Source organism: Bombina bombina, chromosome 1 (genome assembly GCF_027579735.1).
Source record: "Bombina bombina isolate aBomBom1 chromosome 1, aBomBom1.pri, whole genome shotgun sequence".
NCBI classification, from domain to species: Eukaryota; Metazoa; Chordata; class Amphibia; order Anura; family Bombinatoridae; genus Bombina; species Bombina bombina.
Genome location: NC_069499.1, coordinates 162814751 through 162886839, shown reverse-complemented (window position 1 = coordinate 162886839; position 72089 = coordinate 162814751). Strand labels below are relative to the sequence as shown.

The 72089-nt window shown below is 39.5% G+C and overlaps 1 protein-coding gene across 1 annotated transcript; it reads right to left on the bottom strand.

The window, feature by feature from the left end:
• Positions 1-12601: 12601 nt before the first annotated feature.
• On the bottom strand, positions 12602-63583 carry KATNBL1 (katanin regulatory subunit B1 like 1). The gene is made up of 10 exons (XM_053689532.1): positions 63384-63583; positions 40308-40429; positions 39435-39478; positions 34560-34839; positions 34055-34173; positions 32874-32924; positions 31814-31903; positions 31628-31717; positions 30649-30742; positions 12602-13173 (listed from the first exon to the last, which is right to left on the bottom strand). The coding sequence occupies exons 2-10, from the start codon at positions 40413-40415 to the stop codon at positions 13141-13143; spliced, it is 909 nt and encodes a 302-aa protein (XP_053545507.1). The 5' UTR covers positions 40416-40429; positions 63384-63583; the 3' UTR covers positions 12602-13140.
• Between the last annotated feature and the right edge of the window lie 8506 nt (positions 63584-72089).

The window sequence follows — 72089 nt, the reverse complement described above, 5'->3', positions numbered from 1 at the left end:
AATCCTGGTCAGCTGATGTTACTTCTAAGTCTAAATTGCTTAATATACCTTTCAAAGGGCAGACCTTATTCGGGCCCGGGTTGAAAGAGATTATCGCTGACATTACAGGAGGTAAAGGCCATGCCCTGCCTCAGGACAAAGCCAAAGCTAAGGCTAGACAGTCTAATTTTCGTTCCTTTCGTAATTTCAAAGCTGGAGCAGCATCAACTTCCTCTGCACCAAGACAGGAAGGAGCTGTTGCTCGCTACAGACAAGGCTGGAAACCTAACCAGTCCTGGAAAAAGGGCAAGCAGACCAGGAAACCTGCTGCTGCCCCTAAAACAGCATGAATTGAGGGCCCCCGATCCGGGATCGGATCTAGTGGGGGGCAGACTTTCTCTCTTCGCCCAGGCTTGGGCAAGAGATGTCCAGGATCCCTGGGCGCTAGAGATAATATCTCAGGGATACCTTCTGGACTTCAAATACTCTCCTCCAAGAGAGAGATTTCATCTGTCAAGGTTGTCAACAATCCAGACAAAGAAAGAGGCGTTTCTACGCTGCGTACAAGAGCTCTTGTTAATGGGAGTAATCCATCCTGTTCCACGATCGGAACAGGGACAGGGGTTTTACTCAAATCTGTTTGTGGTTCCCAAAAAAGAGGGAACTTTCAGACCAATCCTGGACTTAAAGATCCTAAACAAATTCCTAAGAGTTCTATCGTTCAAGATGGAGACTATTCGGACAATTTTACCTATGATCCAAGAGGGTCAGTACATGACCACTGTAGATTTAAAAGATGCCTACCTTCACATACCGATTCACAAAGATCATTACCGGTACCTAAGGTTTGCCTTCCTAGACAGGCATTACCAGTTTGTGGCTCTTCCATTCAGATTGGCTACAGCTCCAAGAATCTTCACAAAGGTTCTGGGTGCTCTTCTGGCGGTACTAAGACCGCGGGGAATCTCGGTAGCTCCATACCTAGACGACATTCTGATTCAAGCTTCAAGCTTTCAAACTGCCAAGTCTCATACAGAGTTAGTACTGGCATTTCTAAGGTCACATGGATGGAAGGTGAACGAAAATAAAAGTTCACTCGTTCCACTCACAAGAGTTCCCTTCCTGGGGACTCTTATAGATTCTGTAGAAATGAAGATTTACCTGACAGAGGACAGGCTAACAAGACTTCAAAGTGCTTGCCGCACCCTTCATTCCATTCAACACCCGTCAGTGGCTCAATGCATGGAGGTAATCGGCTTAATGGTAGCGGCAATGGACATAGTACCCTTTGCACGCTTACACCTCAGACCACTGCAACTGTGCATGCTAAGTCAGTGGAATGGGGATTACTCAGACTTATCCCCTTCTCTGAATCTGGATCAAGAGACCAGAAATTCTCTTCTATGGTGGCTTTCTCGGCCACATCTGTCCAGGGGGATGCCATTCAGCAGACCAGACTGGACAATTGTAACAACAGACGCCAGCCTTCTAGGTTGGGGTGCCGTCTGGAATTCTCTGAAGGCGCAGGGACAATGGAGTCAGGAGGAGAGTCTCCTGCCAATAAACATTCTGGAATTGAGAGCAGTTCTCAATGCCCTCCTGGCTTGGCCCCAGTTGACAACTCGGGGGTTCATCAGGTTTCAGTCGGACAACATCACGACTGTAGCTTACATCAACCATCAGGGAGGGACAAGAAGCTCCCTAGCTATGATGGAAGTATCAAAGATAATTCGCTGGGCAGAGTCTCACTCTTGCCACCTGTCAGCAATCCACATCCCGGGAGTGGAGAACTGGGAGGCGGATTTCTTAAGTCGTCAGACTTTTCATCCGGGGGAGTGGGAACTCCATCCGGAGGTCTTTGCCCAAATACTTCGACGTTGGGGCAAACCAGAGATAGATCTCATGGCGTCTCGACAGAACGCCAAGCTTCCTCGTTACGGGTCCAGATCCAGGGATCCAGGAGCAGTCCTGATAGATGCCCTGACAGCACCTTGGGACTTCAGGATGGCTTACGTGTTTCCACCCTTCCCGATGCTTCCTCGATTGATTGCCAGAATCAAACAAGAGAGAGCATCAGTGATTCTAATAGCTCCTGCGTGGCCACGCAGGACTTGGTATGCAGACCTGGTGGACATGTCATCCTGTCCACCTTGGTCTCTACCTCTGAAACAGGACCTTCTGATACAGGGTCCCTTCAAACATCAAAATCTAACTTCTCTGAAGCTGACTGCTTGGAAATTGAACGCTTGATTTTATCAAGACGTGGGTTTTCCGAGTCAGTTATTGATACCTTAATACAGGCTAGGAAGCCTGTTACCAGAAAGATTTACCATAAGATATGGCGTAAATACCTATATTGGTGTGAATCCAAAGGTTACTCTTGGAGTAAGGTTAGGATTCCTAGGATATTGTCTTTTCTACAAGAAGGTTTAGAAAAGGGTTTATCTGCTAGTTCATTAAAGGGACAGATCTCAGCTCTGTCCATTCTGTTACACAAACGTCTGTCAGAAGTTCCTGACGTCCAGGCTTTTTGTCAGGCTTTGGCCAGGATTAAGCCTGTGTTTAAAACTGTTGCTCCACCATGGAGTTTAAACCTTGTTCTTAATGTTTTACAGGGCGTTCCGTTTGAACCCCTTCATTCCATTGATATAAAGTTGTTATCTTGGAAAGTTCTATTTTTAATGGCTATTTCCTCGGCTCGAAGAGTCTCTGAATTATCAGCCTTACATTGTGATTCTCCTTATTTGATTTTTCATTCGGATAAGGTAGTTCTGCGTACTAAACCTGGGTTCTTACCTAAGGTAGTTACTAACAGGAATATCAATCAAGAGATTGTTGTTCCTTCCTTGTGCCCAAATCCTTCTTCGAAGAAGGAACGTCTACTGCACAACCTGGATGTAGTCCGTGCTCTAAAATTTTACTTACAGGCAACTAAGGAATTTCGACAAACGTCTTCTCTGTTTGTCGTTTACTCTGGGCAGAGGAGAGGTCAAAAAGCTTCTGCTACCTCTCTTTCTTTTTGGCTTCGTAGCATAATTCGTTTAGCTTATGAGAATGCTGGACAGCAGCCTCCTGAAAGAATTACAGCTCATTCTACTAGAGCTGTGGCTTCCACTTGGGCCTTCAAGAATGAGGCCTGTGTTGAGCAGATTTGCAAGGCTGCAACTTGGTCTTCGCTTCATACTTTTTCCAAATTTTACAAATTTGACACTTTTGCTTCATCGGAGGCTATTTTTGGGAGAAAGGTTCTTCAGGCAGTGGTTCCTTCTGTATAAAGAGCCTGCCTATCCCTCCCGTCATCCGTGTACTTTTGCTTTGGTATTGGTATCCCAGAAGTAATGATGACCCGTGGACTGATCACACTTAACAGAAGAAAACATAATTTATGCTTACCTGATAAATTCCTTTCTTCTGTAGTGTGATCAGTCCACGGCCCGCCCTGTTTTTAAGGCAGGTAAATATTTTTTAATTTATACTCCAGTCACCACTTCACCCTTGGCTTTTTCTTTCTCGTTGGTCCTTGGTCGAATGACTGGGAGTGACGTAGAGGGGAGGAGCTATATGCAGCTCTGCTGGGTGAATCCTCTTGCACTTCCTGTTGGGGAGGAGTAATATCCCAGAAGTAATGATGACCCGTGGACTGATCACACTACAGAAGAAAGGAATTTATCAGGTAAGCATAAATTATGTTTTTTAAAGGTTTGAAATGAAGACTTTAAATGCTAAACAGCATCATAAACCTAATAAAATAATCACACAACACAGAATATATAATTAAACTAAGTTAAATGAACAAAAACGGTTGCTAAACAGCATTATAAACCTAATAAAATAATCACACAACACAGACTTCACTTGCATTTTTCTGCAAATAGTTCTCTCTATGCATTCCAATCTGGACTGTTTATAGACAGGAAGATCTTGTTCCTTTGAAATCTGCTTGATAGCTCATGTCTGGTTACTGATTAATTTCAGCTTGCTTTGCTGAAAAACAAGCGGACAGCTCTACCTACTGGCTATTTTTAAAAAATGCTTCTCAATGCTTTTCAATATCAGTCACATGACTGGAAAAAAAGGTTGTTATTCTGAAACGGTGTAAATTGAACCGTTGTAAAACGAGGGCCACCTGTACATCATTCTATCTAGCATTTATTTACCATTTAGCATCCCTTTAACATTGAAAAATTCTATGTTCAGTTTTGAACCTCAAAGCAAAGCCGAATCTCTTAGATTGGAGTTTTTAGGCCCTGAAGAAGAAGAGCTTTTCAGGCTCTCTCTTACCAGTGAGTATACTTAACCCCTTAGTGACCAGGCCACTTTTCAATTTGTTGACCATCTGGGACCAAGGCTATTTTGCATTTCTGCGATGTTTGTGTTTAACTGTTATTTTCCTCTTACTCATTTACTGTACCCACACATATTATATACCGTTTTTCTCGCCATTAAATGGACTTTCTAAAGATATCATTATTTTCATCATATCTTATAATTTACTATAAAAAAATTATAAAATATTAGGAAAAAATGAAAAAAAACCACACTTTTTCTAACTTTGAGCCCCAAAATCTCTAACACATCTACAACCACCATAAAATACCAATGCTAAACAGTTTCTAAATTTTGTCTTGAGTTTAGAAATACCCAATGTTTACATGTTCTTTGCTTTTTTTGCAAGTTATAGGGCAATAAGTACAAGTAGCACTTTGCTATTTCAAAACCATGTTTTTTCAAAATTGGCGATAGTTACATTGTAACACCAATATCTGTCAGGAATCCTTGAATAACCCTTCAAATGTATATATTTTTTAAAAGAAGACAACCTAAGGTATTAAACTAGGGGTATTTTGACTTTTTTCATGCAACCATTTTACCACCAATCTATGCCAAAGTTTGGGGGGGGAATTTTTTTTTTGATTTTTTGACAAATAGCAATTTAAGAATACATTTACTGATAAAATGGTAAGGGTTACTGCCGAATAACACCCTAATATGTCTTCAGTAGCATCTCCTGGGTACAGTGATACCACCCATGTATAGGTGTGTCGGGTTCTCTGTGGGCTAAAAGCCCTTATTTTTAGAGAGCGCATTCCAGTTTTTCAACTTGGAATTTTCACATCGGTCATCATGCACCCATGTCCTATTTGGGACATTTCTGAAGCTGGCCAATGGAATTTACCCCCATCAAACCATATATTTTTTAAAAGTAAACACCCTAGGGTATTTCAAATGCTGGTATTTTAACACTTTCCATGCACTAATTCAACCACTAGTCTTTGTCAAACTTTTGGGTAGTCATTTTTTTGTGTTATTTTTCACACACATTGTACTTTAGGCATGGATTTTCAGTTCCTGTTATGTGTTACTGCCAAAAACCACCTCAATATGTGTTCAACAATATCTCCTGAGTACAGTGATACCACCTATGTATAGGTGTGTCGGGTTCTCTGGGGGCTAAATGGCCTTATTTTTAGGTAGCGCATTCCAGTTTTTCAACTTGGAATTTTCACATCGGTCATCATGCACCCATGTCCTATTTGGGACATTTCTGAAGCTGGCCAATGGAATTTACCCCCATCAAACCATATATTTTTGAAAAGTAGACACCCTAGGGTTTTTCAAATGCTGATATTTTAACACTTTCCATGCACTAATTCAACCACCAGTCTTTGTCAAACTTTTGGGTAGTCATTTTTTTGTGTTATTTTTCACACACATTGTACTTTAGGCATGGATTTTCAGTTCCTGTTATGTGTTACTGCCAAAAACCACCTCAATATGTGTTCAACAACATCTCCTGAGTACAGTGATACCACCTATGTATAGGTGTGTCAGGTTCTCTGGGGGCTAAATGGCCTTATTTTTAGGTAGCGCATTCCAGTTTTTCAACTTGGAATTTTCACATCCCATGCACCCATGTCCTATTTAAGACATTTCTGAAGCCGGCCAATGTAATTTACCTCAATCAAACCATATATTTTTGAAAAGTAGACTTCCTAGGGTATTTCAAATGCAGGTATTTTAACACTTTCCATGCACTAATTTAACCACTAGTCTTTGTCAAACTATTGGGCATTCATATTTTTGTGTTATTGTTCACATACATTGTACTTTAGACATGGATTCACAGCTCCTGTTATGTGTTACTACCAAAGAAGACACCAATATGTGGTCACCAACATCTCCTGAGTTCAGTGATACCACCTATGCATAGGTTTGGTGGCTTGTTTGGGGGGTGCAATGCCAAATGTCTGACATGCGTTTGTGATTTTTTTTCACATTTAACATATTTTCTTTGCCTATCGTCTTTTAACATACCCCAATTTATTTGTTTTCCATGAATGTGCATATATTTGAAAAGTTGACACCCCAAGGTATTGTATATGGTGTGCTTTGATGCCTTTGAAGCAACCGTTTTAGCCCAAAAAATTGGAGAAAGTGTATGGTGGTTATTTTTCAATTTTCATTTTTACAGACACATTGCTTTTTGACTATGATTTAGGAGAGACTGTTGTAAGTTATTGCAAAAGAATACTTTAGGTTGTTTTCTGCAAGGCACCCTGAGTACACCTATGCCCCCCATGCATAGGTTTGCCAGGATTTTGGGAAGGTTATGTTACAAATTTATGACTTGTGATTTTAGTTATTAACAATGAGAGTATTTCTTCTGATAGGCCTATCTTTAGTTTGTGGCCTATCGCATACCCCACATTTATTTATTGCAATGAAAGTGTATATTTTTTAAATGTTGACACCCCAAGGTATTGTATATGGTGTGCTTTGATGCCTTTGAAGCAACCGTTTTAGCCCAAAAAATTGGAGAAAGTGTATGGTGGTAATTTTTCAATTTTCATTTTTACAGACACATTGCTTTTTGACTATGATTTAGAAGAGACTGTTGTAAGTTATTACAAAAACATACTTCAGGTTGTTTTTTTGCAAGGCACCCTGAGAACACCTATGTCCCCCATGCATAGGTTTGACAGGGGTTTTGGTTAAAAAAAAATAACAGGCCCAATTTTAGAAAAAAATAGAGTAGTGAAATGTAAAAATCTGGCACAGTAAAAGTAAAAAAAAAAAAAACCCCATCTAACAGTAAACATAACATATATATATATATATATATATATATATAACACCAAATGTATTTATTTTTTAAAAAATTGACCATTGTATGGTACCGCTTGAAGCAGTCCCCAATGCAGAGTGCAGGCTGTCCAGGGCAATCAGGACAGTGATATATGGTGTCCCTTCTCTTCCCCCTCTTGGTACAGACTCTGCATTTTTTTTGTGGTTTCTGCTTTGCGGCAGTAGGGGGGATTTTAAAAATGAGTTGCCCCAACTCTGCTCTCTCCCATCACCGCCCGGGGAGCAGGTGCATCATGGTACAAAATCCCAGTAATAATCTGGAGCTGAAACTGTAAAAAAGTTGTTTTAACTCTGGGGTTTGCTTTTTTGAACAACAAAAAAGCGTTGTGGGTTGCAATCTGCATTAGGTAAATTGCAACCTTTTTGTACCAGGCCCTTGTCTTCCGCATAATTAGGTAGGGCTGCAGCAGCTGATCAGCCAGATCAACCCCACCCATATGCCGGTTATAAGACTTGATGCACACTGGCTTCCATATGATCTCAGCTCTGCCACGTACAGAAACCGCCACCGTCCTCTCTGTGTGGATGGTGGTAAGAAGGTATACATCCTTCTTGTCTCTGTACTTAAGTGCCAACAGCTCCTCTTGGCGCAGAGCTGAGGTCTCCCCCCTTCGTAGCCGGGTGCGTACAAGTTGTCCTGGGAAACCTGCGCGGTTCTTTTTAATTGTACCGCAAGCTACTGTATCAAAGCAATACAGTAGCTTGAACAAAAGGACACTTGTATAAAAATTGTCTAAGTACAAGTGATACCCTTTGTTCATTAGGGGTAATATCAGGTCCCAGACAATCTTGCCAGTGGTTCCCATATGTTCTGGGCAACCTGGAGGGTCAAGGTGGCTATCCTTTCCCTCATACACCCGGAAGGCCTGAGTATACCCAGTCTCGCTGTCACAGAGCTTATACACCTTTACCCCATATATCTGGAGCGTTTGGAAGGAATATACTGCTTGAATCCCAGCCTTCCCTTATACTTCATTAGGGATTCATCAACGCATATATTCCTTCCAGGTGTATAAGCCTCTGCAAACCTGGCAGAAAAGTGGGTTATCAGGGGGCGGATTTTATACAGCCTGTCAAATTGGGGATGCTCCCTAGGGGGGCACAGGCTGTTGTCGCTGAAGTGCATGAAATGCAGAATCATTTCATACCTCTTCCTCGACATAGTCTGGGAGAAAATGGGGGTAGAGCAGATGGGGCTACTACTCCAGTAGGAGCGAATGGAGGGTTTCTTTATGATGCCCATCAGCATAGTCAATGCCCAGAATTTTTTGAATTCTGGCACATTGATGGGGGCCCATTGCTGCTTTGCCAAATATGTTCCAGGCTTTGCAGCACGGAACTGATGGGCATATAAATTAGTTTGGGCGACAATGTTCCCCAATATATCATCGCCCAGAAACACTTCCAGAAACTGCTGGGGGCTAAAACCTGCCACATCTATATTTATGCCAGCATTTGCTGTGAAGGGTGGGATATCTGGCCTCTGGAGATGAGGCGTTACCCACTCTTCAGCAGCAATGGCAGCAACACGCCTCCTTCTGGCAGGGGGGCTAGCAGCCACAGATACATCACTATGAGTTGAGACTGCATCTAGTGATGTATCTGAGCACATGGCAGGGTCAAAATTGGGGTCTGAGTCAGAAATAGAGGCATCTGACTGACGCAAGGATGGCATACGCCTCCTCAGCACTATATCTTTTCTGTGACATTTTTGTATCTGTCACAGAAAACAATTACTAAAAAAAATTAAATTAACTAAATTAATTAACTAAATTAACTAGCAAAAAAGTACAGCTATGCTACTGCCAGTGATTTATAGCGATCACTGGCAAGCTAGGGGTTAATGGCTCTGAAAATTAAATTAAATTAACTAAATTAATTAACTAAATTAACTAGCAAAAAAGTACAGCTATGCTACTGCCAGTGATTTATAGCGATCACTGGCAAGCTAGGGGTTAATGGCTCTGAAAATTAAATTAACTAAATGTTTCTGAAAAGAGCCTTTGGGTTTTTAAAAAATTACAACAACAAAATTAACCCCTAAAAAAATGCACAGACAGCAAAATGCAGCAAAAAAAAAGTGCACCTATGCTACTGCCAGTGATATATAGTGATCACTGGCAAGCTATGGGTTAATGGCTCTGAAAAGAGCCTTTGGTTCTATATTTTTTAACAAATAAAAGAAATAAATCTTTCTCTCTGCTAAATACAGGTCTCTCTCTCTCTCCAACAAAATGGCAAGTGAGGAGAGGGAGGGAGATCCACACTGATCATAGTCAATATTTACAAATATTGACATGATCAGACAAATGGGGTATTTTATTATTATTTAGTTTTTTAGGGTGGGAGGCTCAGATTGGGTGACCCTAGCTTGCCCCTATGATGATGCAGGCTAGGGACACCCCCAGAGGCCCCATGATGCACTGGGCATCGCCATCTTGGATGCCTAGTGAAGGGGGAGGGGGGGGCTATTTGGGCTTTTTTTTTTTAATTATCCGTTTTTTTATTTTAATGTATTATTTAATAACCAACTAAGTGCCTCGACCCACCGAGGCACTTAGCACACAAGCAGAGCATCGGAAGCGTGTCCGATTGCTTCCGATGCTCTGAAACACTGCCGGGCTCCACGTGGAGCGAAACCGGAAGTGATCACTCGTGGGGGAGTGATCAATCCGGTCCCGGCACTCGGGAACAGCAGGATGCCTAGACCTCAAGGCAAGCCTGCAATACTGTTAGAGCAGCTGGAAGCGATTTCGATCGCTTCCAGTGCTCTGTTAAACCGACTACGTATGCCATACGTCCTCGGTCGTTAAGTGCTTTTATTTTTTTGAGGACGTATGGCATACGTCGTCGGTCGTTAAGGGGTTAAAGTGAATGTAAAATTTAATGAAAAAGGGCCCAGTATCTAAAAATACTCTTAAACACAGGGACACTTTCATTGATTAAACTTTATATTGAAGCTTCTTTTTTAAAATACCTTTTCTTTATGTACCGGTGATCCTCTGCACGCTTCTCCTGCTGTAGTTAGCAGAGCGATGACGAATCTGGGTTCCTCCAATCGTTGCGTTGCCTCATGAGCTGGACGCCAAAGGGGTCACGCAATTATTGGAGGAACCTGGATTCTTCATCGATCTGCAAACTAGAGCAGGAGCTGTGGGCAGAGGATCGCCGTTTTATTTTTATAAAGAAAAAGAAGCTTCAATGTAAAGTTTAATTAATGAAAGTGACCTTGATTTTAAGAGTATTTATAGATAGCAGGCACTCACCTGAGCGGCGAGCTTTTGAATAAGCTTTCTTAGGCTCTTATATTCAAAACCTCTCTGCTCAGGCGAGATATTCTAAAATGATCCTCTAGCACTGCAAGATCCATAGATTTTGCTTTACTTCTCCAAGGGGAGTTCCCTGTATTTCTGTTTGTGAAGGAGAGACAAGCCCAGAGCAATATAGCACTGCATGACATGAGAGTTCTGCTGCATTTACACTTTGTGGTTTCTATTTATTATTATCACTTTACACTTCGGATTACAGCTAAACTTTGCACTATTTTATTTTGTGTACAGTAGTGTATTTAGGATTATGATTTTACAAATTCTGATTATAGAGCAGACTTCAGAGGCAAAAATCAAAGAATTTTCTAAGAAAATGAGAGGAATCTGGAAATCTCAGAGAGATGCCTTCCATAGACAGTAATGAAGCTCTGCAATTTGTATCTATAAACAGAACTATACACAGTTGATACTAATTTGTTAAAGTAACACACAGGTGTAACAAAACTTTCATATCATGCAGTGCTGTATTGCACTGGGCTTGTCTCTCCTTCATATATAGAAATGATGGAGATCTTGCAGTGCTGGGGAGTTACGATCTTTTTCTTTTGAATATTCAGTGAATTCAGCTTCTGTTAAGTCTGTACTGCAATTTATCTCCAAGCTCGAGAACCTTTGAATAGCAGGGCCTTAGAAGAGAACAATTGAAAATGTTCTCTCTCCGACCCCTACTGAGAGTGTAATTTCTTTTGCTGGCTATGTATACACAGCTTCTATAAAGCCAATACTTGCGTAAAGAATCTCATAGGTAGGGGATATCACATGCAAAATAAGCTATTTTAAATGCTGAAATAAAGGTAAAATTAGGTATTGTAAACTGTTTACCACACTCTAGTAGGTAAAATGGCTTACTGGGAACAAATTAAAGGGGAGAAATAAAAATTAGGGTACACTGTCCATTTAATATAAATATTTGAACATTTTAAAGGAGCAGTATAACCTAATTTTTTCTTCCTTTTGTTTCCAATGATCCATTTTACATGTTGGAGTGAATTAAATGGTTTGTATACAAATACCTCCTATTACTTTATTTCAGCATTTTAAACAGCTGATTTTGCCTGTGGAATCCCTACCTATAACGAAATTTTCTATCAAGAGATTAAAATTTAAATGTGCAGAAATGTATTTCAATGTGAAATAAGATCATTTTTGCAGTATATTTACATTAGCATTTTTCTGCGACACATGCACATATCCTGTAAAGGCCTGTGCACCAGTTTTTTTAGTTCAGAGAGCTGAAGATGGTCTGTATTGCTTATTTGAATATACGTGTGTCATAAGCGTCATTAAAGGACTCTGTGGAGGTGTGGCGTTTGCATACTGGTGCACGGGCACTCACAGGATGTGCGCATAATGCCACAGAAAAACAGTAAGAACTTTTACTAGCAGCATTTTTGTTCATGGAAGTATACTGCAAAAATGCTTCTATTTCACATTGGAATGCACATTTCAATTTTAACCTTTCTATCCCTTTAAGTATAGGCTAAAGAAAAAGCTGTGTAAACATAATCAGCAGAAGAAATTCACACACTCCTTGTAGGAGGTAGAGATGAGCAATAAAATGTTAACTTTCAATTGTTCTCTCTAAGGGCCTGATATTCAAAACCTCACAAAATCTTTGGAATGTTGTTTTAGACCTTGTATTGCATTATAGGAGTCTCTCCTTCACATAAAGAACACTACATAGCAACAAACATTTCTCATGATAAAACATTTTCTTTCTTTTTTTTTTTTTTTTTTTTTAAAAAAAAGGGGCTTGCCATAGCAACGAGACTTTTTAGAATATGTTACCTGAGCAGCTTCGGTTTACAAATACAGATCAGATAATATAAAGAAGCATGTGTGAATACATTAAGTGATAAATAAGGAAGTCTGATTTCCCTGCAAGCTCAACCCATTTTGATAAGCATAAACAAATATTTCAAATACAAAAATAAACCCAAAGGAACCATCTTATTATACACTATACTTTGCACCTGGTAAAACAAGTAAAGTAGAAAGACTGCAACCTTACAACTATTGCTACTAATCTCACAGGTAATAACTGCTAAAAATGACCAGTTTTCTTTTTTCTTTGAACTCCATTTATATCTTAGAGTACTAGAAGAGCATTTTCAGTGCGTGTTAGCCAATGACCCAGCATATAAAAATTAGAGTAAATATGACAATTTTCTTTTTAATGTCTATTGCAAAAAGTATTTAATATTAATTCTTCAAATATTTTAACATAGTTAGAAAAAACCTGCAACATTCTGGTTCCCATAATAAAATCTACCAGAGTTTAGCAGGCACAGTTTTGTAGTCTCTCCAAGATAAAAGGAAGTGCATTTTACTGTCATTTCCAATCAGTCCTTGATCCCAGTGACAATATGTAATAATTCAGTAGCATAGACTTCAGAAGTCTTCAGGAAATGCTCATCCACAATCCAGAAGTAGTAGTTCAATTTCCTCTGAACGAGTTAATGCTGCTACGTGAATGTAACACTACTTCAATATGAAGCAGGTAATCACCACTGCCTGTGGCTGTGTAATTACGTGGAAATTGACCAGCAGTCCTCTTCAATATTAGTGGTTTTACTAAACTTTTGCGGCTATGTCGCCATCACAAGCTTTAGAAGAAAACCTTGCGCAAAAATATTTCATCTGGTCAATTCATAAAATAACGGTGTAAAGTCCAAGGAAGCACCAGTCAATGAAGCTGTGATAAATAACTATCCAAATCCTAAGAAACAAACAAAAAAAAAAATAGATTATAACATGCAATTCATTCTCCCATTATATTTAAATTATTAATTTATCACAACAAAGTTAAAATATAGTAACAAATTGGTGGCAATGCGACAAATTAACTCCTATCTGGTTCGAAGTAGTCCAGGAGTCTAGTAAAATTCTAGGAATACATATACCCCTCGATCCTTGTCTGTGGCTTTTTAATAAAGTTCCGAACAAACTTCCAACCCCGTCAAAAAAACTATTCCATATATTAAGCAACAGCTTTAAAATTTTGATAGCTAGGAATTGGAAGTCAGATGAGGTACCATCTCTCATCCAATGGCATTCAGAGTGCCATCACACAATCTCTTTAGAAGAATACTCCTACATGAAAAATAAAAACATAGACCTTTATGCCCAAATGATTTTTATGTGGGAATCATATATACAGAAATATACCTCTCACTCACATATATGAAACCCAACTTAGCCCTATAATAGAAATTGTCTTACATACTCATGATGTATTGACCGAAACAGACTGGCTTGGACTGCATGCTAAACAGTATTTTTATTTTTAATCCTTGCATCCATTGTAACCGTACTTTGATTTTTCTCCCCATGTCCCCTTCCCTCCACTTTATTTTGTTTAAAAATCAGATGTGTAATACTTCAAAATGTTATTCATTCCATACGCTTTATTTTGATATAACTGTTTTGATTTCAATAAACTTTTGGAAAAAAAAAATATATAGTAACAAAGCACTTTTAAATAGACAAAATAAGGGTTTATTTGAAACACATACAATAAAAAAAAAGCTTCTTAATAGCTCTTAATCAAATGTGATCCATCTAATTTTAGAATACATAAAATCCAGCTGTATATTAATGGAAGCTACTTTTCCCTTTATAACATGAAAAGGTTTACAATGATTACATGTGAAATTGTGTTTGACAGACCATAATTCAGCACAAGGGTATTTCAAGTACTAAATACTAAAATACTGTATACAACAATATGATGATCAGAGAACTACATTTTGGATGATGTGTGTTGATACATTATAGGATATCGTTTTTACAGATCTGGGCAGGTATGCTTAATATTAGGGCTGCAACTAACGATTATTTTCATAATCGATTAATTGGCCGATTATTTTTTCGATTAATCGGATAAAAAGAGAATCAATAATAGTTTTCTATGTTTTAAATAAAATCCACATAATGAGTGTTACAAATATAAACTTCAGACTAAAACTTTACATTAACACAACTGTTTCTTCAATTTTTAAGCAGCAGAGCACAGTTTTATAATTAAACAAAACCTGTTTGAAAAGAGGTAGAACTAGAAAGAGTTAGACTATCACTGTTAATAACATTCTGTTATTCACTCTTTCAGAAACTTTGCATTGAAATGCAAAAATCTCGACATGTCTACATGCTTCTGGCTAAGGCTGGTTCTCTGTTTGCAGCTATATTTCCTGCAGCAGAGAAAAGGCTGTTGAGGTGTATAAGTAGGGTTTTGCCAATTTCACCAAAGTGGGATATTTATCTTTGTTAGCTCTTCACCAATGCTAAGTGTTTTCTACCTTGGCAAGGGACCTCTCAATAAAGTAACCCTTGACTTCATTCTAACATAAAAATATCTTGAATATCTATATGCAATGGTAAATAACCAGCTATAAGGTTAGGGGAAATATCTAGTGCGCTCTAAAAATAACGAATATATACCGGTACTTATAAAGGTTGAATCTGGTACATATCACAATTTATTAAAAATATAAAAAAAACAATAAAAAGACAAATCAAGGGGGGGCGTGTCCTAGCAGCGCCTCTGAGTAGTCGCACCTTTCCATAGCTCCGGGTGAAAATATCATATAATCCGCCGATTATTGGTATTAACTAACAGCACCTACGAATAATATTATAGGCATTGTGTATCTCCACGGTACCTACTACAGATTGCATTTACTCAGCTGTTTTAATGAGCCCGGTGACGGAAATGGACAGTTGAGGCCTGTGTCGGCGGGAACTGTGTTACAGGCAGCGTTCCCCCCCCCGGACAACCGGGGTATTTTGCCGGAGCGGGCCACTGATCACAATCAAGCTAGTGATTGAACTTAGACACCCATATCACTTTAACATACGAAAGCCTTAAAGTATACAACCATGTGGATCGATACTGAACAGGACGTGATTGATCGTCGGTTTGCGAGATTAGAAGCTATGATGCAAGCTATACTTGACAGAATGCCCTCGGAACAAGATATCCAAAGCCTAATACACAGAATACCATCGGCAGCAAGCATGAACTTACTCCCGCAGCATGGCACCACTCTTTGTCTCAAAACGACACAGCGGTCAGGGGAGAAAGATCAGGCCGACATGCAGATAGATAGAGAGGGCTCTCAACAAGGTAACAGTCCTACTATGCCACCAACGACAACGATTATAGGGGAAGACCGCATACAGAGGCATAATTTTTATCAACTTAAACCCCAAACACCTGACCTTCATTTGTGTTCGCACTCCCTGGAGGAGAGGCATCTCAACACCCATCCCAAGAAGGCGATCTCGACAACTCAAGGGAAATGCTGGACATGCACCATCACCTTATTGTCTGCGGAACAAAATTCAGCTTTGCAAGGGCCTTTATGGGCTGGAGGGGCTTTGCTGACATCTACATCTTTGTGGGAGCCTGGGGGGTGCTCACAATTTTTTACAGAGGTCAGCGGGACCGGTCCCGGATCCAGTGTCACTGACGCTGGCGATAAAGGTAATTTTCTGTTTTTGATGTCATGGCCACACTTAGAAGATTTGCCCCTCATCAAAGAGTTAACGGACTACATATCATTGGAGATCTTAGCCAGCTCGGGTTTGCCCCATATAGGCGATCCCCATGAGGGTTTTTGCCACTATACTTGTTACCCAGGCACATCTGTTGTGTATCATCGCCCAGCATGCCACTTTAAAATGCACTGAGATCGCTGACCAAGAGGAACTTTAATAATTAATAAGATGGACATGCATTGTATTCCCCTATTTTAGGAGTGTTACAGTTATACCTTGTGTGTCTATGCATTTTTCGGTTATCTATTATGTGAGATCTGTTCATAAAAAGGCGCCAAAACCACTATCACTTTTACTATAACTACATCACCAACAGGTCTGCCAGTGTTACAGTTTTGAACATGTTTTTAGGTTTTGAAAAGTTTTGTATCTCTGTCTTCTGTGATAAATATTGAACATGTGCATGTTGATAATTGTTTTTATACCTTCCCATGATATTACCCCAGGGGCAGAATTTTTTTTCACTTTCTGCGATGAGATTTCTTTAGTGAAAATTTTTCTGCAGGCCATTTTTAAATAAAATTCAATTTTAAATTAGGCAGTTACACTAAAGCACCAGTTCAATTGCAATATGTTGGTTAACTAAAAAATAAAACAATTTCTAACGTTGTATAATATAGTGCAGTAATTGAAAATTGCATTGCAAATTAGCTGCAGAAAAACTAAATGATATAATGTCTCGTAGTAATAAAAAGGTGCAATCCTCATAAGAACGTCTTACATTCAGAACCAAACAGCTTTGCAAACTGGGAAAGGCTAGGGAAGTGTTTGAAAAAAGCCAGTTAATAATCAATGCACTGCTGCTTTACAATGCTACTGCATATCTGAATGTTAACTTCAAACAGCACTTTTCTCTTGAAGCACTGGAACACTTAAACAGTGCAGCCAGAACACAACTCTGTTTGAAGAGTAGAGCTGCAAAGTTAAAGCACTAAGTCTAACAGTTCCTGCATGGGTTCTGTTCTTTCTGCAGACATGCTGCATTTTCTGCAATGACATCTCAGATCACTGTATGTTCTGCCTTGGGGGATATTACTATAGGAAGTCACATAGCTACTTGAGGTTTATCATGTTCTACTTTCTGAACACTTACTGACACAGTGTCCTGCATCAACCGGTATCTCTTTTGGGGGTTGGAGGGGGGCCCCCGGGGAGAATACTGCTATAATATAAAATTTACAGGATACGAGTTGTCAGGATCACTGAGCCTCCAACCCAAGATTTGGAGCTTACATATGGCCGCTGTCCTGACCTGGCAGTCCACGGCCGGGGCTGCTGGGTGGACAAAAGTAATATAGAAATATGTGACACATAAAGCATCACATTTTAAATATAGACAGAAGCACAAGGGTACATATAGTCTAATACCGCAATTTTATTCCTAAAGGTATTATAAATAAGGAATACATAAATACATGCCTATACAGAGCTTATATGTTGGTTTATATAACTGTGAAGGTTTTTTTCTTGTTTTTGTTTTAAAGTGTAAATTTCCTAAAACATCACATGTATAGATATCAGGCTTCTCTCCTGCACTAAGAGACTCCTTACTGATATGCTAATTTTTTTTTGCTGTTGAATTGTCTAGTGTTTTTGGTGCGCCTGTTCAGGCAACAGCGTCTAACAATCTGTTTGATTAGTTTCATGTCTACCATGTTTATTAGTTGGATGCAGTTTTTTGTTTTTTATGTTTATTTTTCATCAAATCTCCTTTATTGCTCTATAATAACCCCTGGACTTTAATGAGACTATCAAATTTGGTCCAAAAGTGGCCTAACACATGGTTATAAGGGGATGTAAAATGAGGACTTTACTCAAATTTATACAATCTTTTTCAGATATGACGTGAATATCTCTATAACGCTTATTTCATGTATGATGTATGTTGTTGTTTTTATGTCCTCAATAAAAAACAAAAAACAAAACAAAAAAAACAAATCAAAAGCGCTAAGGACTGTATATCAATAACAGGACAAAGCCTTACACATTTATTTATACAGTACATATAATCAGCAATAACAAGCACTACGCTAATAATTGTGCAAACAGATAATAGTGCACATCAATTTAAATAACTCGCATCAATCTAGGGGCAAGGTGTAAACAACAAGCTTGGCACTATATCATGAAAAGCATAGTCCCAAATCAGATTTAATATAAACAATCCAAATGATGACTATTAAATCTGGATTGCCATAAGCCACGGGTAGTTGCAAACATACACTGTCCTGAAAAAGTGAAAAGTAGACGTCTGTAGACATCCTTTGGGCTAAGGACATAACCATAAAACACAACACCAAGTGCAGGAGTTCATTGGAGTGAAGCAGCTGGTGTTGTGCGCAAACCAACTAATTGCAAACCAACTAATCGATTAATCGATTATGAGATTCGTTGACAACTATTTTCATAATCGATAATTATTGATTATGACGATTAGTTGTTGCAGCTCTACTTAATATAAATAAATAAATATATATATATTTTTTATTTCTTTCATGTAATTGGAAAGAGTCCATGAGCTAGTGACGTATGGGATATACAATCCTACCAGGAGGGGCAAAGTTTCCCAAACCTCAAAATGCCTATAAATACACCCCTCACCACACCCACAATTCAGTTACACAAACTTTGCCTCCTATGGAGGTGGTGAAGTTTGTGCTAAGATTTCTACGTTGATATGCGCTTCTCAGCATTTTGAAGCCCAATTCCTCTCAGAGTACAGTGAATGTCAGAGGGATGTGAAGGAAGCATCACCTTTTGAATGCAATGGTTTTCCTCACGAGAGATCTATTTCATAGGTTCTCTGTTATCGGTCGTAGAGATTCATCTCCTACCTCCCTTTTCAGATCGACGATATACTCTAATATTCCATTACCTCTACTGATAACCGTTTCAGTACTGGTTTGGCTATCTGCTATATGTGGATGGGTGTCTCCTGGTAAGTAGGTTTTCATTACTTAAAGGGACAGTCTACCATAGAATTGTTATTGTTTTAAAAGATAGATAATCCCTTTATTACCTATTCCCCAGTTTTGCATAACCAACACAGTTATATTAATTAACTTTTTACCTCTGTGATTACCTTGTATCTAGAAACCTTCTTCCAGCCCCCTGATCACATGACTGTGACTGTTTATTATTATCTATTGTCTAGCATTTAGCATTGTGTTGTGCTAAATCTTAAATAACCCCCTGTGCCTGAACACAGTGTTATCTATATGGCCCACGTGTACTTTCTGTCTCTTTGTGTTGAAAAGAGATTTAAAAAGCCTGTGATAAGAGGCAGCCCTCAAAGGCTTAGAAATTAGCATATGAGCCTACCTATGTTTAGTTTAAACTAAGAATAATAAGAGAAAAAAGCAAATTTGATGATAAAAGTAAATTGGAAAGTTGATTAAAATTAAAAGTCCTATCTGAATAACGAAAGTTTAATTTATACTAGACTGTCCCTTTAAGACACTCTCAGCTATGGTTTGGCACTTTATGTATTTATATAAAGTTCTAAATATATGTATTGTTCTTATATTTGCCATGATTCAGGTTTCAGTATATTTCCTTTTGCAGACTATCAGTTTCATATCTGGGAAATGCATTTTTTAGGAAAATGTATTTCTTACCTGGGGTATATTCTTTTTTCAATTGACTGTCATTTTAAAATTTGCAGGCAGAATTAGGCTCGCGAGGGCGCAAAATGCCAAACTTTATTGCATCATTTTTGGCGCGAGATTTTTGTTGGCGTTAAGTTACGTTCAATGATGCAAATTCATAATTTCCGGCGTCTTTGTCGACGCAGAGTCCTTTCACAAGGTTGCGTCTTCAATGACGCGAGTGTCATTTCCGACTGTTGTTAGGGCCAAAAAAATGTTCTGTTTGTTTGCGAGTCATACTTGGCGCCAAATATTTTCATTATTTTAAACCCCATTCCTATATGCCTCTTGCCTTTTTTCTCTATCAGAGGGCTATGCTGTTTGCATTTTTTTCCCATTCCTGAAACTGTCATATAAGGAAATTGATAATTTTGCTTTATATATGTTTTCTCTTACATTTGCAAGATGTCTCAATCTGATCCTGTCTCAGAAATCACTGTTGGAATCCTGCTGACTGATAACAGTTCTACCAAAGCTAAGTACATTTGTTGTAATCTTGTGGAGATTATATCTCCAGCTGTGGTTTGTATTAAGTTGTCATGATAAACTTTTACATGCAGAGAATGTGTCCATCAGTAATAGTACATTGCCTGTGGCTGTTCTTTTAACATCTAATGTACAAGATATACCTGTGAATTTATAAGAATTTATTGCCGATTCTATTCAGAAGGCGTTGTCTGCCATCCTGCCTTCTAATAAATGTAAAGGTCTTTTAAAACTTCTCATAAAGTTGATGAAATTTCAAATGACCGACAACATACTGAATTATCCTCCTCTAATAAGGATCTGATTCAGAAGATCCTTCCTCAGATAGACAAATCTACTTATTTATTTAAAATGGAGTACATTCGTTCTTTGTTGAAGAAGTGTTGATTATATTGGATATTGAGGAAACTAGTCCTCTTGATATTAAAACGTTTAAAGGGACAGTCAACACCAGAATGTTTGTTGTTTTAAAAGATAGATAATCCCTTTATTACCCATTCCCCAGTTTTGCTCAACCACTATGGTTATATTAATATACTTTTTAGCTCTGTGATTACCTTGTACCTAAGCATCTTCTGACAGCCCCCTGATCACATGACATTTTATTTATTATCTATTGACTTTCATTTTAGCCAATTAGTGCAGTGTCTGCCACAATCCACGGGCGTGCTCACAATGTTATCTATATGGTTTACCTGAACTATCTCTCCCCTGTTGTGAAAAGCAAATAAAAAAGCATGTGATTAGAGGCGGCCTTCAAGGGCTTAGACATTATCATATGAGCCTTCCTAGGTTTAGCTTTCAACTAAGAATACCAAGTGAACAAAGCAAAATTGGTGATAAAAGTAAATTTGAAAGTTGTTTAAAATTGCATGCCCTATTTGAAACATGAAAGTTTTTTTTGGACTTGACTGTCCCTTTAAATTCTGTTTATAACCCTCCTGGGGTTATTCCAGAGGTTTATCCAGTTCCTGATGCCATTTCTGATATGCTTTCTAAGGAATGGAATAGGCCTGGTACTTATTTTATTCCTTCTTGAAGGTTTAAAAAATTATATCCTTTGCCAGCAGTTAGATTGGAGTTTTGGGAAAAGATCCCCAAAGTTGATGGGGCTCTCTCTACTCTTGCTAAACGTAGAACTTTTCCTACGGAAGATAGTACTTCTTTTAAAGATCCTTTAGATAGGAAACCTGAATCTTATCTAAGGAAAGCTCATTTATATTCAGGTCATCTTCTTAGGCCTGCAATTTCTTTGGCTGATGTTGCAGCTGCTTCAACTTTTTCGTATCGGATCATGATTCATCTAGCATTGCTATCTTAATTCAATATGCTAATAATTTCATTTGTGATGGTATTTTTTGATATCATCAAAAACAGAATTTATGCTTACCTGATAAATTACTTTCTCTTACGGTGTATCCAGTCCACGGATTCATTGTGGGATATTCTCATTCCCTACAGGAAGTGGCAAAGAGAGCACACAGCAGAGCTGTCCATATAGCTCCCCCTCAGGCTCCGCCCCCCCAGTCATTCGACCGACGGTTAGGAGAAAAAGGAGAAACCATAGGGTGCAGTGGTGACTGTAGTTTTACAAAAATAAATTAGAACCTGACTTAATTGCCAGGGCGGGCCGTGGACTGGATACACCGTAAGAGAAATTAATTTATCAGGTAAGCATAAATTCTGTTTTCTCTTACATGGTGTATCCAGTCCAAGGATTCATCCTTACTTGTGGGATACCAATACCAAAGCTTTAGGACACGGATGAAGGGAGGGAACAAGTCAGGTAACCTAAACGGAAGGCACCACTGCTTGCAAAACCTCTCTCCCAAAAATAGCCTCAGAAGAAGCAAAAGTATCGAATTTGTAAAATTTGTCAAAAGTATGCAGTGAAGACCAAGTCGCTGCCTTACAAATCTGTTCTACAGAAGCCTCATTCTTGAAAGCCCATGTGGAAGCCACAGCTCTGGTGGAATGAGCTGTAATTCGTTCAGGAGGCTGCTGACCAGCAGTCTCATAAGCCAATCGGATGATGCTTTTCAGCCAGAAGGAAAGAAAGAGAGGTAGCAGTCACTTTCTGACCTCTCCTCTTACCAGAATAGACAACAAACAAGGAAGATGTTTGTCTGAAATCTTTAGTTGCTTGCAAATAGAATTTCAAAGCACGAACCACATCAAGATTGTGTAATAATCGTTCCTTCTTAGAAACTGGATTAGGACACAGAGAAGGAACAATAATTTCCTGGTTAAAATTCTTATTAAAAACAACTTTCGGAAGAAAACCAGGTTTGGTACGCAAAACAACCTTATCTGCATGGAACACCAGATAGGGTGAATTACACTGCAAAGCAGACAATTCAGAAACTCTTCGAGCAGAAGAAATAGCTACCAAAAACAAAACCTTCCAAGATAATAACTTAATATCTATGGAATGTAAAGGTTCAAACGGAACCCCTTGAAGAACTGAAAGAACTAAATTAAGACTCCATGGAGGAGCCACAGGTTTATAGACAGGCTTGATTCTGACTAAAGCCTGTGCAAACGCCTGAACGTCTGGTACTGCTGCCAGACGCTTGTGTAACAGGATAGACAGCGCAGATATCTGTCCCTTTAAGGAACAAGCTGACAATCCTTTCTCCAATCCTTCTTGGAGAAAAGACAATATCCTGGGAATCCTAACTTTACTCCATGAGTAACCCTTAGATTCACACCAACAAAGATATTTCCGCCATATCTTATGGTAAATTTTCCTGGTGACAGGCTTTCTGGCCTGGATCAGAGTATCGATAACTGATTCAGAGAACCCACGCTTAGCTAGAATTAAGCGTTCAATCTCCAAGCAGTCAGTTGCAGAGAAACTAGATTTGGATGCTTGAATGGACCCTGTATTAGAAGATCCTGCCTCAATGGCAGCTTCCATGGTGGAACAGAAGACATGTCCACTAGGTCTGCATACCAAGTCCTGCGTGGCCACGCAGGCGCTATCAGAATTACCGAAGCCTTCTCCTGTTTGATTCTGGCTACTAGCCGAGGGAGAAGGGGAAACGGTGGAAAAACATAAGCTAGACTGAAGGACCAAGGCGCTACTAGAGCATCTATCAATGCCGCCTTGGGGTCCCTGGACCTGGATCCGTAAATAGGAAGTTTGGTGTTCTGACGGGACGCCATCAGATCCAATTCCGGAATGCCCCATAGCTGGGTCAGCTGAGCAAAAACCTCCGGGTGGAGTTCCCACTCCCCCGGGTGAAAAGTCTGACGACTCAGAAAATCCGCCTCCCAGTTGTCTACTCCTGGGATGTGAATTGCAGATAGATGGCAGGAGTGATCCTCCGCCTATTTGATGATCTTGGTTACCTCCTTCATTGCTAGGGAACTCTTTGTTCCTCCCTGATGATTGATGTACGCTACAGTTGTGATGTTGTCCGACTGAAATCTGATGAATTTGACCTCCGCTAGCTGAGGCCAAGCCTGGAGCGTATTGAATATCGCTCTCAGTTCCAAAATGTTTATTGGGAGAAGAGATTCTTCCCGAGACCATAGGCCCTGAGCTTTCAGGGAGTCCCAGACCGCACCCCAGCCTAACAGACTGGCATCGGTCGTTACAATGATCCACTCTGGTCTGCGGAAGCACATTCCCTGAGACAGGTGATCCTGAGACAACCACCAGAGAAGAGAGTCTCTGGTTTTCTGGTCCATTTGTATTTGAGGAGACAAATCTGCATAATCCCCATTCCACTGTTTGAGCATGCACAGTTGCAGTGGTCTGAGATGAATTCGGGCAAAAGGGACAAAGTCCATTGCCGCAACCATTAACCCGATTACCTACATGCACTGAGCCACCGAAGGCCGAGGAATGGAATGAAGAACTCGGCAAGTAGTTAAAAGCTTTGACTTCCTGACCTCCGTCAGAAATATTTTCATTTCTACCGAGTCTATTAGTGTTCCCAGGAAGGGAACCCTTGTGAGCGGGGACAGAGAACTCTTTTCTACGTTCACCTTCCACCCGTGAGACCTTAGAAAGGCCAGAACAATGTCCGTATGAGCCTTGGCTCTGTGAAAAGACGACGCCTGTATTAAGATGTCGTCTAGGTAAGGTGCTACTGCAATGCCCCGCGGCCTTAGTACCGCTAGAAGGGACCCCAGCACCTTTGTGAAAATTCTGGGAGCGGTGGCCAATCCGAAAGGAAGGGCCACGAACTGGTAATGCGTGTCCAGAAAGGCGAACCTTAGGAACTGATGATGATGATGATCTTTGTGGATAGGAATATGTAGGTACGCATCCTTTAGATCCACGGTAGTCATATTGACCTTCCTGGATCATCGGTAAGATTGTCCGAATTGTTTCCATTTTGAATGATGGAACTCTGAGGAATTTGTTTAGAATTTTCAGATCCAGGATTCGCCTGAAAGTTCCTTCCTTTTTGGGAACTACAAACAGGTTTGAGTAAAAGCCCAGTCCGTGTTCTGCAATTGGAACTGGGTGTATCACTCCCATCTTTAGAAGATCTTCTCACAGCGTAAGAACGCCTGTTTCTTTGTCTGGTCTGAAGACAAACGAGACACGTGGAACCTTCCCCTTGGAGGAGAGTCCTTGAATTCTAGAAGATAGCCCTGAGCAACAATTTCTAACACCCAGGGATCTGGAACATCTCTTGCCCAAGCCTGAGCAAAGAGAGAAAGTCTGCCCCCTACTAGATAGGGTCCCGGATCGGGGGCTACCCCTTCATGCTGTCTTGGTAGCAGCCGCAGGCTTCTTGGCCTGTTTACCCTTATTCCAGCCCTGCAAGGGTTTCCAGGTTGCTTTGGGCTGTGAAGCGTTACCCTCTTGCTTTGCGGCAGCAGAGGTTGAAGCAGGTCCGCTCCTGAAGTTGCGAAAGGAACGAAAATTAGCCTTGTTTTTGGCCTTAAACGGTCTATCCTGTGGAAGGGCATGGCCCTTTCCCCCAGTGATATCCGCAATAATTTCTTTCAACTCGGGACCGAAAAGGGTCTTTCCCTTGAAAGGAATGTTTAGTAACTTTGTTTTGGACGACACGTCAGCCGACCATGATTTGAGCCAAATCGCTCTTCGCGCCATAATGGCAAAACCAGAATTTTTCGCCGCTAACTTAGCTAATTGGAAGGCGGCATCTGTGATAATAGAATTAGCCAGCTTTGCATGAATTCTATCCATGACTTCGTCATATGAAGTCTCCCTCTGGAGGGACTCCTCCAGCGCCTCAAACCAAAAAGCCTCTGCAGTAGTTTCAGGAATAATGCAGGCAATTGGTTGAAGAAGGAAACCTTGCTGAACAAACATTTTCTTCAGTAAACCTTCCAATTTTTTATCCATAGGATCTTTGAAAGCACAACTGTCTTCTATTGGAATGGTTGTGCGCTTGGCTAGAGTTGAAACTGCTCCCTCTACCTTAGGGACCGTCTGCCACGCGTCCCGCCTGGGGTCATTTATGGGGAACATTTCTTAAAGATAGGGTACACCTGGTCTCTCCCACTCCCTAGTCACAATATCCGCCACCCTCTTCGGTATCGGAAAAGCATCAGTGTATACAGGGACTTCTAGAAACCTGTCCATTTTACACAATTTTTCTAGGACCACCATGGGGTCACAATCATCCAGCGTAGCTAAAACCTCCTAAAGCAGTACGCGGAGGTGTTCCAGCTTAAATTTAAACGCTAAGACATCTGATTCTGCCCGCTGAGAAACTTTTCCTGTGTCAGAAATTTCTCCCTCGGACAGCCCATCCCTCACTGCCACTTTCCTAGTGGTGTGAGGGTACAATAGATAGATCATCCAAAGCCTCTGATTGCTCATCACGCTTTTTAGGAAAAACTGGCAGTTTGGATAGAAAAGCTGCAAGGGAATTATCCATGACTGCTGCCAATTGTTGTAATGTAATAGGGCCCAATGCGCTAGAGGTACTAGGCAACGCTTGCGCGGGCGTAACTGGAGTCGACACATGGGGAGAGGAAGGAGGACTATCCTCATTACCTTCCGTCAAAGAATCATCTTGGGCTACATTTTTAAGTGTCACTGCATGGTCTTTAAAATGTTTAGAAACCTTAGCACACTTTAAACACAAATGTAAAGGGGGTACCGCCATGGCTATTAAACACATAGAACAGGGTCTATCTGTAGGCTCAGACATGTTAAACAGACATGTTAAACAGACAGCACTCAAATACAGTAAAATACAATTTTTGAAAAAACGGTACTGTGCCTTTAAATAATAAAAAGCGCACACTTTTTTACAAAATCTCAAAAAAACATCCAATCTTTATGAAATTTTCACCATATGATCCTAATGCTTTGAAATGATTGCACAGTAAATTTCAAGACAATTAACCCCTTATTGCCCAAACCGGAGCAAATTAAAGCAGGCCACCGGTTTAACAAGCTACAGCACCATGCCACAGTCTCTGCTGTGGCCCTACCTTCCTTGGGGATTAGTTTTGGACGAAAATAAGCCTCTCTGGAGTCCTTCTAGCAATCTCTGGACTCTACACGTGAAGCTGCATGAAGCCGTCTTGCAAAAGAACTGCGCAACTGAGGCGCAAAAATTAGGCCCCCCCCTCTTAACTCCGGAGTTGTGGGGCCTTCCCAAGCCAAAATAGGTGTCTAAAGATATGCCAGGCGTAATAAAACCCCAAAAAGTGTTCCAAATGTAATAAACACTTGTACAAATATCAGATTATAGTAATAAAATAATCGATTTCCCCATAACAGTGTCCACCAGTGATTTAAGCCCTTTTAACTAAGCCATCCTTCTATACTGAGTCTCAGAATATGGCTTACCTTCCCACATGGGGATTCTTGTCAGTCTTCTAGCATTACCAAGTCTTGACTAGAAAAAAAGTGACTGAGCATACCTTAAAGCAGTTAAGCCTGCAAACTGTTCCCCCCAACTGAAGTTCTCTGGTACTCAACAGTCCTGTGTGGGAACAGCAATGGATTTTAGTTACAACATGCTAAAATCTTTTTCCTCTCAGCAGAAATCTTCATCACTTTCTGCCTCAGAGTAAATAGTACAAACCGGCACTATTTTAAAATAAACTCTTGATTTAAGAAATAAAAACTACAAATCTAACACCACATTCACTTTACCCTCCCGTGGAGATGCTACTTGTTAGAGCAGCAAAGAGAATGACTGGGGGGGGCGGAGCTATATGGACAGCTCTGCTGTGTGCTCTCTTTGCCACTTCCTGTAGGGAATGAGAATATCCCACAAGTAAGGATGAATCCGTGGACTGGATACACCATGTAAGAGAAATTGATGTTTAATCTATTTCTTTAGCTATTTTAGCTAGAGGAGCTTTGCGGCTTAGATCTTGGAATGAGATTATGACTTCTAGTGCAGATTGTTCTCTTTTTCTTTCCAAGGTAATACATTATTTGGTTCACAGTTGGATTCAATAATTTCACTTGTCACTGGGGAGAGGGAGTTTTTTGCCTCAGGATAAAGATCTAAGGGTAAATCTAAAGCTTCTAACCGTTTTCATTCTTAAATAAGTAACAGAAACCTAATTCTTCCCCCAAGGAATCTGTTTCCAATTGGAAGCCTTCTTCAAATTGGAATAAATCCAAGCCATTTAAGAGATCAAAGTCAGCCCCCAAGTCCGCATGAAGGTGCGGCCCTTATTCCAGCTCAGCTGGTAGGGGGCAGATTAAGATTTTTCAAAGATGTTTGGATCAATTTGGTCCAAAATCATTGGATTCAGAATATTGTCTCTTAGGGGTACAGAATAGGATTCAGAGTAAGACCGCCTGTGAGAAGATTTTTTTCTCTCACGCATTCCAGCAAACCCAGTAAAGGCTCAGGCTTTCCTGAAGTGTGTTTCAGATTTGGAGTTATCTGGGGTAATCATGCCAGTTCTGTTTCAGGAACAGGGTCTGGGGTTTTATTCAAATCTATTCATTGTCCCAAAGAAAGAAAATTCATTCAGACTAGTTTTGGATCTAAAAATTTTGAATCGATATGTAAGAGTACCAACTTTCAAAATGGTGACTATAAGGTCTATTCTGCCTTTTGTTCAGCAAGGGCATTATATGCCCACAATAGACTTACAGGGTGCATATCTTCATATTCCGATTGATCCAGATCGCTATCAGTTCCAGAGATTCTCTTTTCTAGACAAGCATTTGTTTGCTTGTTGCTCTTCCTTTTTGGCCTAGCGACAGCTCTAACAATCTTTTCAAAGGTTATCGGTGTCCTACTCTGTTATCAGAGAGCGGGGTGTTGCAGTGTTTCCTTATTTGGACGATATCTTGGTACTTGCTCAGTCTTTGCGTTCTGCAGAATCTCACATGAATCAACTACTGTTGTTTCCTCAAAGACATGGTTGGAGGATCAATTTACCAAAAAGTTATTTGATTCCTCAGACAAAGGTAATCTTTTTAGGTTTCCAGATAGAGATAAAGTCATGGACACTGAATCTAACAGACAAGAGACGTTTGAAATTGGTTGCAGCCTGTCGGAACCTTCAGTCTCAGTCATTCCCTTCAGTAGCTATGTGCATGTAAGTTTTAGGTCTCATGACTGCAGCATCGGACGCAATCCCCTTTGCTCGTTTACATACGAGACCACTCCAGCTTCGTATGCTGAACCAATGGTGCAGGGATTATACAAGGATATCACAATTAATATCCTTAAATCCCAATGTTTGACTTTCTCTGACTTGGTTGTTAGATCACTATCGTATATTTCTAGGGGCCTCTTTCGTTCGGCCAACCTGGACAGCGATCACAACAGATGCAAGTCTTTCAGGTTGGGGAGCTGTTTGGGGATCTCTGATAGCATAAAGGGTTTGGAAATCTCAAGAGGCGAGATTACCAATAAATATTTTGGAACTCAGTGTGATTCTCAGGGCTCTTCAGTTTTGGCCTCTATTAAAGAGAGAACCGTTCATTTGTTTTCAGACAGACAATATCACAACTTTGACATATGTTAATCATCAGGGTGGGACTCACAGTCCTCAAGCTATGAAAGAAGTATCTTGGATACTTGTTTGGCCGGAATCCAGCTCCTGTCCAATTTCTGCGGTTCATATACCAGGTATAGACAATTGGGAAGCGGATTACCTCAGTCGTCAGACTTTACATCCGGGAGAATGTGTTTTTTCAAGTTGTTCAGATGTGGGGGCTTCCAGAAATAGATCTGATGGCATCTCATCTAAACAAGAAACTTCCCAGGTACCTGTCCAGGTATCCTCAGGCGGAAGCAGTGGATGCGTTGACACTTCCTTGGTGTTATCAACCGGCTTATAATTTTCCCGGCTCTAGTTTTTCTTCCAAGAGTGATCTCCAAAATCATCATGGAGCAATCGTTTGTGCTGCTGGTGGCTCCAGCATGGCCTCACAGGGTTTGGTATGCGGATCTTTTGATTCATCAAGCCTATTTGGAGTCGGGTCAAGCCCCGTCTCAGAGAATTACAGCTCATTCTACTAGAACAGTTTCCACATTCTGGGCTTTTAAGAATGAAGCTTCAGTTGTTCAGATTTGCAAAGCTGCTACTTGGTCTTCTTTGCATACATTTACTAAATTCTACCATTTTGATGTATTTGCTTCTTCGGAAGCAGTTTTTGGTAGAAAAGTTCTTCAGGCAGCTGTTTGTTTGATTCTTCTGCTTTTGATTTAAGTTTTTTCCTTCATTTATGAGAATAAACTTATATTTTGGGTTGTGGATTAATTTTTTCAGCGGAAAATGGCTGTTTTTATTTCTATCCCTCCCTATCTAGTGACTCTTGCGTGAAGTTCCACATCTTGGGTATTGCTATCCCATACATCACTAGCTCATGGACTCTTGCCAATTACATGAAAGGAAACAAAATTTATGTAAGAACTTACCTGATAAATTAATTTCTTTCATATTGGCAAGAGTCCATGAGGCCGACCCTTTTTTTATGGTGGTTATGATATTTTTGTATAAAGCACAATTATTTCCAAATTCCTTTGCTGATGCTTTATTACTCCTTTCTTTATCACCCACTACTTGGCTATTTGTTAAACTGAATTGTGGGTGTGGTGAGGGGTGTATTTATAGGCATTTTTAGGTTTGGGAAACTTTGCCCCTCCTAGTAGGATTGTATATCCCATACGTCACTAGCTCATGGACTCTTGCCAATACGAAAGAAATTAATTTATCAGGTAAGTTCTTACATAAATTAGGAGAAAGTTCCAAAAAGGCAAGCACTCTGGCTTTTTGCAAAAATAGATTTTAATGTTACTGTGTACAAAGCATACAGTCTGCAAAGCAATAGTGTATGCTTTGTACACAGTAAAATCTGTTTTTGCAAAAAGCCAGAGAGTGCTTGCCTTTTTGGAACTTTGCTGTATTAGTATTTGGCAGGCACCCTGGGGGTTGAATTAATGAGCGTTATACATATATCCCTCCAAGTATTCATTATACTCCAAATAATTATATTACAAAAGCTTCCACGTATAAGACTGTCTTATTTGAAAGAGATCAGTAGGGTTAATTATCTAGGAACAGGGGGCAATATTCACCTTAGCTATGTTGCCCGTGTATCCTGGAACAGATGTTAGATGGCTTTCTTGCTGCCACATTCCACTTAGCTGACTTTTCAAAATTTGGACATTTCTTAAACAAAACAAAAAAAAAAAAAAAAGTAAACACACTTATGCAACACAAAACAATACATTAGAATAGACTATACTTATGCATATACAAAAAGAAAGTCACTGAATATACTTAAATTAGATAAAAAGGACGGTTCTTGTATTTGCAGTCCAACTAATTGTTAACTTTCCACATGTAATTGACATACAATTAGAAAAGGCTCACAGAATATAACAACAACAAAAAAAGTGACAAGATACAGACTCTTAAAAAGGAACTAAAGCTGTGATAAACAAAATGGCTTTGATGTGTAAGAGCACTTTCTTACTGTACTATTGATTGCCTATACATTTAACGGCAAAAAGGGATTACACATCAGCAAGCAATAAAACTGCCAACTCAGAGCTGGACATGGTTGGTGACTAGTGGTTACGCACATTTGCCACTGGCTGCGTTCAGCTCTAGACCAGTAGTGCATTGCTTCCCTAAAGCCGTACTTCGACTAGGTATTTAGTCTATTTGTGGAGGTTAAACACATAGGTAATGCACAAATATCATGCTCTAATAGGGACTGTGTCTCAATTCCAGCCTTCAAGATGCCTTTCATGGTTGCCACATATTGCATAAACTAGCTACTTATTTGATTTGTAGCACTTGAAGATTACTGAATTTGCTTTTTCACCTTTATAAGGATCATGGAACAAATACATTGTTTTCAAAAAGCAAGATATGTTTAATGCCATTTTAAGTAAAAAAAAAAAAAAAAAAAAAAAAAAGACGAAGATGCAAAGAGGATGTACTGCACATGACATAATAAACAATGTTACAATAACACTGAAATAATATTATAATGTGGCAAATCCTTTCCAAGCAAGTTTTCAGCAGTAGTGGCAGTCCTGCACTTACTCATCTTCTATGCTTCCTGAATTGGCAGATAATTGTGTCCACCACCTCTTCACAATAGCCTGCAGCCAGTTTAGCCCCACAATGACATATCTGTTAAAAAAAGATAAGAATTTTAGACAAGTTTACATTAACATATGTTTCCAAGATCCAAAACAGAACATGTAGAGATAAACATAGAATACTCACTCTTCAAATTTACTTTTCAGTAGAGCTTTAACCAGAGGCAGAAGATCCACACAGCATCCAACAGACACTGATGCTTTGTCTTCTTGAAGACTGTAAGGAAAATGTGGTAAGTTATGGTTTTACAGTCATTGTAAAGTTTTTAATTCATATAATCAGATCCAGAATGGAAACGATATATAATGAAGATGCACTCACTATAACTTACTTTTTAATACAGCAATGAAATTCTAAATTTCCCACGTCGGCTGCCCACTTCAAAAGTAATTTGTTTTTAACGAGCTGGTGGATTTCACTCTTCTCCACTTGGCACACAAACCATTTTTTTTTTGTTTGGCTAGGAGTGGTGATTGGAGAACAGTCAAAACAGCTCACAAAAACAAAAAAAACTTTTGAAGTGGGCGGCCAGAGTGTGCGGTATTAGAATTCCATCGCTATATTAAAGGGACAGTCAAGTCCAAAAAAAGTTTCATGATTTAAATAGGGCATGTAATTTTAAACAACTTCCCAATTAATTTTTATCACCAATTTTGCTTTGTTTTCTCTTTGTATTCTTAGTTGAAAGCTAAACCTAGGAGGTTCATATGCTAATTTCTTAGACCTTGAAGACTGCCTCTAATCTGAAAGCATTTTGACCACTAGAGGGCATTAGTTCACGTGTTTCATATAGATAACATTGAGTTCATGCAACTGAAGTGACCTAGGAGTGAGCACTGATTGGCTAAAATGCAAGTCTGTCAAAAGAACTGAAATAAGGGGGCAGTCAGCAGAAGCTTAGATACAAGATTAATTAGAGGTAAAACTTATATTATAACTGTGTTGGTTATGAAAAACTGGGGAATGGGTAATAAAGGGATTATCTTTCCTTTAAAGAACAAAAATTCTGGTGTTGACTGTCCTTTTAAAAAGTTATAGCAGATCTGCATTAGAATGGACGAATTAAAGTCCTTCTAAAATATAGTTTTCCAATCTGATTATACAAATTGGAGACTTGGACCATTACTTAAAAAAAAAAGAGAAAAAAAAGCAAGAGGCACACAAAGCTATAATACAAACAGCTTACCTGTTTGTAAGGACCGGTAGACAATCTACAACAACCCCTAGGTCTTGTATCCTACAGAGAGAAGAAAAAAAATGAATACATACATATACACATACCACACATACAGGTGGCCCTCTGTTTACAATGGTTCAATTTGCACCGTTTCAGAACAACCTTTTTTTTTCCAGTCATGTGACTGCTATTGAAAAGCAGTGCACTGATTAAAATAGCCAGTAGGTGGAGCTGTCTGCTTTTGTTGCAGCAAAGATATGCAAGCTTAGCAGACTGAAATTAATCTGTGTACACAGAACAGACCTGAGCTATCGAGCAACAAGATCTAGAAGCCACTTCCCTATTTATTATCTTCCTGCCCAGCTGCTTGAGGTGAGGGTGCCTAACTGCCAATTAATCAGTCAAGATTGAAATGCAAAGAATAGCTGCACACCCAATATTATCTAACATGCTAACAATGCAGAGAACTGTTTGCAGAAAAATGAAAGTAAAAAAATGTTTTTGTTCATTAAACTGTGGTGTAATTATATTATTAGGTTTATAATGCTGTTTAGCATTTAAAGTCTTCATTTCAAAGCTTTAAAAATAATGTATTAGGTGTTACTTATGTCAATTTTGAGAGGGGCCTGGAATCTAACTCCCTCACTTCCCACTGATTTACATTATAAACTGGGTTTCAATTTACAACGGTTTCGATTTACAACCATTCCTTCTGGAACCTAACCCCGGCGTAAACTGAGGGCTACCTATATATTATATATAATATATTTATTTAAAATAACCACAGTTTACTAGTTCAATTTTAAATATTTCAGATGTTTACAGTTGATAAATGAATCAGGCCATTTTTAATATATCCATTAGAGAGTAATAGTCATTCTAGCAAAATATCTACCATTCTGCAGTCCAAATAACTTAAATTGAATGTAAAGCAGGCAAAACAATGAAAGAACTTATATACACACACAGTGCCTGCTCAGTCAATAGTGACTCAAAACAAGATATCAAAGATCTTTGCATTGCAGAGAATAGAAAATCATACACTATACTGGGAAAAATATGGTTGGTCAATGCGATTGCTGCTTTCATTAATGACACAGGCTTTCTAGTTCACAAGTGCAAGAAAATGTTCACACAAAAAAGGATCTAAGAAGTAAAGTAATGCAGCTATATTCAATAAAGTGAAATACCTGACTAGATATGCTACAAGTTCATTTACACTGCGCTTCCTCCAAAAAGTGAGTGCTACATTTAGCCGCAGATTCCTGCTGAACAGAACTTGGGCCATTGTCTCATGATCCTTTGAAACCTAGAACAGACAAAATGGAATTAAGATTAAATGGTGCAAAATGGTCGCATTATGGTAAAATATATTCTACTTGGCAGGCCCCTTTAACCGATAGCAACCAAAAGACCGTAAAAATGTCTATGCGTAAAACTTGCTATTCAGAAACCACTTGATACACAGGACTACAAAGTAGTCTGAAATGATTCTGTAAGTTTTCAGTGTCTAAATACATATGGTTACATTTATAAAGACATTTTCAGCAGGATTATTTGTTACCTCTACAGTTATTTGCAGTGCTGCATATGCTGGAAGAGTCTTCCCTTTAAAGCAGGATACTTTACCATTGAAGCATTGTCATAAACAAGTAGGGTCTTATTATAGTTTGCTTCTAAAAACACACAACTCACCTCTGTAAAAAACCCACTATACTTGGATGACGGTCCTTCTGTTTGTGAGGAGCCAGAATCCGTGGAATTGAACACAAAGCTGCGCCGCTCATTATGGATTTTCTCATGCAGGTTCCCTGCTGCCAGCTCATTTTCCTTATTTGCCATGTCACAGCCCCGGCTGTTGGGGAGCTGCCGCTTTCTGTAGGTGGGACACTGGGTTTGTTGTTGAGCTTTTCTCTTGCAATAAACTACTTTGGAGTACTTTTGACTGCTTTGTGAAGAATGCCCAACTGATAGTCTGTCAAGAGGAGAAAATGTGCAAAAGGTTTTTTACATGCTAGTAGATCCCGTATAAATTAGCACAAAGGATTCTTAAACAAACCTAGAAATTTCCAATGACAATTAAAAAAAAAAAAAAAAAAAAAAAGTTTAACCAAATCCCAGCTCTGTTATGTACATTCAGTGTAGAATGTTTAGCTCAAAGTCTAAATTAATGATCCCTCTGATAAGTAAGCCCCTTTATTCATAGCAATTATCAACAGTTATTAAAAATGAAGGGTATTTAGCTTCTTTAAACGTGGAGGGAGAATTGACATCCGACCTCTCCACGGTAACATTACTATCACAATCTAGTTAAAGCGATACTAAACAGTAAATAAATGAAACATATAATGATGCATTCAAAGCAGAGATTAGCCTTCGCATAATAATAATAATAATATTATTTTACTATTACACCAGTTGTTTAAACTTTTACCTTACATCATCAATATTTAATTTCCATAAACTCTAGATTCTGTAAAGTAAAGGGAGCCGCCATGTTTGAAATAGTTTTCTATTTATTTCTGTCTTCTGTGGCGACTAATTAGGGACATAGATATAAACCAGGCAATAAAGTAATTTGTGTAAACAAGGCTGTGTGCCCGTTTTCTATATGCTCCTAATTGTTTGCAGCAGGACAACGAGATAAGCTTAAAACTTGCAATTTTTATCGTTAAAATTACAGGAAAGGGGACAAAATAAATAATGAAAGTACATTACAAAGTTTTTTTTAACTACACATAACTAAACATTTTATATTACATTTCATACTGTTTAATATCCCCTTAACATAAAGGCTTACATAACACTGCATATGCGTATTAAAGTGACAGTAAAGTCAAAATGAAACTTATGTTTCAGATAGAGCATGCAATTTTAAACAACTTCCACTTTACTTCTATCAGTGTTCTCGCCAGGACCTTTATAATAGGTGCACCACTAGGCTGATTTTACTGACCACACCGGCTAAAATTTTAGCCAATAATAAGCTTAGCTAATATATACAGTTTAAAAATTGTAAGCTCTATCTGAACCACAAAAGAAAAATTGTGGGGTCTCATGTCCCTTTAACTGTATACAAACAGTACAAAGAGGACTTAATATTTTGTTTTTTTATTACAGATTTGTAAGAAAATTTTAAAAAAAGTAATTTCATATTGTTCTTAAAGGGCTTGTAAATTTTAATGAATTACTGCCCAGTATCTAAAAATAATCTTAAAAACATGGGTACTTTAATTCATTACAATGTTTAAAGAAACTTACATTTTTAAAATATTTACAATTGAGTGATGGTAAACATCTGCGCCTCCATCTCCTACTTTCTTTAGCAGATCGATGACGAATCCGGCTTCCTCTAATCAATGCATGCCCCACGAGCTGGACCCCAGATGGGGCACACAACGATTGGAGGAAGCCGGATTTGTCATCGCTCGGCTAAATACAGTATGAGATGCGGGCAGAGGAACGACGGTAAGTTTACCATCACTCAGTGGTAAATATTTTAAAAATGAAGGGTCTTTGTAAAGTTTAATTAATTAAAGTGCCCCTGTTTAAGATTATTTCTACAAACTGGGCAGTAATTCATTAAAATTTACAATTACTTTAACAGCAAGTTAAAGGGCCATTATAGAAGAAACTGCCACCGACTCAATCAGCAGTGCTGCTGTCACGACCCAGCTGTGTAGTTCTGCTAATTGGGTCGTCCGTTTCCGCAACACTATGAGGGTCCTGAGCAGTACTTTAATATGTGTTTAACCCTTTGCAGGAGTAAACACAAAGAGCTGCAGGGTCACTAGTCTAAGTGACCCAATCCGAATGGCTACAGCCTGAATTGTCATTGAACACAGACTATGTGTTACGGGCGGAAAAACAGAGTAATCTATAAAAACATTAAAGGGTATTTAAATAATTTAGCGTTTACAATGCTTTTCATGAAAAAGGTGCCCATCATTTACTTTGCGATTACAAATATTGTTAATATAATCTATGAAGTTTACCATCAATTTAAAGGACCAGTAAATAGAGTAGATTTGCATAATCAACAAATGCATGATAAAAATACAATGCAATAACACTTAGTCTGAACTTCAAATGAGTAGTAGATTTTTTTCTGACAAATTTCAAAGTAATGTGCATTTCCACTCCCCCTGTATCAGGTGACGCCATCATCCTGCAATGGGCTTTAGTGCCGTTAGGACGGTATGGAACGTCTTAGCCGTTTGGCTATCCTGAAGCCAGAGGCTTGGTAAATGGGATCACTGGCTGGAGGGTGTGCCCAGCGTCATAGGCACTCTGCCCTGACCCGATCCTATCATTGATATCACGAGATTGCATGAACTTAGTTCCGATGTAGACAAATAAGTCCAGGAGGGAAATGTTTATTTGTGAAATATTTACCATCTAGTGACCTGAGCAATGACGAATCCCACTTCTTCCAAACGTTGCGTGCCCCACGAGCTGGACGCCATGTGGGGCATGCAACGACTGGAAGAAGCCAGATTCATCATCATTCAGGTAAATAAAGTACGAGATGCGGGAGGAGGAACGGCACAATTTTCATCACTAGATGGTAAATAGTTTACAAATAAAGGGTCTTAAAAAAATAATAATTCAGCAATGAAAGTGCCCCCATTTTGAAGGCTATATGTATATACTGTTCATTACAATAAACTTTACAATCACTTTAAGTACTTTCACTACTAGCAAAACAGAAATCTGCAGAACTAACATTCTTTACTCTGACACACACAAGCTTTTATCATTAAGAAAAAGTATTGTCTAAACCCCTGATCCAAAATCTCATCCGGTCTTACTTATATTCGGTTACCTCTCTAAATTCCACTGTACTACATCACCCTGACAACGGGCTCTTTCACAATCTTAAAAAAAAAAAAAAAAAAAAAAAAAAAAAAAGACCTACAAGAATCCCCATAGACTTTTACTGTGTTTTTCTGCAATCTGTTAAAATTGATTAAGTTTTTCTAAAGGATTGTGACTAAGCCCCATATTAGGTATTATTTCTTAGCATAAAAAGGGACAGTCTAATCAAAATTAAACGTTCATGATTTAGATAGGGCATTTAATTTTAAAACAACTTTCCAACTTACTGTTATCAAATTTGCTTTGTTCTCTTGGTATTCTTAGTTGAAAGCTAAACCTAGGTAGGCTCATATGCTAATTTCTAAGCCCTTGAAGGTCGCCTCTTATATGAATGCATTTGACAGTTTTTCACAGCTAGAGGGTGTTAGTTCATGCGTGCCATACAGATAACATTTTGCTCATGACCATGGTGTTGCTTATGAGAGGGCACTGGTAGGCTAAAATGCAGGTCTGTCAAAAGAACCGAGATAAGGGGGTAGTCTGCAGAGGCTTAGATACAAGGTAATCACAAAAGGTAAAACGCGTATTTATAACTGTGTTGGTTATGGAAAACTAGGGAATGGGTAACAAAGGGATTATCTATCTTTTTAAACAATAAAAATTCTGGAGTAGACTGCCTTTAAGCTTCATCCATTCTACTGTAGATTCAACAAAAGAAGAAAAACACAAGACAGAAACCTGCAGCTCCATCTTATAATGAAGAGTTAAATGCTTTTCAGATTTCTGCCATTAAAGCCTTTGCCAAGATATGAAAGTAATCCTCAGACTGTACCAGCTAATGAAGATGGAGGGTAAATAAAATGAATAAGCATGAAAAAGTCCATTCTATAGCAGCTGATTTGCCATAAGAAATGTGTTCCACCACTTCATTTTTTTTATGTTTATGGGGCTCGTCACTGTCCTTAAAGGGACATGAAACCCCATTTTTTTATTTCATGGTTTAGATAGAGCAAACAATTTTCCAATTTACTTTTATTATAAAATCTGATAATTTATTTTGGTATTTATTTTTGAAGAAGCAGCAAGGCACCACTGGAGTTAACTGAACACACCAGGTGAGCCAATGACAAGAGACATATGTACAGTCACCAATCAGCCACTACTCATGAGCCTAGCTAGGTATGCTTTACAACAAATGATACCAAGAGAACAAAGCAAATGACAAAATAAGTAAACATTGGAAAAATGTTTTAAAATTACATGTTCTATCTGAATTATGAAAGTTAAATTTTGACTTTACTGTCTCTTTAATAGTCAGCTAGCTATCTGCCCTAAATTGCATAGTAAACAGTTAAAATAAATTACTGATTTCCTAGGTTATAGAGTATAACGTAATGTAGCCAATCTTGACATGTGATCAGAAGAGAGTTTGGGTACCAATACAAAAAGGAGCAAACAAAGACTGAGAAAAATAAACTGATTTTTCAGAAAGAGCAAGTAATTTTAAACAACTTTCCACTTCCAATATCAAATGCTTGTTCTCTTGATATTATTTGTTGAAAAGCAAACCTAGGGAAGCTCAGGAGCAGCAATGTGGCTAGAGACATGCCAAGCCACAGTGCTGCTTTGGAGCAGATTTTAACCATGTGTTTAACCTCAATGGTTTACTCACACACATATATGCAAGCAAATATATCAATAATAAAATGGCCTAACATGTTACAGCATTTTCTTTTGTACTTGTATACATACCTATTTCCTTCAGAAACCAACTTCTCCTTTGAAAGATTGTTACTCTGTAAAAAAAAAAAAAAGAACACATAAAAACATTATGCATTTCTAAACAGCAGATCTGGTGTGTAAGGGTTAACAGGACAAAGGACAATATGACCTTTACAGCTACTGTTATAAAAGATGTGAAAAAAGTAAAATCAGCTGTGTTAAATGTAATCTTCCAGTGATTAAATGATTCTGATCAGGTAAGCATTGCAACTCCTGAGCAGAACAGTCAGTGATTGGCTGATCTAGCGGGTTCTGCTCAGCAACTGCATTGCTTGGGGCTCCAGAGTGGGACTTCACCTATGTGCTTGTTTTCTTAGAGTTCTAGGGTGAGTAATGCAATAATTCTTTGAGCATGTAACTTTTACATTAGTATGTCCCTTAATTATCTTTATTATATAAAGACAAAAGGATTTCAATCCTTAATTTGCAGCTGCAGGAATAAAATAAAAAGGGATATGAAAACCCAAAATTTTATATCATGATTCAGGTAGAACATACGACTTTAAACATCTTTCCAACTTAATTCTATTATCCAATATGCTTATTTCTCTTGGTCTCTTGTTATTGGTTCACCAGATGTGTTTAGCTAGCTCCCAGTAATGCATTGTGATTCATTCAACAAAGTATACAAAGATAAAACAAATTAGATAATGGAAGTAAATTGGAAAGTTGTTTTAACAAGCCATGCTCTCTCTGAATCATGAAAGATTTTATTTTGGCTTTTATGTCCTTTTAATATAGCAAACGTCTCAATCCCTAACAATGGGGCATCTGTGAAGTGTGAGCAGGAGTTCTTATAACCCATAATAATGTCTAAGATCATCATTATTTTGCAGTCTGTACCTCCTTCATGTTCTGCTTGGCTGAAGGAGAGACTCTCTTCCATGGGAAATCATTTGCGTAACCTTCGCCCAGGTCCCGCTTCTTAGGATCGCGGGCTCCAGATGCCATAATCCCTGAAAAATCTGCATGCAAAAAACAATTTATATATATTAACAATACTGTGCTAAAGTTATTTATAGTCATTTAAACTCCACATTCAAATTGACACAGGAGAATAGCAATTGTTTGCAAAAAGAGTGAGGGGTCGAGGAGATTATTTTAGAGCCTTTAACTACCCCCTTAAAAACCACACAAATTCCATTTTGGAAAGAGGGGAGACTTCTTTCAATGGAGGGGCCTCCCATCCTTGTAATTAGTAGTGAACCCAAAGTGTGTAGTTTTAAAGATTTATCTAATGTGTAATTACTGATCTCTTAATCCCACTCAATTTTCTGCATAAACTGCAAGATGGAACAAAGTGACAGAAATTTTTTTGCTGGGTATATTTGTAAGAAGCTTACAATCTGCCGTCCTAGGCAAAAATACTCCCCCTGCATACATACATAAAAAAACATGTCAAATAAATTCACTGTCATTTTGTTAGCACAATTTATAAAGTTTTGAAAACAAAAGCAGTTTATGGATACACCCCTTGAACATTATTTTTGCTTCTGGTGTTGCCAATTACGGAGGGATGTAAATGAGCATATGTCACCTGATCCAAACAATTACTGTGTAAAATGTTGAAGGGTTACACATTAACCAACATACTTTAGGGACAGTGAAAACATTGAGATTGTAATATAAAATGCTTTTGTGTAGTAAAACACTTTTGCTATATCCTTTATTTAATCTTCCCTTCTACTGTAATTTAAGTCTGAAAAAAGCACATTGCAGGCTTCACAAGCCTAATCATGACGCATAACCCTCCTTAAAGTTATCTTTTTTCTGCTACAGCCAAACAATACAGATTTTAATAACACAATGATAGTAACAAGCCCTGTCATCTCAAGTCCAGACTGGCTCTTCCAAATAAGAAAAAAAAAAAAAAAAAAAAAAAAAAAAAAAAGAGTTATTCTTACCTGATAAATTTATTTCTCTTGTGGTGTATCCAGTCCACGGGTTCATCCATTACTTGTGGGATATTCTCCTTCCCAAAAGGAAGTTGCAAGAGGACACCCACAGCAGAGCTGTCTATATAGCTCCTCCCCTAACTGCCACCCCCAGTCATTCGACCGAAGACAAGCAAGAAAAAAGGAGAAACTATAGGGTGCAGTGGTGACTGTAGTTTAAAAATAAAAAACACCTGCCTTAAAATGACAGGGCGGGCCGTGGACTGTATACACCACAAGAGAAATAAATTTATCAGGTAAGCATAAATTTTGTTTCCTCTTGTAAAGGTGTATCCAGTCCACGGGTTCATCCATTACTTGTGGGATACCAATACCAAAGCTTTAGGACACGGATGAAGGGAGGGACAAGGCAGGAACTTAAACGGAAGGCACCACTGCCTGTAAGACTTTTCTCCCAAAAATAGCCACCGAGGAAGCAAAAGTATTGAATTTGTAGAATTTAGAAAAAGGTATGAAGCGAAGACCAAGTCGCCGCCTTACAAATCTGTTCAACAGAGGCCTCATGTTTAAAAGCCCATGTGGAAGCAGAATGAGCTGTAATTCTTTCAGGAGGCTGCTGGCCAGCAGTCTCATAAGCTAAGCGGATTAAGCTTCTTAGCCAAAAAGAAAGAGAAGTTGCCAAAGCCTTTTGGCCTCTCCTCTGTCCAGAGTAGACAACAAACAAAGCAGATGTTTGACGAAAATCCTTCGTAGCTTGTCAATAAAACTAAAGCACGAACCACATCAAGATTGTGTAATAGACGTTCCTTCTTTGAAGAAGGATTAGGACATAATGAAGGAACAACAATCTCCTGATTGATATTCTTATTAGATACAACCTTAGGAAGAAACCCAGGCTTGGTACGTAAAACTACCTTATCGGCATGGAAAATCAGATAAGGGGAATCACACTGTAAAGCAGATAACTCCGAAACTCTTCGAGCCGAGGAGATAGCTACTAAAAACAGAACTTTCCAAGATAAAAATTAAATATCTATGGAATGCAAAGGTTCAAACGGAACCCCTTGAAGAACTTTAAGAACTAAATTTAAACTCCATGGCAGAGCGACAGGTTTAAACACAGGCTTGATTCTAACCAAAGCCTGACCAAACGCCTGAACGTCTGGAACCTCAGCCAGACGTTTGTGCAAAAGAATAGACAGAGCAGAAATCTGTCCCTTTAAGGAACTAGCTGACAATCCCTTCTCCAATCCTTCTTGGAGAAAGGATAATATCCTAGGAATCCTGACCTTACTCCATGAGTAACCCTTGGATTCACACCAATGAAGACATTTACACCATATCTTATGATAGATTTTCCTGGTGACAGGCTTTCGAGCCTGAATTAAGGTATCAATGACCGACTAGGAAAAACCACGCTTTGATAAAATCAAGCGTTCAATCTCCAAGCAGTCAGACGCAGAGAAATTAGATTTGGATGTTTGAAGGGACCTTGAAGTAGAAGGTCCTGCCTCAGCGGCAGAGTCCATGGTGGAAAGGATGACATGTCCACCAGATCTGCATACCAAGTCCTGCGTGGCCACGCAGGAGCTATCAAAATCACCAAAGCTCTCTCCTGCTTGATCTTGGCAATCAGACGAGGGAGCAGAGGAAATGGTAGAATCACATAAGCCAGGCTGAAGGACCAGGGCGCTGCTAGAGCATCTACCAGCGCTGCCTGGGGATCCCTTGACCTGGACCCGTAACAAGGAAGCTTGGCGTTCTGACGAGATGCCATGAGATCCAGTTCTGGTTTGCCCCATAGTTGAATCAGCTGGGCAAATACCTCCGGATGGAGCTCCCACTCCCCCGGAAAAGTCTGCCAACTTAGAAAATCCGCCTCCCAGTTCTCTACTCCTGGGATATGGATATCTGAGAGATGGCAAGAGTGAACCTCTGCCCATAAAATTATCTTTGAAACCTCCAATATTGCCAGGGGGCTCCTTGTTCCCCCCTGATGGTTGATATAGGCTACAGTCGTGATGTTGTCCGACTGAAATCTGATGAACCTGACCGTAGCTAGCTGAGGCCAAGCCTGAAGAGCATTGAATATCGCTCTTAGTTCCAGAATGTTTATCGGAAGGAGGGCTTCCTCCTGAGTCCACGAACCCTGAGCCTTCAGGGAGTTCCAGACTGCACCCCAGCCAAGAAGGCTGGCATCTGTCACTATAGTCCATTCTGGCCTGCGGAAACTCATTCCCCTGGACAGATGGACATGAGATAGCCACCAGAGAAGAGAATCCCTGGTCTCTTGATCCAGATTTATCCGAGGAGACAAATCTGTGTAGTCCCCATTCCACTGATTGAGCATTCAAAGTTGCAGTGGTCTGAGATGTAGGCGGGCAAACGGAACTATGTCCATTGCCACTACCATTAGGCCGATTACTTCCATACACTGAGCCACTGACAGCCGAGAAGTGGAATGAAGAGAACGGCAGGAAGTTAGAAGCTTTGACAACCTGACCTACTGAATCTATCAGAGTTCCATGGAAGGAACTCTTGTAAGAGGGGAGAAAGAACTCTTTTCTTCGTTCACCTTCCACCCATGAGACCTCAGGAATTCCAGAACAATTTCCGTATGGGACTTGGCGATTTGAAAAGTCGACGCCTGTATCAGAATGTCGTCTAGGTAAGGAGCCACCGCTATGCCTCGTGGCCTTAGAACTGCCAGTAGGGACCCTAGAACCTTCGTAACGATTATTGGTGCCGTGGCTAACCCAAAGGGAAGAGCCACAAACTGGTAATGCCTGTCTAGGAAGGCGAACCTAAGGAACCGATGATGATCTCTGTGTATCGGAATGTGGAGATAAGCATCCTTTAATTCCACAGTAGTCATATATTGACCCTCCTGGATCATAGGTAGGATGGTTCGAATAGTCTCCATCTTGAAGGATGGGACCCTGAGAAATTTGTTTAGGATCTTGAGATCCAAGATTGGTCTGAAAGTTCCCTCTTTTTTTGGGAACTATAAACAGATTTGAATAGAAGCCCTGCACCTGTTCCTCCCTTGGAACTGGGTGAATCACTCCCATAACGCAACGCAAGAATGCCTCTCTATCTGGTTTGCAAATAATTGTGAGAGATGAAATCTCCCCTTTGGAGATGAAGCTTTGAAGTCCAGAAGATATCCCTGGGAAACAATCTCCAGAGCCCAGGGATCCTGGACGTCTCTTGCCCAAGCCTGTCTTAGAGGCAGCAGCAGGTTTTTTGGCCTGCTTCGGTCTCCAGACTGGTTTGGACTGGGCAAAATTTCCCTCTTGTTTTGCATTAGAGGAAGTTGAAGCTGCGCCACTCTTGAAGTTTCGAAAGGAACGAAAATTAGTCTGTTTGGTCCTTAATTTGTTGGACCTATCCTGAGGAAGGGCGTGACCTTTTCCTCCAGTAATATCAGAAATGATCTCCTTCAGTCCAGGCCCGAATAGGGTCTGCCCTTTGAAGGGGATGTTGAGAAGCTTAGACTTTGAAGCAACGTCAGCTGACCAGGATTTAAGCCATAGCGCCCTACGCGCCTGAATGGCAAAACCTGAATTCTTAGCTGTTAGCTTGGTTAAATGAAAAACGGCGTCAGAAATAAAGGAGTTAGCTAACTTAAGAGCTTTAATCCTGTCTAGAATATCATCTAACGGGGTCTCCACCTGTAGAGCCTCCTCAAGAGACTCGAACCAGAAAGTCGCTGCAGCAGTGACTGGGGCAATGCATGCAAGAGGCTGGAGAATAAAACCTTGTTGTATAAAGATTTTCTTAAGGAAACCCTCTAATTTTTTATCCATTGGATCTAGGAAAGCACAACTGTCCTTGACGGGGATAGTTTTACGCTTAGCTAGGGTAGAGACTGCTCCCTCCACCTTAGGGACCGTCTGCCACGAGTCCCGTGTTGCGGCATCTATGGGAAACATCTTTTTAAAAGCAGGAGGGGGAGAGAATGGTACACCTGGTCTATCCCATTCCTTAGTAATAATTTCTGAAAACCTCTTAGGGACTGGAAAAACGTCAGTGTAAACAGGCACTGCAAAGTATTTGTCCATTTTACACAATTTCTCTGGGACTACAATGGGGTCACAGTCATCCAGAGTCGCTAAAACCTCCCTGAGCAACAAGCGGAGGTGTTCAAGCTTAAATTTAAACACTGTCATTTCAGAGTCAGACTGAAGTAACACCTTCCCTGAATCAGAAATGTCACCCACAGATAGAAGCTCTCCTGCTTTGGCTTCTGCATTTTGTGAGGGTATATCGAACATAGCTACTAAAGCGTCAGAAAGCTCTGTATTTGTTCTAGCCCCAGAGCTGTCTCGCTTTCCTTGTAACCCTGGCAGTTTGGACAATACCTCTGTGAGGGTATTAGTCATAACCGCCGCCATGTCTTGTAAGGTAAACGCATTGGATGCGGCAGATGTACTTGGCGTCACTTGAGCGGGAGATATAGGTTCTGACACATGGAGAGAGCTAGGTGGTTTAACCTCCCTTTTGTCAGTCTGAGAAACCTCTGGTGATAAATCTTTAAATGCCATAATATGGTCCTTATAACTTATAGAAATATCAGTACATTTGGTACACATTCTAAGAGGGGGCTCCACAATGGCTTCTAAACATAATGAACAAGGAGTCTCCTCTATGTCAGACATGTTTAACTGACTAGTAATGAGACCAGCAAGCTTGGAAAACACTTTAATGTGAAACAGCAATTAAACAAAAACGGAACTGTGCCTTTAAGAGAAAAAAAAATTACCACATAAACTGCAAAACAGTGTTAAAAAGTAGTAAACTCTACGAAATGTTTACAGTGTGTATAAGAGACTAAAGCAGCATTGCACCCACTTGCAAATGGATGATTAACCCCTTAGGCCCCAAACCGGATTAGAAAAACAGTAAAACCATTAAACAGTCAAACACACTGCCACAGCTCTGCTGTGGCTCCTACCTGCCCTTAAACACGAAAAAAAAAAAAACCTCTATAGTGGTCCTAGATGCCAGAGGACTCCTTTAGGGAAGCTGGATGTCTCAGTCTGAATATCAACTGCGCATTTAGAGCGCAAAAATAGGCCCCTCCCACCATGCACTCTATGTCAGAGGGCCTTAAAAAAGTACTCCTAGGAGTAATCTGACTAGCCATGTGGAAAACTAGGCCCCAAATAAAGATTTATCACCCTCAAAGAAAAAACGTTTTTTCTATAAACCATGCAAACGTTTTGACACGAAGTAATTTGAGTATTAACATGAATATTACCCTTTTTTGTAAGCATGATCCCAGTCGTTGTTAAATCACTGCATCAGGCTTACCTCAAATATACAAGGCTCTGTCAGCATTTTCTAGACCTGATCTCTCTAGAAATAAATATACTGAACATACCTCAAAGCAGGTAATCTGCAAACCGTCCCCCCAACTGAAGTTTTCTTTCCATACTCTTCAGTTATGTGTGAGAACAGCAATGGACCTTAGTTACAAACCGCTAAGATCATCAACCTCCAGGCAGATTCTTCTTCCAATTTCTGCCTGAGAGTAAAACAGTACAACGCCGGTACCGTTTAAAAATAACAAACTCTTGATTAAAGGTAAAAACTAAACTAAATCACCACATCTCTCTTACACTTCCTATCTTGTTGAGAGTTGCAAGAGAATGACTGGGGGTGGCAGTTAGGGGAGGAGCTATATAGACAGCTCTGCTGTGGGTGTCCTCTTGCAACTTCCTGTTGGGAAGGAGAATATCCCACAAGTAATGGATGAACCCGTGGACTGGATACACCTTTACAAGAGAAATGGTGGGTGGAGTTTGACCACCAAAATACAATTGCAACAAGGTGTTAATCTGTTCTAATAATGCCCAGAATCTCCTATGTTAATCTAATAGAAAACTGCTAAAAATGTTGTTTCCTGTGCCTTTAAGAGTGGCTGAATTGCTTCCATCATAAAGGGACAGTCTACACCAGAATTGTTAGTGTTTAAAAAGACAGATAATGCCTTTATTAACCCATTTCCCAGTTTTGCATAACCCTTAGTTATATTAATATGCGTTTAACCTCTAATTACCTTGTATCTAAGCCACTTCTGACAGCCCCCTAATCACATTACTTTGTTTATTATCTATTGACTTGCATTTTAGCCAATTCGTGCTGTGTTGTGCTGACTCTTAAAAGGGACAGTCAACACCAGATTTTTTGTTTAAAAAGAAAGATAATCCCTTTATTACCTATTCCCCAGTTTTGCATAACCAACACAGTAATACACGTTTTACCTCTGTGATTACCTTGTATCTAAGCCTCTGCAAACTGACCCCTTCTTTTAGTTCTTTTGACAGACTTGCTTTTTAGCTAATCAGTGCTGACTCCTAGTCAACTTCACGTGTGTGAGCTCAATGTAATCTATGTGACACACATGAACTAATGCCCTCTAGTGGCGAAAAACTGACAAAATGCATTCAGATTAGAGGCGGCCTTCAAGGTCTAAGAAATTAGCATATGAACCTATCTAGGTTTAGCTTTCAACTAAGAATACCAAGGGAACAAAAGCAAAATTGGTGATAAAAGTAAATTTGAAAGTTGTTTAAATTTACAGGCCCTATTTGAATAATGAAAGTTTATTTTGGACTTGACTGTCCCTTCAGATAACATTGTGCTCTTGCCCTTGGAGTTATCTATAAGGCCCATATGAACTAGCAGTCTCCTGTTGTGAAAAGCTAATAAAAAAGCATGATAAGTATATTAATATTACAATGTGGGTTGTGCAAAGCTGGGGAATGGGTAGTAAAGGCATTAACTATCTTTTTAAACAATAACCATTTTAGTGTTGACTGTCCCTTTAATGAAGCAAACAAGCACAACAATACGGAGATATAGGGGTGGGTTACATATTGAGTTTAATGCTCCAATGGTACTGATGCTTTACCACTTGATAAACTACAACATTTCATTCAATCATGAAAACAAATTATGCTTACCAGATAATTTAATTTCCTTCTGTATAAGGAGAGTCCACGACATCATTCCTTACTGTTGGGGAAAAAACTGAACCTGGACACCAGGAGGAGGCAAAGACACCCCAGCCAAAGGGTTAAATACCTCTCCCACTTCCCCCATCCCCCAGTCGTTCTGCCGAGGGAGCAAGGAACAGTAGGAGAAATACCCTGGTATAAATGGTGCCAGAAGAAAAATATAATTTAAGGGTCGCCCATTGGAGACCACGGACAGGGAGTGTAGACTAATACAGAAGGAAATGAAATTATCTGGTAAGCATAATTTAGGTTTTCATTTTTAATATAAGGAGAGTCCACGACATCATTGCTCACTGTTGGGAAACTTATACCCAAGCTCTAGAGGACACTGAATGATAATGGGAGGGACAAAAATAGAGGCGGACCCTAATCGGAGGGCACTACAGCCTGCAAAACCTCTCTCCCGAAAGCCGCTTCAGCCAAAGGAAAACCATCAAACTTGTAAAATTTAGAAAAAGTATGTGAGGACCAGATAGCTGCCTTACAAATCTGATCCATAGAGGCCTCGTTCTTAAAGGCCCAAGAGGAAGCCACTGCTTTAGTAGAATGAGGAGGTTCATGTCCCGCTGTCTCATAAGAAAAGCAGATAACAATCCTTAACCAAAAGATAAGGAAGTCAAAGAGACCTTCTGACCCTTACACTTCCCGGAAAAGACAACAAACAAGGAAGAAGTTTTTCTAAAGTACTTAGTAGCCTGAAGATAGAACTTCAAGGCACGAACCACGTCCAAATTATGAAGCAAAACGTTCCTTTGAAGGAGGAGGATTGGGACACAAGGAAGGAACCACAATCTCTTGCTTGATATTGCAGTCTGACATGACCTTAGGAAGAAAACCTAACTTAGTACGTAGGACAGCCTTATCAGAATGGAACACCAGACAAGGAGGCTCATAAATGCAAGGCGGCAATCTCAGTTACTCTGAACACAGAAGCAATAGCCAGTAGAAAAATAACCTGGCAACCTTTACTTTATACCAGGAAAATCCACGCTCTTTACACCAGAATAAGTAGGTTCTCCACACCTTTTGATAGATGCGACAAGTAACTTGTCTTACGAGCTTGAATAAGGAGTAACAATAACTCAGTAAAACCTCTCTTGGCTAGGACTAAGTGTTCAATCTCCACGCAGTCAGCCTCAGAGAATCTAGATTTTGATGAACAAAAGGACCTTGCTCCAGCAAATCCCTGCAACAAGGTAACTTCCATGGAGGAGAAGATGACATCCCCAACAGATCAGTGAACCACATCCTTCGCGGCCACGACGGAGCAATCAGTATCACTGATGCGGGCCACTAAACGAGGAAGGAGTGGTAACAGCGGGAAAAGGTAAAATTAGACTGAACCTCCAAGGCACCGCTAATGCATCTATTAGCTCCGCCTGAGGATCCCTGGACCTCGACCCATATATGGGTAGTTTGGTATTGAGAGGAGACGCCATGAGATCTATCTCCGGCGTCCCCACCTGTTGCATATCTCTGCAAACACTTCGGGATGGAGAGACCATTCCCCCGGATGAAAGGATTGTCTGCTGAGAAAATCCGCTTCCCAGTTGTCCACACCCGGAATGTGGATCGCTGACAGCAAACAGCTGTGGGCCTCCGCCCATTCCAGGATCCGAGATACTTCCCTCATTGCTAGGGAGCTTCTCGTTACCCCCTGATGGTTGATGTAAGCCACCGAGGTTAAAATTGTCTGATTAGAATCTGATAAAATAGGATGAACCCAAAAGGGGCCAAGCCTTCAGAGCATTGAAGATTGCCCGAAGTTCCAGAACGTTGATCGGGAGGGAGGGTTCCTCCTGAGACCACAGGCCCTGGCTCTTCTTGGCACCCCAAACAGCTCCCCTCATCCTGATAGACTCGCATCTGTAGTCACAATCTCCCAGAATGGTCTTAAGGATGTCCCGCGAGACAGATGATCTGGACAGAGCCACCAAGAGAACGATTCTCTCGACCGGTTGTCCAGAGAAATCTGTTGAAACAGATCCGAATAATCGCTGTTCCACTGCCTCAGCATGCACAGTTGCAACGGTCTGAGACGGAACCTGGCAAAGAGAATGATGTCCATGCTAGACACCATGAGACCAATCACCTCCATACACTGAGCCACAGATGGCCTTAAAGAGGTCCGGAGGGCAAGACATGCCAAAGCTAGCTTGCAATGTCTCTGGTCTGTTAGAAATATCCTCATGGATATGGGAGTCTATTATAGTACCCAGGAATTCTACCCTGGTGCGTGGAATAAAAGAACACTTTTCTAGATTTATCTTCCATCCATGGAATCGAAGGAGAAAAGATACCGAATGGTCCTCCACCAGACGAACAGATGGTGCTTGTACCAGAATATCGTCCAAGTAGGGAGCTACTGCTATACCCCGGGTTTTTGGCAACGGGTAGAAGAGCCCCTAGAACCATCGTAAAAATTCTTGGAGCAATAGCTAGACCAAACGGCAGTGCAATGAACTGGAAGTGCTGGTCCAGGAACACAAAACTTAGGAATTGGAAGTGATCCTTGTGGATTGGAACGTGAAGGTAAGCATCCTTGAGATCGATGGTGGTCATGAATTGTCCTTCCTGAACTAAGGGAAGGCTGGACCTTATCGTCTCCATCTTGAATGAGGGGACATTTAGAAACTTGTTTAAGCACTTTAGGTCCAGAATCGGGTGGAAAGTGTCCTTTTTTTGGGACCACAAAAAGGTTTGAATAGTATCCCAAACCTCTCTCTGCAATAAATACCGGGACAATGACCCCTAAGGAGAACAGATCCCGCACACACCCCAGAAAGGCTTCCCTCTTTTCTGGTCTGGAAAACAAGCTTGAGAGGAGAAATCTGCCCTTGGGTGGATGAGACTTGAAACCTATCTTGTATCCCTGAGCTATGACCTCCAAGACCCATGGATCCTGCAGGTCCCTGAACCAAGAGTCTGAAAAAAGCGACAGTCTGCCCCCTACATGATCTAGCTTCGGATCGGGGGCCGCCCCTTCATGCTGATTTAGTCTCTGCAAGCTTCTTGCTCTGCTTGGATTTATTTCAGGATTGAGTCGGCTTCCAAGTACTCTTGGCTTGCTCAGGGTTATTGGGGGACTGCTGTTGTTGGGATTCATCAGAACGAAAATTAGAACTTTGTCCCTTAGACTTGTCCTTTTTATCTTGCGGTAGGAAGGCACCCTTGCCCCCTGTAACCATGGAGATAATGGAGTCCAGGCCTGGACCAAATAAAATATTTCCCTTAAAAGGGAGGGAAAGAAATCTGGACTTAGAAGTCATATCCGCAGACCAGGACTTCAGCCAGAGCGCCTGATGGGTCTGAACTGAAAAACCAAAGACCTTAGCATTTAGGGGAATAATCTGCATGTTTGCATCACAGATAAAAGAATAAACAATTCTCAAGGCTTTAATTCTTTCCTGGATAACGTTGAGGGGACCCTCCACCTTGATCAATTACGATAAGGAGTCGCACCAGTAGGTAGCCGCTTCAGCAACCGAGGCAACAGCCGTTGCCGGTTGAAACAAGAATCCTGTATGTTGGAACATCTTTCTTAGAAGAGTTTCCATCATCTTATCCATCAGCTCTCTGAACGACGAACTATCATTAAGCGGGATAGTAGCACGTTTGGCAAGCGTGGAGATAGCGCCATCCACCTTAGGGATGGAACCCCACAACTCCAATTGAGAGTTCGGGACCGGGAATAACATCTTAAAGGAAGACAAAGGAGAAAAGGAAGATCCAATTCTGTCCCATTTGTTTTTAAAGTGCCAGTAAACCCACAAAATGTTCTACAATTCTGCTTAGCGCAAACTTTGTACCTTAAAAGATTAAAGTGAAAAAATTCTACGAAATTTACTTTCACAGTACGCCGCTCCTGGCTCTACTGAGTGGGTCTGTTTCCTCTAAGCGCATCGGGCATGCTGTCTATTCACAGCCAGCCCGATCGCGCCATTAAACTCAACGTAACTCGATCCAGCTCTGGTCTGGTAGCAGGAGCGAGTTACATTGAGTTTAATGGAGCGATCGGGCCGGCTGTGAATAGACAGCGTGCCCGATAGCTTATGGAAAACAAACAGACCCGCTCAGTAGAGCCAGGAGCGGCGTACTGTGAAAGTAAATTTCGTAGCATTTTTTCACTTTAATCCATTAAGGTACAAAGTTTGCGCTAAGCTGATGTTATATAATTCTGTACTATGTGCAGAATTATATAACATTATTTTGTGGGTTTACGGGCCCTTTAATAATGTTCGCCATTTTTACAGGTACAGGAAAAGTTAATAGCACTACCCTGTCCTCGTAAACTAATTTAGGAATCAAAGGTTCATTAGGCAGCTTGGCCTCTGGAACCTCTAATGTAGACAGGACCTCTTTTAGAAGAAAACTGAAGTGTTCAGTCTTAAATCTAAAGGCTGGTTCCTCCGCAGCAGGAGGCTTAGAGGCAGCAGACTTCGTCCCAGAAAGTTCACCCTCTGAAGCCTAAGAGTGTGACTCATCCTTGGATAACTGAGTCAGAACAGATAAATCAAATAAATTACATGATGACCCCTGGGCAGAAGAGCTAAGTTTAACCTTTCGCTTGTGTTTAGCGGGGTGAGGTAAAGCACAAAGGGCCTCAGACACCACCGTTTTTAACTGCGCTGTAAAATCTGATGGTTAAAGGCTCCCTCCAGATGGAGGATCAGGCGTGCTACGGGAAGCTGCGTGTGTAGGAGATGACTGTTGGGTATGCACCTCACGGGACAGCGAGTCCTCAGAGGTGGATGGCTCAGTGGTACTAATGGGGTTAACCTTCTTAGACTTAATTACGTTGTCAAGGCATGTGGAACATAGTTAAGAGGGCTGGCATACCAAGGCCTCCTCACAATATAAACAGGTATTACTATTCTGAACAGAGGGAGTATCCTCTAGTATCTCAGAATCCTCCATAGCTTAAGCTAATGACAGTAGGACACAGAAATTTTTTTTTTCTCAAAAAGCAAACATAAAAAAAAAAAAACACGGCATCTTTATACTCCCAATGGCTGGGGCACTCACCACCTCCTAGACGCAGACAATACAGAGAAAACGTCTTCTCTGACAGGCAGCTCGGTCAGGAAAGAAGAAATGAAAGTGAGACCACTCCCAGTCACATGGTGCGTAAGGCAGGACATCCCCTGCTATGAGAAAAGGCGCACCAAGCTACAAGCTGCGCAGCGTTCAAAGTGAAAGTAAAAACCTGTGCGTTCCAGCCACATAAGTCCTATGAGCCCATGAAATCTCACACATAAAGTAGCATAAAATCAAAAGCATTATATTTGATTAATCCCCACTGTTCAATAATCCCCCTCAGGAGATATTAACCCATGATAATATAAGATAAAAAGAGCCACACTGTGATCCTGTCTTCTAGCGTTTTCAACATATGTAAAAATGTAAACGATCTTACCAGAATCCATGCTATGAAACAGAAACACAGCCTCTCAAGTGTGACAGTCTTGTAGCATCGCTCCCGACATGGACTTGTGTAAGAAAAAAGCAGACAGTGAAACTTGTCAACACTGATTGCTTAGGAGCTATTAGCAGGCAGTCTGGATGGGTTCAAAGAAAGACTCTCCCTGCATCTCAAGACTAACTTTTGTCAATGCTCTCACTGAGAGGCTGACAAGACTACTTAAAACTCCAGTCCCATATCGAAGGGCAGATACCCTTCCTAAGGAACTACTCTGAAATCTTCTGACACTTCTCTGCCATCCTCCGGTGATGGAAGGCAAAGAATGACTGGGGGATGGGGGAGAGGTATATAAAGCCTTTGCCTCCTCCTGGTGGCCAGGTTCAGTTTTTCCCCCAACAGTAAGGAATGATGCTGTGGACTCTCCTTATATTAAGAAGAAAATACAGTATTTTTGCTTGCATACAACCTGGCCCTTATTCCTGGCTCCCAGGACTTGTCAAGCCCAAACAAGGCTGGATGTTCTACTTTTTGTGAGTAAAGTTTCTCATTTGAACAAAACAGTGGTGCTAAAAGACAAGTTGGCAGTGAGTCTGCTAATGGTCCCCTAACCATTAGCAGATAGCTTTCAGCACAATGTGCCTCCCACAACAATAAAATAACTTTCAGTAAACAAAGTGTACTTGTCTATTTTCTAGTCAATAAAATAAAAACCCCATGGTTGTTGATGTGACCTGCTTTGCTAGTTTGTGTAGTAATAAAAATAATCTGGTGCTCATTGTCTAAACTGCCAAACTCTGAACTCTTTATCCTAAAATGTCATGCTGGTTGAGAGACACCAGGCATCAGCAATACGCAGCTCTAAAATGAATTAAACAAAACTAAGATACAGGAGGAGGTTTTAAAAGCAACAGGGACAGCCGTCAGACAAGTCAAATTCAAAGTGATATGAAAGCCTAAAATGTTCTTTTGTGACTCAGACAGAACATAGTAGATTTACTTCTATTATCAAATCTGCTTTGCTCCCATGGTATTTTTTTGTTGTAGAGATACCTAGGTAGTGAAACACGTATGGTAGGAAATAGTGCTGCCATCGACTGCTCTAGCAAATAGATAACATTCTTGCAAAACTGCTGCCATATAGTGCTCCAGACATGGGCAGGCTCCTAAGCATACAGCAATGATTTTCAACAAAAGATACCAAAAGAACAAATAAAAAATAGAAGTAAATTAGATGCTCTATCTAAATCATGAAAGAAAAATTGGGGGTTTCATATCCCATTAAAAAGTCATGAAACCTATTTTCCCCCATGATTCAGATAAAACATCCAATTTTAAATAACTCATTTATTTCACTTCTATTGTCAAATTTTCTTTGTTCTCATGGTATTTTTTGTGGAAGGGACGTAAACTCAGAAGTGTGCACGTTTGGAGCACTAGATGGCAGAAGCTTTGCAAGACCACTAGATGGCAGCACTATTTCTGGTCATGCAGTGCTCCAGATAGGTATTTCTTCAACAAAGAATACCATGGGAACAAAGCAAATTTAATAATAAAAGTAAAATTAGAAACTTTTTTAAAATTTTATGCTCTGTCTGAATCAATTTTTTTTCTTTTTGTGCTTCATATCCCTTTAATATCACAATTATGCAATAGGTTCCAAGACTTGGAGGCATAATTCTATTGTCATTAAAGGAAATAAATGTTAAATTAACTTTAATGGCTCAGGAAGAGCATGCACATTTTAAGAGTCTTAATTTACTTCCATTATCAAATTTACTTTGTTCTCTCAGCATCCTTTGTTGAAAAGTAGACCTAGTTAGGCTCAGGAGAAGCAATACATAGCTGGGAGCTAGCTGCTAATAGGTGGCTGCACGCGTATGGCTCTTATTAGCTCACCAGATGTGCTCAGATAGCTCCCAGTTGTGCATTGCTGCTCTTTGAACTGGCTGGGTAAAACCCTATTGCAAAGGTTAGACACACTTATATGCAACCAAGTGCAATAATAAAATGTTCAAACACAGAACACTTTTTTTTTTACTTTTATGTCCTTTAAATGTAGCTTTACAAAATGACACTATATCTTTTTTCAGATCTGTAATGAGGATTGGGTTGCTGCCTGCTGTAGGGGCAGGGCTAACTGCTGAAGCTGGCAGTGAGAGACAAAAGCCCCACTAGAAAGTGATTTCTAGTGGTGTGGGAGGGGCTACTAAAGAGACACCTTTCTCCCCATCTATTTAAACTAGATTGGTACGAGACCCCTCAATTAAACAAGGGAATTTCTCTCCCTTTCAAATGAGGGATCACAACATCTCTAATTGTCAGGTGATCTCCTGTCCCAAGTAGACAGCCTTACTGTGTTTGAGGAGGAGGGGCAATTTTAGAGCCCCCCCCATAAAACACAAAAGGTGTATGAGGCCACAGTTTAAAAATGGAAAGAAAAAAAAAAAAAAAAAAAAAAAAAAAAAAAAAGAGGGGAACTTCCTCTTTCCAGTATGGGGTCTTACAACTCTGACCTTAGTAGGCGATTGCCATTTTTATGCCAAATCACCTACCTTCTGTGTTTACATATGGGGGATAATGGCCGCAAAGATGCCCCTCTTCCCTGAAGACATCATACAACACACATACACCCAATACCCCCTCACAAGAAAGAGGAGATAATCACCTGTATACTTCATACCTTTTACCAAAAAAATAAATAAATTAGAAAGTTGTTTAAAAACGACATGCTGTGAATCATGAAAGAAAATTTTTGGGTTTCATATCCCTTTAAGTACCCAAAACTACACATAGCTTATCTGTCTCTCTAGATACTATTTTATACATTTGTATTTGTTAAAAATGGTTTCCAGTCACCTAACTACTCGTGATTACTAGAAGGAGATACATATTGCGTTTAGTTTTTATTTTAAAGCTATGTACTGGGCTTGATAAACCTCAGAGCGCCAGTGTACCTTTTCAAATTGCCCTAGCTGCTGCATTTGTGAGCTCTTTCCCCGTCATACAGCAACTTTATAACATGGCCTTTCTGCACCTGGGAACTATAATCCAAAGATGCCACAGAGCCGAACAGCAAACACAGCCCCCCTCCCTATATCGTCTAGGGCTGCATTTGGTGCACACTCTGTGCCCTGGTTGCCAGCACAAGGCTCATCATAAAAACAAGTCAAACAGACAGGAGCATTCAACAGTACAGTAGAATGCAGCGTCAGATGTGCCCAGTCACAGCTGCAAATTCTAAAACCTGTACCTCTACAGGGCGCATTGGGCCCTGCATTCCCCTGCACTTCTGAAAGCTGCTGCTGCCACCTCCTGCCTGTGTGTTTAATACTAAGAAACACACAATCAGCAAGGTGCTCCACACAGCGGACAGAGACAGACCCCAAGGCAGAACATAGAGTGATCTGAGATGTCATCGCAGAAAATGCAGCATGTCTGCAGAAAGAACAGGAACTGCTAGCACCTAACTTTTCAGTGCTGCTCCACATTAGGCTGTTCTTTTTAACTAGAGCTGTTCTCTGGCTGCATTGTATAAGTTTTCCTTAACAGTGCATCCAGAGCAAAGTGCTGTTTGAAGACAATCAAATACGCAGTAGTGCTGCAAAGCAGCAGTGCATCGATTGTTGTCTGGCTCTGAGATTTTTGCAAACTCGTTGTGCTGAACATGCAGTATATAGTGCTTGTACTGTTGCATATTTTTCTTTTTTTTTTTTAAACAAAAAAAAACATTCTAGGTGTGTGCCGCCTAATTACGATTAGGACCACCCTTGTGCATAGTGAATTTAATTTATTGCTAGTCAGTTATAGCTAATAAAAAAAGAACTGCTCCAAATTGTCTGTATAAGTCAAATTGCATAAACGTTAGAAGCATCCAGATTTGTGAGTTAGGGAAATTATTATAGAACAAAGTTAGACAGAAGTAAAATAGCGATAACCATATCTCCCGGGATCAGTTAATTGAGCTAGATTATAAGAATTATTTTCTTAGGTGTTGTTATTCAGCTGTCTATATTAGCATTATATTAAAGGAACATTAATCACTAAATAAATGCTAGATAGAATGATGCATTCAAAGAAAAGGTTAGTCTGAGAATAAGATGTATTTTTTAAAAGTTTAATTTGTTTAACCCTTTGAGTGCTAAGGTTTTCTTAAAGTGTTTTTTATTTAATATTTTTAAAAATATTTTTTTTTTACTTTTTTTTTTTAAAATTTATTTCAGATCCCCAAGACTTACACCGTTGGAAAGGTTAGGCGATTACCTTTCCAACGGTGGGTCTTGGGGGTCTGTAGCTGCTTAGATGCCTGAGATACAGGCTTCTAAGCAGCATGCCCCCTTCTCCTATATTTAACATTGTTAATGTTAAATAAAGTTGCGCGGTGACTTCATCACGTTTATTGCGTGTGACGTCACCACGCAAGACGGAAGCCCCGGCGATGCCTTTCATTATGCAGCACCGATCGCCGGGGTAGGAGCGGGTGGGAGCCCCCAGATCTCCCTCAAGTTGGGAGAGTGCTAGCAACGGCTCTGAGCCGTCATTAGCACCAGAGTGGGAAACTCTGTGACGGCTCAGAGCCGTCATTAGCACTCAAGGGGTTAAATATTGACAAAATACGTGTAAAGTTTTAGTGTCTATAAAACAAAGGGTGCTGCCATGTTGTAACTTAGGTTACCTTCTATGCTGTGGCCAATTAGGGACAGTTATAAACAGGTCACTAGAGTGTGCAGCCAATGGCTGTGTGGAATATAACTGTGTTCTGCTCTTCCATTTCTATAAGGAAGTGAAAAGCACACAATTTCAGAATGGAATTACAAGAAAAGGGGACAAAAATAATTAAACTAATATATGGATTTATCATTTTATATTACCATCTCAAAGTGTTTAATGTCCCTTTAAATCTATATTTCATCCCTGCTGAATGTTTCACATCATTTTTTTCAGTACATGGCATGCTAAAGAATAACCTTAAAGGAATAGTCTAGTCAAAATTAAACTTTCATGATTCAGAGATAGAGCAGGCAATTTTAAGCAATTGTCTAATGTATTCCTATTATCAATTTTTCTTCATTCTCTTGTTATCTTTATTTGAAAAGGCAAGAATGTAAGCATAGGAGCCGGACCATTTTTGGTTCAGCACCTGGGTAGCATTTTCTGATTGATGTAAAAATGTAGCCACCAATCAGCAAGCACTAACCAGGTGTTGAACCAATGAACCCGGCTCCTAAGTTTACATTCAGATAAAGATACCAAGAGAACTAATAAAAATTGATAAGAGTAAAATCATGCTCTATCTGAACCATGAAAGTTTAATTTTGACTAGACTATTCCTTTAAAGCGACCAGTAAACACAGTAGATTTGCATAATCAACAAATGCAAGATAAGACAATACAAAAGCATTTACTCTGAATTTCAAATGACTATTAGATTTTTTTCTAACAAATTTCAAATTTATGTATATTTCCACTCCCCCTGTACCATGTGATAGTAATCAGCCAATCACAAATGCATATACGTATAGTCTGAATTCTTGCACGTGCTCAGTAGGAGCTGGTGACAAAGTGTAAATATAAAAGACTGTGCACATTTTTTTTTTTTACTGGTAAAATTGGAAAGTTTATGGGGGTTATAGTGGGTGCAGATGGGGCTTATGTAGGTCCATAACCACCCACTGTAACCCCCATAAGCACCCCCTGTGTAACTTACGTAAGCCCCATCAGCACCCCCTGTAAACCCCATAAGCACGACCCCCCCTGGGCACGGCAAGTCGGCGGTGTGCGATGGAACAATTTGGTGAATTGACGTGGGCAAATCAAATGGACCTATAAGATAATACATAGGAAAAAAGTGTTACTGCATTATCTGATTGGTCCGTGAAGTCAGTGGCTGTACAACCAATAGGGTCTTCTCTGATGAGTGAAGAGTAGGGCCGTGTGCGCATGGACGGCACATAAAATCCTGCGACCCGTTATCAAATAAGTCGGCTTAAACAGCTGTTTGGAGGAGATTGGGCCTCTTGCGCATGCGCAGTGAGCGCCACAAACCTACAACAGCTGATTACATGTCACCGGAAGTGACATGGTACATACATTCCTATGGTAGACAACTTCTTTTAGAACACCGGCATCTAAACTTACATTCTTGCTTTTCAAATAAAGATACCAAGAGAATGAAGAAAAATTGATAATAGGAGTAAATTAGAAAGTTGCTTAAAATTGCATGCTCTGAATCACGAAAGAAATTTGGGTTTAGTGTCCCTTTAAATGTCTGAAACTGTATTACTTTTAAAAAAAAAAAAAAGAAAAAAAAAAGCTGTACAAATAAAAATAAAATAGCAAAATACATTTTCAGCATTAGCTGTATTGCAACATTATTACTATTGCATATTTAAAGAATATAACATCTGTGCATTTCAGGTTTAATTAAAGGGACACAAGTCAAAATAAACTATGATTCAGACAGAACATGCAGTTTTAAGACACTTTACTTCCATTATCAAATTTTACAGTGTCTTATATTCACACTTTCTGGGGAACAAAATCCTACTGAGTATGTGCACAAGCTCACAGGGTATACGTATACTAGTCTGTGATTGGCTGATGTCTGACACATAATACAGGGGCCGGAAAATGGGAGAATAAAATTGTCAGAAAAAAATAATAATCTACTGTTTATTTAAAATTCAAAGTAGGTTTTAATTATTGTCTTTTTATTATGCACTTGTTAATTATGCAATTCCACTGCATTGAGTGGTCCTGTACTAATACTTTTTCAATACACACAAATTGCAGGGTGAATGTGGGTGCAAGTATTAAATAAGATTGCTATCAAAAAGGCAAGCGTGTGTGATTCTTTATCATTGTACATAAATTGTGACATACAAATACATTTCTTTTTTGGAAATATAGGTTTAAGAACTTGTGATGTCACAGCATTCAGTTCAGTAGTTTTCCTGGGAACTACTAGTTGCTTGTTTGCTTTCAATTAAATGTGGAGAAATGGCTGACAATCCCAGCACATCAACATCTCAGGTTCCCTTTTTAACATTTATCATGTAACATACATGGCTTACCATGCCTAAAGTGATTATTCTCATTTGCATCATACAACACTATACAGAGGAATATTGGTTTTGATGTTTTAATCACAGTTTTCAGGGTAGCAGCAAAAACTCACTGTTAGCATGTGGTCTTTCTTTCAGATTATGTTTTACCATACAACATGCTTTCACATGCCCAAAGTGCTTATTCTGCCTTGTTTTATAATAATAATGTACTAAGGAATATTGATTTTGATAGTTCCCAGGCAAACTACTGAAAAGAATGCAGTGACATCACAAGTCATTTAGCAAAATGGGAACTAGAATTTATTTTTGACAGTGTTTTGACACATGCTAGAAGTGTACTTCCAAAAGAAAACATTGTATTGTATTTCCAAAAAACAAAAATTCCAAAAAACAAAATTTTACTTCCAGAAAAAAAAAAAGAATTGCATTTGTAATTAAAGATTTGTATTAAAACATTTTTTTTTAAATTTTTGAATTTTATTTGTATGTCACAATTTATATACAATGAGAAAGAATCACACATGCTTACATTTTTGACAGCACGCTTATTCCATAGTGCAAGAGGCACAAACACTGACACACTAAGTCATGTGCACAATAATAAAAAAAAAGAAGCCATCACTAAAACAATGGTAGCATTAACTTTAAGCATTTTTGCCAATAGTTACATTTGTATTGCAATGATTCCAATTAAAATTTAAACGCATTACATTTTAGACTATAATGTCACTTATATTGGGCATATTATATTAAATTAGCATGTATTACTAGTAAAACAAGAAGCCCTAGAAACGTTAACCAGTGGCTTTCACAAGAGTGATTTAGGTGAAGGTGACTGCTAACCAGACTTACTGTAAATGAAAAGGAAAAAACAAAACAGAGCCAGTATAAATGCATGCTTAAATATATTTAGGTTTGCATTGAGAAGATATCCTTTGTTTACATCATATGAAATATGACCAGGACCTATTTTATGGGCACACCAGCCCACTGACCACCAATCTAAAATTTAAGCAACATTAAACTAAAATTAAACTAATAATTCTTTAGTTTCTCCAATGCTTGTTGCACCAATTATTAGATCAATTTATGTAATTCATTTGTGCTTTAATAACAGAAAATGTAACATTACAATGTCCCACCTGGAACAAATTACTGTAGAGAACACAGATATAGATTATATTACACACACTTGTTTTGTTATTGTAATATTCTATAAACACAAAGATTTAATTTTAGGTCCCAAATATTCATTACTCATTTGTGTACTAACATTTATCCATGGGTGTCTAACAAGGGGACATATTGAAGTGGTGCTCAACTGGGAGTGCCAATGAATACATTTTAAAATATTAATAATTGAAACAAATGTATACCAAATAAGCAAAGTTTAGCTACATATATGCCATTGCTATAGTCTGAACAAGTGGTAGTGTCTGCTAACATTATGCATTGGTGTTAGAGACCCAGACACGCATAGGAAGCTTTAAATTATACTAATGAGATTTTACCATAAGTAATGCGTAATAATTGGATAACTATTATTTCACATACAAAATAGGCACAATACCTCACATATATTAGCTTGCTAGATTTTAAAGAGCAATAATATAACAGTTTGCAAACTTAAGACAAATGTTACTAGTCTGCTTCTTTTAATGGTGAATAATAGCACATACTAATTTGCTGCAAAAGTATATATTCTAGATAATCTGTAACTTTGATATGCAAATAGTGAAAGGCAGGTAGTACACATACCTTATTTTAGCTAAATATTTTTTTTTGCTCAGTAACTGACCATTATTTTACTGTGACAATTGAACAGGAGACAAATGCAGTGTTTGAGAACATATAGGTAAGCAATATATTGTAGTTTAAAGACCCTGAGTCATAGGCATTACTGAGACAGCAGTCTGCTCTGCTTCTGGAGACACATGTCACATACAGGGGTGGACAAAAGTATAAGACAGAACAAGTCAATATTTTAAGATCCAGGACAATATTTTTTTTCAGAGCACCACTATGAGACCTAACTAGGTATAAATTAAAATACATAATCAGAAATATTTTTCGTAATCTGACGTCCCCTATATAAGATATGCATGTTATATATTGTCTAGAGCCTGAATAACATTAGATTGCAGCAGACAAGAGTAAAGGACGCAGTTTCTATGCTTGACATTAAGTTTACTGCTTTCAGACTAGTAATATCAACATCTTGCTACAGCTAATAATTACTTTCCCTCTGTGTGGGCGCAGAGAATATTACATACACATCACAGTATAGCTAGTATGCGGAACATAACTGCCTACAAAAGCAAACTCTGCAGAGAGCTTCTTTTCAACAAAGGAGGACACAGTAACAGAAAATAGTGATATTAAACAAATATAACAAGCAACCATAAGACATTGGCCTAGCACTGGTCCCTTCCTCGGTTGCGCGCAGCCTCCCTAACAAGCTAAGCAGTCTGCACTACACCACTCATAACAAGACAACCTAACCTGCTACTTACCGGGTCATGGCCCCGCCGCAGGGTTGGTGTTTTGCTGAAAAGTATAACGTGCAGGATACGGTGCATTCACTTTGTGATTCGAACTCTGATCACTTCTTCCTGACATAAGCCTGCGCCATTCAAACCGACCCGCAGGGCATGCTGGGAAAACACAAACCGCTGTCAATCACATAGCAAGCAAGCAGCGATCTAACAGGATGAAGGAAACAGAAAGTGGGCGGAGAGATTGCTTAGTACGTGCCGTGTAGCACTGTTGGAATCTTTACGTAAAGTGGCGTGCGTAAGTTTTATAGCAACAAGATATACGCCATGTTTTTACTAAGTGATGTAACGACTTAGTGATTTGAGTGCAGTGGTGCTGCTGCTGCTGCTCTGTGTTCTGTACATAGATGGAATGCTGTGCAGTGAGTAATAAACTGTATCATAATGTATGAGGCATAGGTTCATTAACTGCTCAGTTATTTAACTCCTTGAGTTAACATGGAATTATACTTTATTTTATGTCATTGCTGTTTTATCAACTATTCTAGTTTTATAGGGCCAGATTACATGTGTGAACGTTTAATGTGGGCAGGTTAGCGTTCATATTATAAGATATATGTAATTTGCACCCAAGCAAAACCCGATGCTTGCTAACTTTAGGGCTCGATTTATCAAAGCTGAGGCGGACAGGGGCGCATATACTAGCCCCTGTTCGCCTCTGGCGGGGCGAATTTCCCTGGAGGAAATTACTATTGCACACGAGTAGTATTTTGCGCTCGCCTACAATCCCGCCTCCTGCCTGCGCACAACCAATCATGCGCGGGCAGGAGCTGTCAATCTCCTCGGTCGGACTAGACCGCAGAGATTGAATTTCGCCAACTTAGAGGTGGCGAAGAGGTTAGGAAAGCAGCGGTCTGATTACTGCTGCTTGTTAAATACGACGAGCAGGTTCTTGTGAGAACTTGCAGCCGTGTGGGCTTTGATAAATCGAGCCCTTAGTCCTTCCGATATCGTGCCTTCTTATCTTCTCCCCATAGACTTCAATTGAACGTGCTCTCAAGGAAAAACCCTTATTGATTGCACTCTAACCAGGCACCGCGTATGACCTACAGCTCTAAAGCCGAAGGTAGCTATGAATACTTTACGTGTAAAAACTTAAAATAGAAAAGAAACTCCAATCTTATAAGAATTCAAAATGGGGCAAGGCTGCCCACAAAAAAAAATCACTATGACACTGCTGGATTAACCATACATATACATATTATAGAAATGAAAACATTAAACTTATGGCAAAGTGAAAAAACAGCAAGTTCTGTGTAACCGGTATGAGAGTTCTAGCCAAACCGCACTGGGCACTTAGGGGTCGATTTATCAAAGGCTTCACCCCCCCTACGACTGCAGGTTCTCAAAGAGAACCTGCAGTCCGTATTTAACAAGCAGCGGTCATCAGACCGCTGCTTCCCTAACCTTTCACCACCTCTTAGGTCTTGTCCGACCGTGGTGATTGAAAACTCCTGCCCAGGCGTGATTGGCTGTGCACAGGCAGGGGGTGGGATTGCATGCAAACACAAAATAGCGCTCGTGTACAATGCTGAATTCCGTCATAAGAATTCACCCCGCTAGATGCGTGCTGCTGCGGACAGGGGAGCATATGTGCGCTTCTGTCTGCCGCAGCTTGATAAATCGACCCCTTAGTGTTCTTCTACACTCTCCAGTGACTTAGTATTTGGATCTGTTCTGTAGAGAAAACAGGGGACTTAATGTGTAAGAACACGCACCGGGAAAGTGGCAGCTTGTAAAGTCAAACATGCTGAATGCTTACGTAAATCTCATGTGGCATACATTAGATTAGGCTTTTTAGCCACAATTTTCATCTTACACCTCAGGATCTGTAAGTAGCTCTTCAGCTCAACGCTCAATCCTTCCAATGAACAGAGCCCTTAGCTCGGCCACACCCTTTCTCTCTCAATGCTTGTGTTACTTGCATGCAGACTTATCTATTTTATTATTATTATACTTTATTTATGAAGCACCATCATATTCCGCAGTGCTGTCCATGGATACAGTTCATTTAAATAAAACAATAATATAAAACTTCTAAGACACAGGACAAAATTTATAAACACATACAGGAGGAATTGAGGGCCCTATTTCCGTGGGAACTTACAATCTATCAGCTGCACTTCATCAAGGGGCAGAAGTAACCATATGACTTCACTAACAGATAGAACGCATTTCGCTTCTCCCACATAGAGCTGTTAACGGAGCTTCGTCAGCTGTGCCTCTGTTAGGATGGGATCACTTTTGTACTTGCATTTCACCCAATTGCAGATCTTGCTAAATTTTCTTCCTCAAGCTATGCCTACAGTCTTTGCTTTAAATTGATATACATCAACAGAGAAGCATAAAGATCTCTTTTAGGAGTTACATTCTAATCTTGCTACATTGGTAAGGATAGGGTTACAATTATATACAAGATTGCAACCTTATGTTACAACCACATAATTATCTAATATTGTTATTAGAAACTAGCTAACTCCAGCTTTTAACCCTAATGGTTTTAATGTAATTCAACTGATATATCCAAAAATGTTCTCATTGTAATAATATTCTGTAATTTTCCCCACATCGCCTTCTATCTTGTACATGTTCAATTCATATCACATTTAACAGCTTGGGGTCTGAATTGTGGTATTTTTGAAAATGCTTTGGATTTCTGTTTAAAGTCATTATGGTGCTCCCTAACTCGGTCTTTCAGTCCTCTTTTCGTTTTACCGGTATAAAATATTGGGCATTATAACGGGTAAACTGCTTTTGTTGTAGTGCATGTGATCCATTGTTTAAGTTGAAATAAAACAACAAAAAGCATTGCCCTGAAATGTTCCAGGTCTGCCTATATATTGGCAATACACACAGTAACCACAAGGACTACATCCTACTCTTTTCTGTCTGACAACAAACCAATTCTTGGGTATATACTGTTTTGTGAATTCACTGTGAACCAATCTATCTTTTAAGGTTAATGCACTCCTGGGGGTCATAAGTGATCTTTCAGGAATACAATTATCTAAACTTTAGTCATTCTGCAAAATATACCAATGTTTGGTTAAAATGGTTTGAAATTTGTTCCAATGACAATTAAACCTTGCTATCAACCTCACCTCATCATTTGTCTGTGACCTTGCTTGGCCACAAAACCGAAGATCATTCCAAGGGGTATGTCTATCTTGAGCCCATGCCCTGCATACTAATTGCTTAGAATAACATCTCATTATAAATGTCTGGGCCATATCTATGGCTTTTTGCTCAAATGCCTCCTCCGTTGAGCAGTTCCTCTATAAACTGAGAAACTGCCCTACAGGGATGCCTCTTAAGACTTTTTGCATAAAGTGGTAGTTAAAGGGATACTGAACCCAAATTATTTATTTCGTGATTCAGATAGAGCATGCAATTTTACGCAACTTTCTAATTTACTCCTATTATCAAATTTTCTTCGTTCACTTGGTATCTTTATTTGAAATGCAAGAATGTAAATTTAGATGCCGGCCCATTTTTGGTGAACACACTGTGTTGTTCTTGCTGATTGGTGGATAAATTCACCCACCAATAAACAAGTGCTTTCCATGGTCCTGAACAAAAAATAGCTTAGATGCCTTCTTTTTCAAATAAAGAAAGCAAGAGAACGAAGAAAAATTTATAATAGGAGTAAATTAGAAAGTTGCTTAAATTTGCATGCTCTATCTGAATCATGAAAGAAAAAAATTTGGGTTCAGTGTCCCTTTAGCTTTCTATATACTTCTGTTTGTAGAAGACAATTGTGACCTTAGCTATTTTCAAATCTAGAAAAGTAGCTTCCATGGAGCTAACTTGATTGGTCAAAAAAATTACAAATAAACATCTCTAGTTGGTCTACAGTTCCATCCCACAACATAAAGATATTATCCACATACCGCATCCAGAGGGAAACGTGCACATGTATCTATAAACTTCTTGCTTTACCCAAAAGCCGAGATGAAGGCAGGCATAGGTAGATGCCCACATTGCCCCTATGGTAGTTCTCTCATCTGTTCATAATATTTACCATAAAAATTAAGAAAGAGTAGAACAAATTCAGTGTGTTCCCTATATGTAGGACCTGTTAGTTCCAGAAAATAACTGGCAGCATTAACACCCACTCCATGTGGGATAGAATAATACAACAATTCTACATCCATTGCTACTAAGAGGGTGTCCTGACTTACATCACTGAATACAGTCTTCTTAGTGCATTATTGGTATCCTGCACATAGGAGGGTAATGATTGTAAGTGAGGGTGCAATAAATAATCAATATACCTACTTGCTCCCTCAGTAGGTCCTCTTATACCGGAAATGATCAGCATTCCCGGAAGACGAAGAGGGTCTTTGTGTAATTTAGGTATACAATAAAAGGTAGGGAGTATTAAAAATTGAGCCAACATGAAATTAAATTATTTCTTATTAATGAGCCCATCCTTAAAGTGATGGTCAATTTCAGACTATAAGAATGCTGCAATGAAATATATATTAGTTTATTAGTAAACTACATTATGATTTTTTTTAAAAAAGTGTATATATATTTTATAATAAAAGATTTATATTGATAATTGGTATTGTCTGTTCCTCCTCCCCCCTTTGTTTCCTCTTTTGGATGGACTGTGATGTATACAGCAGTCAAATCCACTCTCTACATAGGCTTTCTAAGGGGTTTAAAGGGGCTGGACTTCAAGATTGTGAAATGACACACACGCTGATTGGTTGTTCACTAGAATTGACATTAAAAAAAGAGTTCATCCAAGTGGGCCGGCTTAACATTGCAATAGAAGCATTACTATATGCACTAATTTAACCCTTTAAAAAAAGCAGAAAAGGTACACATCAAGGCCTCTATGTATGAAGCCGTCTACTTAGCTGCATTCACCGGCCCAATACGCTCGCCTAAGCTCGCCTACCATCACCGCCGCGGACCTGAATACGTTCGCCAAAGTTATCAAAAAAGCTGTCAAGAAGCCGCGCACCAAGTACGGAGCGATGAGCAGCAGATTGTTAACTAACAATCATCGATCTCGCTGCTCATCGGCTTCTTCGCAGCTTTTTTGATAGCCTGTCACTAAGCACCCACACTAAACTACACTGTTTTACCCCCTAAACCGCCGCTCCCGGAGTCCCCCACAACTAAATAAACTTATTACCCCCTAAACCGCCGCTCCTGGACACCGCCACAACCATAATAAATGTATTAACCCCTAAACCGCCGCTCCCAGACCCGCCGCCACCGACATCATACCTATTAACCCCTATCCTGCCCCCCACTACACCGCAGCCACCTATATTCCAGTTATTAACCCCTATCCTGCGGATCCCTGACCCCACCGCAAATAAAGAATTGTTTAACCCTTAAACCGCCGCACCCAGAGCCCACCGCCACCTATATTAAAGTTATTAACCCCTATCCTGCCCCCCACTACACCGCCGCAATCTACATTAAACTCATTAACCTCTAAACCGCCGCTCCCGGACCCCACCGCAACCTATATTAAACTTATTAACCCCTAAACCTAAGACTAACACTAACACCCCCCTAACTTTAATATTATTTTAATAAATCTAAATAAAACTTACTATTATTAACTAAATTATTCCTATTTAAAACTAAATACTTACCTGTAAAATAAACCCTAAGATAGCTACAATATACCTAATAATTATATTGTAGCTATTTTAGGATTTATATTTATTTTACAGGCAACTTTGTATTTATTTGAACTAGGTACAATAGTTATTAAATAGTTATTAACTATTTAATAGCTACCTAGTTAAAATAATTACAAAATTACCTGTAAAATAAATCCTAACCTAAGTTACAATTAAACCTAACACTACACTATCATTAAATAAATTACCTACAATGACCTAAAATTAAATACAATTAAATAAACTAAACTATAGTACAAAAACAAACACTAAATTACAGAAAACAACAAAATATTACAAGAAGTTTAAACTAATTACACCTAATCTAAGCCCCCTAATAAAATAATAAAGCCCCCCAAAATAAAAAATGCCCTTTTTTATTTTGGGGGGCTTTATTATTTTATTAGGGGGCTTAGATTAGGTGTAATTAGTTTAAACTTCTTGTACTTCTTTTTTATTTTCTGTAATTTAGTGTTTGTTTTTTTTGTACTGTAGTTTAGTTTATTTTATTTAATTGTAGGTAATTTATTTAATTAATTTAATGATAGTGTAGTGTTAGGTTTAATTGTAACTTAGGTTAGGATTTATTTTACAGGTAATTTTGTAAGTATTTTAACTAGGTAGCTATTAAATAGTTATTAACTATTTAATAGCTATTGTACCTAGTTCAAATAAATACAAAGTTGCCTGTAAAATAAAAATAAATCCTAAAATAGCTACAATATAATTATTAGTTATATTGTAGCTATATTAGGTTTTATTTTATAGGTAAGTATTTAGTTTTAAATAGGAATAATTTAGTTAATAATAGTAATTTTTATTTGGATTTATTAAAATAATATTTAAGTTAGGGGGGGTTAGGGTTAGTGTTAGACTTAGGTTTAGGGGTTAATAATTTTAATATAGGGGGGCAGGATAGGGGTTAATAAGTTTAATATAGGTGGTGGTGGGGTCCGGGAGCGGCGGTTTAGGGGTTAAACAATTTATTTAGTTGCGGCGGGGTCTGGGATCCGCAGGATAGGGGTTAATTAGCTTATGTAGGTGGCGACAGATTAGGGGTTAATATGTATAATGTAGGTGGTGGCGGGGTCCGGGAGCGGCGGTTTAGGGGGTAATAAATTTATTTAGTTGCGGCGGTGTAGGGGGGGGCAGATTAGGAGTGTTTAGACTCGGGGTACATGTTAGGGTGTTAGGTGCAGACGTTTCCCATAGGAATCAATGGGATATCGGGCAGCAGCGAACATGAGCTTCCGCTATGGTCAGACTCCCATTGATTCCTATGGGATCCGCCGCCTCCAGGGTGGCGGATTGAAATCCAGGTACGCTGGCCCGGAATACTGGTGAGCGTACCTGCTAGTAGTTTGATAACTACCAAAAGTAGTCAGATTGTGCCGAACTTGCGTTCGGAACATCTGTAGTGATGTAAGCATCGATCTGTGTCTGGCGGATCAAAGCTTACGTCACTAGATTCTACTTTTGCCGGGCAGTAGGGGTTGATAACTAAGGCGAATCAGCCTCGCCACAAATACGCTGCGGAATTCCAGCGTATTTGCGGTTGACGGCTTGATAACTAGAGGCCATAATCTTTTAACTGCAAAGATTACATATATGGCATTTCATTAGTCAAGGTTTGCAATCACTTTAAATTCTTGAATGAGGATGAATCCTAGCTCATTACAAGATACTTCAAAGTCGCAACAATCAAATGGCATCTATTTTTCTTTAACATTAAGTTTCCTGTGGACCTAATTAAGATACTGTTTTTCATCCATTATTACCAAGTTTTCACCATTATCAGATTATTTAATAATAAAAACATTTGTATGTATCAGCTCATATAAAGCTTGCCTCTCTGCCTTTGTCAAATAATTTTTTACAATGCCTTTGGCATCAGTCTTAGAAACCTCCATCTCAACACATTTAACAAAGATTTGGGTAAAGGGAGAGAGGGGGCATATATTTAGATGCAGGTTTTAAAGTTGTTTTTTTTGCATGTATCTGATGTTAATTCTGCATCTTCATATCTTCCCTCTTGTTTATTCAGCAAAGAGACTAATTTGCTATTGCCTCCTCATATTTCTGTAACTCAATGATTCTTTTTGCCCACCCGCCCATATTTGTTTTAGAACCAATTTTTGTGCAAACAAGTTGAGGTCCTTTATGAACTCAAACTTGTCCAAAGGGGTAAAGGGGCAAAATGAAAGACCAACATGTGCTAATTTTAAAGGGAAAGATGACAGATTAGCTATGGCTATTGCTGTTTGCTTTATCTGGATCACTATAATACTCTCCTAGAATTGATTCTGTCTCCTCTGATTGCGAGTTTTTATTCATGCTCGCTGATTTAGCTCTGAACCTGTTCCTCTGCTTTGTGTTTTGTTTGCCACCATCACCATCTTCTGACGTTTTGAATACACTCTCAGTATCTGAATTATCTGCTCTTGAATCATATGAACCACAAGTTATGCTTACATTTCTGTATATATAGATACAACCTTTTTTTTAAATCTTCCTGGTCCCTTAAAGGACAACTAAATATAGTAGAACTGCATAATTAACAAGTACATAATATAAAGACAATGTAATAACACTTAGGGGCCGAATTATCAAGCTCCGAATGGAGCTTGATGCCCTTGTTTCCACGCGAGCCTTTAGGCTCGCTGGAAACAGCAGTTATGAAGCAGTGGTCTAAAGACTTCTGCTCCATAACTGGTCCGCCTGCTCTGACGCTGAGGACATCAATCCGATTGATTGACACCCCCTGCTAGGGGCAGATTGGCCGCAAATCTGCAGGGGGCGGCATTGCACAAGCAGTTCACAAGAACTGCTTGTGCAATGATAAATGCAGACAGCGTATGCTGTCTGCAATTATCGATGTGCGGCGGACATTATCCGCTACATCGTATCATGTCCGCTAGCACTTTCATAAATCGCCCCCTTACTCAGAATTTCAATTAAATGGCCATTATACACTCATTTTTTCTTTGCATAAATGTTTTGTAGATGATCTATT

What these genes read in the sequence shown, in the direction of transcription:
- KATNBL1 (XM_053689532.1), bottom strand. Translation starts at nt 40,415, where the DNA reads ATGGCATCTGGAGCCCGCGATCCTAAGAAGCGGGACCTGGGCGAAGGT. An exon ending in CCAAGCAGAACATGAAGGAG is followed by an intron (nt 39,479 to 40,307) that starts GTACAGACTGCA and finishes TTTTTTTTACAG; the next exon opens with AGTAACAATCTTTCAAAGGA. An exon ending in ATAGTGGGTTTTTTACAGAG is followed by an intron (nt 34,174 to 34,559) that starts GTGAGTTGTGTG and finishes TGTCTGTTCTAG; the next exon opens with GTTTCAAAGGATCATGAGAC.